This window comes from Dromiciops gliroides, chromosome 1 (assembly GCF_019393635.1).
Source record: "Dromiciops gliroides isolate mDroGli1 chromosome 1, mDroGli1.pri, whole genome shotgun sequence".
NCBI classification, from domain to species: Eukaryota; Metazoa; Chordata; class Mammalia; order Microbiotheria; family Microbiotheriidae; genus Dromiciops; species Dromiciops gliroides.
The window spans coordinates 15,988,781-16,060,869 of record NC_057861.1 but is presented as its reverse complement, the minus strand read 5'-3'; positions in this window follow the sequence as shown (position 1 = coordinate 16,060,869).

The following is a 72,089-nucleotide window of genomic DNA, read 5'->3' as shown; positions in this document are numbered from 1 at the left end:
AAAGCACCGGCCCTGGATTCAGGAGTACCTGAGTTCAAATCCAGCCTCAGACACTTGACACTTACTAGCTGTGTAATCCTGGGCAAGTCGCTTAACCCCCACAACCCTAAAAAAAAAAAATAGTGATTTAGAGCATTTTTTTTTCATATGGCAATAGATTGCTTTGATTTCTTCATCAGAAAACTGCCTGTTTATATCCTTTGACCATTTCTCAATTGGGGAATGACTTGGATTCTTATAAATTTGACTTAGTTCCCAATATATTTTAGAAATGAGGCCTTTATCAGAAATACTGCCTATAAAAATTGTTCCCAGCTTTCTGCCACCTTTCTAATTTTGGATGCATTGCTTCTGTTTGTACAAACTTTTAAATTTAATGTAATCAAAATCATCCATTTTGTATTTCATAATATTCTCTATCTCTTGTTTGGTCATAAACTGTTCTCTTTCCCATAAATCTGAGAGGTAAACTATTCCTTCTTCTCCTTGTCTAGTCATTTCAGTAATATATATATATATGTATATATATATTTCAGTATGTGTATTTAGACACATAACACATATGTATACATATACACATACACATATACATATAAAACATTTGTTGTTTAGTCATTTCAGTCATGTCTAACTCTTCATGACCCCATTTGGGATTTTCTTGGCAGAGACACTAGAGTATTTTACCATTTCCTTCTCCAGTTCATTTTATAGATGGGGAAACTGAGGCAAATAGGGTTAAGTGACCTGCTCAGGGTCACACATGACTAGTAAGCATTTCACACACACACACACACACACACACACACACACATCTGGCTAGCTAAGATTAGCTTGCTAATCAGCAAGACCTGAGTTCAACCGTGGCCTCAGAATACAGATTCTTTTTTTTTTTTTTTGGTGAGGCAAATGGGGTTAAGTGACTTGCCCACAGTCACACAGCTAGTAAGTGTCAAGTGTCTGAGGCTGGATTTGAATTCAGGTCCTCCTGACTCCAGGACCCGTGCTCTATCCACTGTGACACCTAGCTGCCCCAGAATACAGATTCTTCAAGATAGAGATGCTCTGTCATCCACACTAAACTCTTTTATTTTAAAATAGCAAATACCCCATTTTTGTGGGGCCTGTGCATGAGCGTCAGAGCCTGACTTTTGCTGTTTCCATGCCCAAGTGTCCTTAGCTTCCTTGCCAAGTGCTGGGTTTTGATCTGTACAAGGGGGTTGCTGGGTGGGTGAATTGGGGATCAGATGAGGTGCTGCAGTGGCTCACGGGGCTGAGACTCCAGAGGACACTCCCTTCTCCTTCCCTTCCCTCCCCCTCTTCCCAGGCTGGGCTCATGGGAGTTGTCCTGGAAAGGTAATGCTACCTGTGGCTAAGTGAGGCTCCCTCCTTCGGGCCAGGCTGAGGCAGGCCAGAGTAGTCATGGGCTAAGTTGGCCTTGCTCGATCCAGTCCGGGATGGCCTGGGGAGGCCTCTGCGGCCTGGGGACGGGGAATTTGCCTCTAAAGGCCCATATTGTTCCAGCTCTCTGAGCACCAAATGAGCGCCTTGACCAGGGAACCCGGCCCCGCCTCATCCTCATTTCCCATCAAAGTGGCCAATTCATTCTGTCAGTAGGTCCGCTCACCTGTGATTTCATTAAAGGAGAGGTTGAAAGGGGAGAAATACAATTCAAATGAGATAATTAAAAATCCCAGATTAGCAATTATGTGGCATAGGGACCCAGTCCCTCCCTCCTGAAAGGCTCCTTTTGAAGACAGCAGCTGGGAAAGGCCCTGGGCCTGCGTTTATGGGGCTCAGAGCCTGTGAGCTCCAAAAGACCAGGGACTGGATTTTGCTCCCTACCCCCCTAGCTTTTTTGGCGTCCCCAGCACTTAGCAGAGCTCCCGGTACAGAGTAGGTGCTTAATAAATACATATTGATTGAGGGCCGGATAAACTGGAAAGTGTCCTGAGCTGGGCAGCTCAGATGAAGTCTTGAGTTCATATGGGAATTGGCAGATGCTTAACTCGAAGGAGGGAAGACTTGGGAAGGTGCGTGACATGATTGTGCCGCGTGACCTCTATCAGATCGCCCGCTGTCTTGGGGAGGGGAGGGAGAAAAATGTGGAGCTCAGAATCTTACACAAAAGAATGTTGAAAACTATCGTTACATGTAATTGGGTAAAATAAAGTAAAATCCTGTTAAAAGAAGGAGGTGCATGATAACCTCAATTCAGCTCAACAGGAATTGATTAAACACTTACAGTATGCAAGGCACTGGCTGGAGATTTTTAGAGGTCCAGGGGAAAATGCCTGAATTCAGGTCCACATTGCCCTGGTGAGCGGGTGTGGGGGGTGTGTGTGGGGGGGAGACAGTTCCCCTCCCCAACAGAAGCCCCTGGGCTGGGGGGTGAGGAAGGCCAGGGGCCAAGGGCATCCAGGCCTTTGTGGGGGAGTGGGTGTGGCCAGGCACCACCAGCTGTGCCGGGTATGGGCCCCGGGCACACAGATGTCCCACAGAGGGCTGGGGCAAGGCCAGGGTGAACCCCTGTTTGTGCCATTTTCCCATCTGACACCTCGAATCAAAGGAGCTGCCATGCGTGGTAGAGCTCATTCTTCGGGGATCACTCAGCCCTTTTCTGTGCTCCGTTGTGACAATGGTTGTAATTAGGGTGTCAGCGTATCATTTAGCCTTGCCCCTCTCAAACTGGGAGACGGGCTGGGAAATCTGCAGTCTTCTTTAATGAGGGAGGAATGCTGGGAGAGAGGCAATCAGAGGGAAAGACAGAGGGGCCTGTGTACAAGGCAGAGAAGTGAGTGTGCAAGAGGAGGGGGGGGGAGAAGAGGAGAGGAGAAAAGAGAGGAGACAAGAAGAGACAAGAGAAGGGGGGAGAGGAGAGAGATGTGAGGGAGGGGGAACAGAGAGAGAAAAAGAGACAGGGACACAGGCAGAGATAGAAAGATAGAAACACGTGTGATAAGTGTGTCACTATTCGTAAAGTATTTTGCAAACACTGAAGTGTTTTATAAATGTCAAGTATTTGATGATGACGATGACTATGTGAAGGATAGAAAATATAGTGTGTGTATGTGTATTTGCATGTGAGAGAACAGGGCAGAGAAGTGGGATCAGAGAGCCTCCTAGGAAGGCGTAAATCTGTCTGCTCCCTGGAATTCTGGGACGATGCCTCTAGCCTGGTTAACAGCCTCCTGGGTCTGAGGGGGTCATGGTCACTTAGCTCATGTGGTAGTTTTAATCTTTTTTATTTTATTCCTTTTATTTCTATGGGTATGAGTTGAATTCTATGTAGTTAGCACACTGACCAACTTCATTGAGTTACGCTAGTGTGACCAAAAGGGAAGAAGATGGGGTTTCCCTGGTAAGTGGTGGGTAAGCCAAGAGACTAATTGAGTATATCCACACAGATTCCCCCACTTCTCCCACTGAGTACTGTCACTCCCCAAAGGGATGGGAATAGGAGATAGAGGTAGCTCTTTGAGAACCACAGTTTTTTGCCATTTTCTTGATTGTCCTCTGGTTTTGGATGGAGTACTCAACCTCTGTGGTAAATCTGGAATTGCCATTGTTCCATCCTCATTAGAATCAGTCCCTTCCATTGGCCACTCTCATTGGGAACTGGCAAATGTCTGACACCCTGGGCCTGAAACTAAGACGACCTGAGTTCAAATCCTGACTTAGCCACTGGGCAAGTCACTTAACCCTGTTAGCCTCAGTTTCCTCATCTGTAAAATAAGCTGGAGAAGGAAATGGCAAACCACTTCAGGATCTTTACCAAGGAAACTTCACAGGGTCACAGAGAGTCGGACAACTAAAACGACTGAACGATAGCAACAAATGTCTGCCAGGTACTTGTCCACTCAGTCTCCTGGATGGTTGATGTCTACTCAAGGGGGGGACTAAGCATGTGTGATGCTGATACATGCTGGCTGTGTGAATTCTAATACTTTTTTTTGTGGGGCAATGAGGTCTAAGTGACTTGCCCAGGGTCACACAGCTAGTAAATGCCAAGTGTCTGAGGTTGGATTTGAACTCAGGTCGTCCTGAATCCAGGGCCAGTGCTTTATCCACTGCACCACCTAGCTGCCCCCTGGCTGTGTGAATTCTTTGAGAATCTTGGTTTCCTCACTTCAAATGAAATTATAGGCCAGAACTTTGAAGTCATATCTACTTTTTGGAAGCTTCATGGGAAGGGCCAAGCAGAAATATGGTGCCCATGCTGCATCCCTCCCTCCTCCCTGGTCCCAGTGGGGCTCATTGAGCAGAGATTTGCATTTCCAAATGTCTAAAGGGTTGTCAGGTGGTCAAGGGATTAACCTTGTTCTGTTTAGTCCTAGAGGGGAGAACCAAGAAGTTTCATACACAGAGATTTGGGCTTGATGAAACTAACATGTTAGTCTCCAAAGAAGTAAAATTAAGTATCCCATGGTAAGTGACTCACATTAGAAAGAAGGTGCAGCACATTAGAAGCAAGGACTTGGGAAGGAAAAGCAGAATCTGGGATATCAACAAAGAAATGTATGGGCAAAAAAAGGAAGATGGGCATGTCACATGGGGAGAGAAAGGAATAATGGGCAGACAGCCTATGTGTGCCCCCATTGGTATTTTATAATGTCAAGGCAAAATTTGGGAGGTCCCCAATTATGTTGGGTAGATCCCATAAAGTGAGCTTATGAGAGGAGACATTTAAGTGTGTTGAGAGCCAACTGCAAGATGGAGTGTGGGAAAGGGGAGCATGAGGATTTCAGACTAGGGAGGGCAGTTCTGCCAGGGTGATGCAAAAATTGACATCACCAAAACAAAAAAATCAAATTCTCCAGTGCAAGATGGGGAAAATATAAAACTACAGGGCAGTTCTTTTAAAATGTTCTTGGGGGTAGCTAGGTGGTGAAGTGGATAAAGCACTAGCCCTGGATTAGGGGGACCTGAGTTCATATCCAGCCTCAAACACTTGACACATATTAGTTGTGTGACCCTGGGCAAGTCACTTAAGCCTCACTGCCCTGCAAAAAACAAAAAAACAAAACAAAACAAAAAAACCCCACCCCCAAAAAAACCAAAAATGGTCTTGGAGAGAAGGTTGTTGATAAAAAGGGCCCTGTACAGACTGAAATAAGGACTAAAAACAAAGTTTATGCCCATTGATTGGGGAATAAACAAATTATGGTCCATGAATGTAATGATATATTACTATGCTGTAAAATATTATAAGCATAATGAATCCAGAGAAGCATAGGAAGACTTACATGAAATGATGTAGAGGGAAGTGAATGGAACTGGGAATATAATTTAAACAAAGACCATAACAAAGAACAACCACAAAATAATTGAAAGCAAATGCTGCCTAATTGCAAAGAACAAAAGTTTGGCCCCAAAGAAGATAATATAAAAAGATACCTCTCTTCTTTCTTTGAAGAGGTAGAAATAGGGGGAGGGTCCCTGGGTGTGGAATTCTGCATATATTGTCAAATTTTTTTGATATATTGTTTAATTTTTGCCAATTTCTCCCTCTTCTCCCTCTTTTTTCTTTTTCTTTCTTTTTTTTTTTTTTGGTGTTTTTTTTCAGGGCAATGAGGGTTAAGTGACTTGCCCAGGGTCACACAGCCAGCAAGTGTCAAGTGTCTAAGGTCAGATTTGAACTCAGGTCCTCCTGACTCCAGGGATGGCGCTTTATCCACTGCACTACTTAGCTGCCCTCCTCTTTTTTTCTTAAAAAAAAAAATACTCTGTTATAATGTATGGCTCTGATAAAGGGAAGGGGAGGGGTTGGGGGAGGAGAATTTAAGTAATATAAAAACAAAAGATATCCATTAAATTATTTTAAAAATGATCTTGGGATCTTAGTGGTTTGCCAACTCAATATGAACGAGCTGTGTGACATGGTAGCCAGAATAGCTAATGTGATCTTAGGCTACATTACATGTGGCATCATGTCCCAAATGAGAGAGGGGACAGCCCTGCTATATTCTGCCCTGGTCAGACCATATGTTGGTTATTGTATTCAGTCATGGGCACCACATTTGAGGGAAGAAATCCATAAGCTAGAAAGTGTCCAAAGTAGGGTGACCAGGATGAGGAAGAGTCTTAAAAACGTGGCACCTGCTGGGGCTGCTAGGTGGCAAAAACTGGGGCTGCTAGGTGGCACAGTGGATAGAGCACCGGCCCTGGAGTCAGGAGGACCTGAGTTCAAATTCGGCTTCAGACACTTAACACTTACTAGCTGTGTGACCCTGGGCAAGTCACTTAACCCCAATTGCCTCACCAAAAAAAACCAAAAACCAAAAACCAAAAACAACAACAACAACAACAAAAAAAAAAACCAACAACGATGTGGCACCTGGAACTGGAGATGCTGAGTCTGGAGAAGAGTAGATGTAGTGAGAATAGGATAGTTGACTTCAAGTATTAGAAGGGATGTCATGGGGTCTTGGCCACTGAGGACACAGAAGAGCAGCAAGCATTAAGTGGCTGTTGTAAAAGGAGCAGGTCCTAAGGCTAAGGTCTTTCCAAAAGTGGAGTGGGCTGCCTTGGGAAGTTGTGAATTCCCTCTCACTGGACAACTGCAAACTAAGTTTGGTTGACCACTTGTTGGGGAGCTTGTAGAGAAGGGAATTCTTGTTTGGATATGAGGTAGACTAGATAGTATATTTTTTTGTATTTATTCTACATATACTAATATATGACCTGCTGTTCTCCCACTGGCATGTAAACTCCTTGAAGGAAGGAATAGTTTCATTTTTTTCCTTCATATCTCTAGCACTTTTCATAATGTCAGCAGAGTAGTTGATTAATAAATGCTTATACAACTATTGTACTATGTAGAGATGATGAAAATCATCAGAAAAATCCGGGAAGACTTATATAAACTGATGTAAAGTGAATTAAGCAGAATCAGGAGAACATTGTGCACAGTAATGGTACTATTGTAATAGTGATCAACTGTGAAAGATTTATCTACTGTGATCAATACAACGATCCAGGACAATTCCAAAGGACCCATGATGAAAAATGCTATCTACTTCTTGAGAGAGAACTGATAAACCCTGCAAATTGAGGTATTTTTTTTTAGTAATAAATAAACACTTTTATTTATAGTTTCAAGTTCCAATTTTTGTCCCTTCTTATTCTCCCTCCCCTGCCCCTCCCTGAGGTGGTAAGCAATCAAATATGGGTTATACATGTACTATTATGTAAAACATTACCATATTAGTAATTTTGTACAAGAAAACTTGAATAAAAAAGTGAAAAATGCCATGCTTCAGTCTGTGTTCCATCAATATCAGTTCTTTCTTTGGAGATAGATAATATGCTTCATCATTAGTCCTTTGGGATTGTCTTGGATCATTGTATTGTTGAGAATAGTTAAGCCATTCACAGTTCTTCATCAAACAATATTGCTGTCTCTGTGCGCAATGTTCTCTTGGTTCTGATCACTTCACTATACATCAGTCCATAAAAGTCTTTCCAGGCTTTTCTGAAATCATCCTGCTTGTCATTTCTTACAGCACAATACCATCATATACCACAGCTTGTTTAGCCATTCCCCAGTTGATGGGCATGAGGCACATTTTAACACTTTATTTTTCTTGCTTTTTTTGCAACATGGATAAAGTGGGAATATGTTTTGTATGACTTCATACATATAATGGATATTGCATTTCTTGTCCTCTCAATTGGCGGGGGAGTGGGGGAGGGGTGAGAGGAAGAAGATAATTTGGAAGTAAAAATTAAAATAAAGAAGGAAATACTTATTCACTGATCTAGTCAGAAGGGTTACAGAACTTTTGAGTTGGAAGGGACCTCAGAGGACATCTAGTGCCATCCATATCCCCCTAAATGAAACCCCAATACAGCCTTCCAAGCAGTGGCCATTCAACCTAGTTAGGAGAAATCTATGGAGTTGTGCAAGAGGCGCTTCCTACCCAGGCAACCTGTTCCACTTTTGGATAACTCTAATTTTAAGAAAGTTTAGCTTTATATTGTGCCTGTGTTTGCCTCTTTGGGACTCCACACTCATTGCTCCTGGATCTGCCCACTAGGCAAGAGCAAAAAAAAAAAAAAACAAACAAACAAAAACAGGCTAGTTGAATCCCTCTTCCAAATGCCAGACATTCCAGTTCCCAAGATTAGCTATGGTATGCCCCTCGAGTGCACTTTTCTCATCCTCAGTTCCTTCAATTGATAGTCACATGCCGTGCAATCCAAACTCTTTACCATTCAACAATCAAATTGATCGAACAATTTATTGAGCACTTGCTACTGTACTCAACATTGGGGATGCAAAACGAAGAAGAAATTCAACAGTTCTCACCCTCAAAGAGCTTAATTCTATCAGGACAAACCACACGTATAGATTATTAGTAAATATTAATTATATACCATGTAATTATCAATCACATGATCAACAAGCATTTATTAAACTTTTACTATGTGTCAGGTACCATGCTAAAGGCTGGGGATACAAAGAAAGGCCAAAGAAATCAATAGGGATTTATTAAGTGCATTATGTGTTGTTTATCCTTCATTCTTGAAGAGGACTATGATATTGGGGTGGTGTCATGACTTGCAGTGAATTGGATTTAAGTGAGGGAGGGCTGTGCCAGGTCACCAGGCTAACTCTCTTCTCCAGAGTCATCTGGATCCAGTGGCAAGATATATATCAGGATGACTGGAGATAACCCCAGGTGTTTAAGGCAATTGGGGTTAAATGACTTTTCCAGGGTCTCACAGCTAGTAAGTGTCTGAGGTGGGATTTGAACTCAGATCCTCTTGATTCCAGGGCCAGTATTCTATCCACTGCGCCACCTAGCTACCCACTATGTGTTAGGTATTGTGTTAATCACTGGGAATACACTCCCTGCCCTCAGGGACTTCACATTGTAATGGAGGAGTAAATAGAAATATGAAGTGATTTGTCAGGAGTGTGAGCATGTGTACTGCTTAGAAAACGCAGGAAGCCAAAATCACATTTGGATCACTTCATCATTTTGTCCAGAGTTGGGCCTATAGTTAAGCATGAGACTGGTACTCTTCAAGGTTGACCAGTTAAGTGCCTAGGGTTTTGTAAAGAATTAATTGTTATTTTGTATACAGTGCATTTCACTCTGCTTCAGTTCATGTAGGTCTTTCCAGGTTTTTCTAATAGTATTTATTTTGGAAAATAAAATTCTATAAAAAAAAATTTTAAATTAAAAAAAAAAGAATTAATTGTTATTTGAGGTTTTTATGCCTCGGCGAGCACTGGCCTGGGGCTCTGTAAACCGCACGGTGCTCCACCCACTGGTCTTAGCCGTTGCCAGGGCTCTGGCACCTCACGTCATCACCGCTCGATGACACCTACATGGGCCTGGCAAAATTATAATGATTGGAAGTCTAGTGAGGGCAGTCATGTGACTGTGAGAGCGGCCATCCCATTGGTTGGGGCTGTGTGGGGTGTTTCTAGGTTTGGGGGAGGAGAACTGGGCATTCTAGGTGGAAGCTGGAGAGCAACAGGCGTTCTGCTGCATATTTTCAGCTGATTCCTGGGCGGTGGTATTTTTTTCAGGTATTATAATTTCCCTTTCCCCATTTTATTTCCTTTCCCTTGATCCTACTGATCCTGTTTGTGTTTTTTTTTTTTTAAGTTCGTTCTTGTTAAAATAAATCTTGTTCTGTTTTGAGGGAGGCTGCCGGTCTCCTTCCTTGCCCCAATATTGTGGCGAGCCGCTTAGCTAGCACTCCCCAATTAAAAATTGGTCCCCACAGTTTGGACAGTGTGGAAGGAAGAAGGCAGGAGGTTGGAAATGATAAAAAATGAGCATCATAAAAATTGACATTTACATGTCAATTATTTCTATGTGGTAATTCCATCAATTGTGTATTAAACACCTCCTATGGGAGAAACACCAAACTAGGTGTGATAGGGGTAGGCATACCAATGCAGGATGGAACAATAGAAAATATACTATACTAAAGGTCAGAAAACCTGGGTTCAGTTCTTACTCTGGTATGACAACCAAGGCACTTAAATCTCTGAGCTTCAAGTTACTCATCCATAAGGTGGTGATGAAGGACACTGTGATCTATTGTATGGAGAACTAGCCTTCTTGTTAGGGAGCCTTAGGTGCACTTTTGTGTGTGTGTGTGTGTGAGTGTGTGAGTGTGAGGCAATTGTGGTTAAGTGACTTGCCCAGGGTCACACAGCTTGTAAGTGTTAAGTGTCTGAGGTCGGACTTGAACTCAGGTCCTCCTGAATCCAGGGCCAGTGCTCTATCCACTGCACCACCTAGCTGCCCCCTTAGGTGCACTTTTAAAATGCATGGTATCATTTAGGTCTTTAAAGCTTACTTAGGAAATGGGACTTCAGTGAAAAAGAGGACTTTCAGGCATTTGTGATGAAAAGACCTGAACTGAATAGAAAATTTGGCTTTCAAATGCAAGACCCTAGAGAAGCATAAAAAGGTAAACAGGAAAAAGAAATTATGAGGAATGTTAAAAGGTTAAACTGTTTACATTCCTACATGGGAAGATGATACTTCTAACTCATAAGAACTTTCTCAGTATTTGGGCAGCTGAAAGGAATAAATTTAGTCAGAGGGCACAGGTGGAATCGATTCTGAAGGGATGATATCTGGAAAGCATTTATTTTTTGTTTATTGTCTTTTTTGTGGGTTGGGGTTGGGTGGCATGCCCAGGGTCATGCAGTTGGGGAGTGTCTTATGTCTGAGGCCAGATTTGGGTTCGGGTCCTCCTGGGTCCAGGGCCCATGCTCTATCCACTGTACCACCTAGCTGCCTCCAACCTATTATTATTAAGCACTTTGGGCCAGACCCTGTGCTAGGCATAGGAGGTACAAAGACAAAAATGACATCCCTACCCTCATGGAGCTTATGTTCTTTAGCCTATCAAGAATAAAAGGTAGAGTATAATTGAGGAAGGACTAGTGGTTCAGAAAACTACTGCTACAGGAGTTCTAAGAAGGCAGAGAACATGGGGAGGAAGCAGTCAGGGCAAACTTCATGGAGGTGGTGGAATTTGCGCAGGCCTTGAAGAATGGACAGAATCTGTACTGAAATCTGTGCTCCACATGGGGAGTTACAGCTATCTTTCTACTTCCCACCAAACTCTCTGACAGTGTTACATGTGAATATCACACACACACACACACACACATGCACACGCACACACACACATATGGAAATGGTGAATGCTGGTGATGTTTTCCATTAGCCAAATGTTGCCTTTTAAAATGACATGATGTGGAAATGACACACGAGCCCAACTGATGGATCGCCCCACTTCTAGGCATTTTTCCATCAGCATTCAGAAAATGCATTTGTTTTCCAAAAGCTGGTCCCCTGGGATCCCTGGCTCAGGGAGAGGAACTTCCTCTACAACCTGAAATCACTTTGACTCAATAAATGGAGAATCAGAATTTCCTTTGAGCTTTAGTCATTTGGACAGAATGGGAAGGAACCCTGACCACAGAGGCAGGGCAGCACAGCCTCTGGGCCTGAGCTTTGATCGGCTGAGTGACCCTGAGCAGGTCATTTCCCTTTTCTAAGGTCTCATCTGTAAAAATGTAGGGGTTGGGGGGCGGCTAGGTGGCGCAGTGGATAAAGCACCGGCCCTGGATTCAGGAGTTCCTGAGTTCAAATCCTGCCTCAGACACTTGACACTTACTAGCTGTGTGACCTTGGGCAAGTCACTTAAGCCCCATTGCCCTGCCAAAAAAAGTAAAAAAATGTAGGGGTTGGAATGAATATTCTCCAAGGTCTCTCCTGGTTCTTCTATTTTCTGTTTGTTATAAGAATCCTTACAGCTGTAGATTCTATGTTATAATTCTTCCTCATCATTACCTCCCAGCTCTGACATTCTGTGTGCTAAGATCATGATTAACTCTCTGCCAGGTATATAGTAGGCACTTAATAAATGCGTATTGATGTTTGATTCCATGTTCTAAGGCCCTTCCCAGCTCAGTCTATATTCACAGAATCATCAACAGATAGATGATTGATAGATAGAAGATAGATGATAGATGATAGATGGATGGATGGATGGATGGATGGATGGATGGATGGATGGATGGATGGATGGATGGATGGATGGATAGATGGATGGATAAATGGATAGAGATAGACGTAGATATGCCCATAGACTATCTAGTACAATCTTCTCATTTTATTGATAGGAAACCGAGACAACTCAGGGAACGTCTATCCACTCAACTTGAGCTTGCTAGCGATGGAGTGTTACACTGAGGGTCAGAGGACCTGGGTTCAAATTCTAACTTTGTCACTTCCTGTCTGTGTGACATTCTTTGCTCTATGGTCACAAATTACAGAAATTGGGAGTTGCAGAAGGGACTTGAGCAGTCGTGCAGCCCAATCCATACCTAGAAGGAATCCTCACTCTAAAACCCCTCCCTTCACAGTTCCTTTGAGGCAGCCCCATTTGACTTTGGCATAGGTCTCACGGATAGCAAGTTTTCCTTAAGGTCGGACCCAAGTCTGCCTCTTTGTAACTTCCATCCACTGCATTCAGTGCATTCCACTGGAGTCAGGTAGGACAAGGCCCATCTGTCTTGTATACAATAACACTTTGATCAGTGAGCATAACTGGGCTTGGAACCTGCCCAGATCATTTAAGTTGGAGATGCCAATGTGGGGAGATAGCAGCCCTATTTATGTGGATGGGAGCAGCCTCCTTCCATTGGTGCAAAGCCAGAAAGGAGACATCTTTACAACCACCAGACCAGGGCAGTGCCCTTCTCTTTCTTCTGGTTTCCAGGGGGTGTAGTAGGTGCTGTTTACCTAAAGCTTGCCCTAAAGGGCACCATGAATCGATCTGGGTGTGCAGGAAGGGCTACCTCTCCCCTCTTCCTTTTGGGCCCTGTGGCCCAGAGAAACAGGCTTGGGTTTGGGGTATGTTTTGTTTATCTTTTTTAGTTCTAGACATAGTCAGTGGGGACCCTAGACATGGAGCTTGAGCTATGGTAACCTTGGACCCAAGATCCCAGGCCAGATGTGGCTGCCAAGTCATCAGGGACGCATCAGGAACATGCATAGAGGGACTTCATACTTAGAACTTGGTGGGAGTAAGCTACAGAGAAGTGGAGTTAAGCTGTGAACAGAACCCCCCGTTGCTCCCAGTGGAGAGAGCGCTGGGCCTGGAGTCAGGAAGACCTAGTCCAAATCCAGCCTCAGAAACTTATGAGCTGTGTGACCTTGGGCAAGTCACTTAATCTCTGTCTGCCTCTGTTTCCTCAACTGTAAAATGGAGATGATAATAATAGCACCTAATAGTTGTTGTGAGGATCAGCTGAGATAATATTTGTAAATGTTGTTGTGCCCAACTCTTCATGGCCCCATTTTGGGTTTTCTTGGCAAAGATGCTGGAGTGGTTTGCCTTTTCCTTCTCCAGCTCATTTAACAGATGAGGAAACTGAGGCAGTCAGAGGTTAGGTGACTTGCCCAGGGTCACACAGCTAGGAAGTGTCTGAAGTCAGATTTTAACTCAGAAAGATGAATTTTTCTGACTCGAGGCATGGTGCTCTATCCACTGCACCACCTAGCTACCCACATGTGTAAATATTACAAATTAAATTATTTTGATTTATTTAAATAACATAAAAATCTTAATTTAATTTATTGAAATAATAAAGAGTAATTAGTATGGAACCTGGCACATAGTAAGTGCTTAATAAATGCTTGAATGTTGGTTAATAACCCTTACTCTGGCATTTGGTCCTATGTCAACAAGTGTATGTACCAGGCTTATTGCAGCTGATTTTATAAGGAACTGAAAATTTTCAACCCCCAAGGAGGAATGTAGCAAACTCTGGCAAGGGGATTCCTGGCCACAAAGCCTGCTCTGGATTTAGTTTTTCCCAGTTTAGAAAGAAGGGAGACTAACTATAGATCAGGTGTGGAGGTTTTTTATCCCTGTTGACAGTGCAATTTTGGGGACTCTCCAGGAGGAGAATGAGGGGAGATGGGAAAAGTGGCAGCAGTCCCATGGCAGCAGCACAATTAACGTAGCAGCTGGATGTGTCACATTTTTTAAGACACCATAAGAGAGGACCTGGATCTAAATGGAGGTTCCTGCTTTTATCACCCCAATAGTGGGAGCAATGAGGCTGAGAGAAAGGATCAGGCCTTGAATCAAGGTCTTGGATCTTTGAGGCAGATTTATAGAATAAGTCTGCATTCACAGTAATTCTACCCTTAGAAGGGGAATTATGAAATGGTTCTTGCTTATGGCCTCAGTTAAACAGCACCACCCCTCTACAAATGTCTGGAGGCTGAGCCTCCAGGCCTGTGTTAATAAAGACCCCTCTCTCCTGTGTGGCTCCCATTATACCTTCATGCAGCAAATAAAGGGACAACCAACATAAGGACAGGGTTGACCACAGGTGTTTGTGAAAAATAATATTAAATCTATCAAATATACTCTTTATCAGAATTTATTTAAGAAAAACACAAACAGAAGTAAGGCTGGGACAGAGCTCTCTCAGCTCTAACCTCCCAGAGCTGGAAGGGCCTTTAAAACAGAAAATGCCAGAGCTCTGAAGGGCCTAAGAAGAGAGAATATCAGATCTGGGAGGGGCATTAGAACTTGAAAAGGCTTTAGAACAGGGAATGTCAAGGCTGGGAGGGGCCTTAGATCTTGGAATGTCAGATTTGGGAGGGAGTTTAGAGCACAGAACAAAGAGTGTCACATTGAGAAGGGAAATTAGACCAGGGAAGGTCAGATCCAGAAAGAATCTTAGAATAAATCATTTGATATTAGAACTGGGTGGGATCTTAGAACATATTTATCAATCAACGAGAGCACCTATATGCTAGTACTGTATTAGGTGTTGAGCAGGTAAAGACAAAATCAAAATAATTCCTGTTCTCAAGAAGCTTACATTTTTTTTTTGCAGGGCAATTGGGGTTAAGTGACTTGCCCAGGGCCACACAGCTAGTAAGTATTAAGTGTCTGATACCGGATTTGAACTCAGGTCCTCCTGAATCCAGGACTGGTGCTCTATCCACTGCACCACCTAGCTGCCCCTAGGAGCTTACATTTTAATGGAGAAATCAGCCTACAGGTATGTAGGTATAGACAAAATACACCACCAAACAGATATAAGGCAGCCTTGGGGGAAAGGCATGTCAGAGCTAGGAAGGACCATAGAACTTGGAATGTTCGAGTTGGGAGGGACCTTAGAGATTGTCTAAACCCAACCATCTAATTTAACTGATTGGAAAACTAAAGTCAGAGGAAAGGAAATGACTTACCCAAGTCACACAGGTTTTTATGAGTATGAATGATTGATCATTGGACTTGCTGTCAGACACTATCCTCAGCTTTTGGCCTCAGACACTTACTAGTTGTGTGAGCCTGGGCAAGCCACTTAACTCTGTTTGCCTCAGTTCCCTCATCTGTAAAATGAGCTGGAGAAGGGAATGGCAAAGCACTCCGGGATCTCTGTCAAGAAAACCCCTAAATGGGGTCATGAATAGTCAAACAGGACTGAAACAATGACTGAGCAATAACAAGCACCTAGTATGTGCCAGGCACAAAGAATTCCCTGTATCAATGAAAAAAAAGTTCTTGGGCTGATTGATTGGAACATGAGAGATGCAGAAGAAGCTGCCAGGTTTGAAAGGGAGTATTGAAGAAAAGATGGGGTCTGTAATCAATCAATCAGTCAATCAATTACCATATAAGTGGACTCTTTGAGGGGTGTTAAGGATGCAATACAAAGAAGGAAACAATTCCTACTCACAAAGAACTTGGGTTCTAACAGGAGAGGCAACAGTGATGTCTATAATATATAGAGAATGACCACAAAGCAGTTCAATACAAGAGAGTTGGGGGGAAGGAGAGGAGCTAAAAGCTGCACACCCTAGATGGTGCCTGAGGGGCATCTCCAAGGGACAGAGGAAATCATGCATGAGGTAGAATCCAGATGAGAAGGAGTTTGTTTCAAGCTTGTGCAGTGGCCAGTACAAGAGCATGGAGATGGGAGTTAGAGGGTGGTATGTGAGGAACAGAGAAAAGGATGCTTGGCAGCATGGTGGAGTTGAAAGAACCTGAATTTGGAATTAGGGAACCTGGGTTCAAATCCTACCTCTGATACTTGTTATATGTGTGACCTTAGGCTACTCACGACATCTCCACAACTCAGTTGGACTAATGACCTGAGGTCCTTTCTCTTTCTTGACCTATAATCTTGTGATTTCAATTTGAATCCTAACTCTGCAACTTAATATTTAGGTAATCTAGACCTCAGTTTCCTCTTTTGTAAAAGTGTGGGAGGGGGATGGACTTCTAAAGTCTCTTCCAGTTCTAAAAATCCAATGATCCACCAAACAATAGAACCAGGATTGGAACTCAGGCCTCTTGCCCTCAAGTCCAGGGCTCTTCCCCTGAACACCACCCTGCTGCCCGAATCCCATCACAGTGGAGTTGGTTGGCAGACATTAGTTCTTCTGATGCTGACGCTAATTAAGCCCAGACCCAGGGGAGGCCACTTGGCTCCAGGCCTCATTAGCACTCTCCTCAGCAGGCGCCATCCATGCTGGCACCTTGCTGGCATTGTCTCTGTGATCTGCCTCCTCATCTTGTTCTGCAGAGGCCAGCCACCATCACGTCCAGGGTGCTCTTTGAGCAGAGAAGACCTGAAGAGTAAGAGGACATTGGAGAGGACATTGGAGTGGCCAGATGACTAGAACTAACCAGGTTGATGAAGTCCATCTAGAGAGCACAGACACTGGAAGATCTCAGGCAAGGACCAGCAGAAATTGGGCAGCAGAACTGAAGGCATTTGGAAATCTACTAATGGCAGTGACTGCAAGCATTTTTAAGCATCTCCTATGTGATCAGCACTATATTAGGTACCAGGAGATATACAGAGTTTAAATACTATTTTATTTTTTCAAATTAAATGTAAAAACAATTTTTAACATTCATTTTTTGATAAAATTTTGAGTTTCAAATTTTCTCCCTCTCTCCCTCCCTTCTCTCCTCCCTAAGACCGTAAGCACTTTGATATATTATATATAATATATGTGTGTATGTATTTATGTATGCATATATGTATATGTATATGCATGTTTATGTATGTTTAGGAGAGGAAAAATTCAATAAAGTTAACTAACATGCATGTTTATGTATGTATATGCATGTGAAATCATGTAAAACATTTAGAAAGATAACAGAGCTAAGCATCACTGACTCTACACATAGGCAGAGAAGATGTCCCCCTAAGAGATGTGGCTTGAAAGACTCACCTGCTCAATCTCTTCTCTCCAGAAGGTTGCAGTCTTGTAGAGCAATTATTCAGGCAGATGATAAATATTTTTCAAGCATATTTTTAGTGATATAGTTTGTTTTTACCTTGCCTACATTTTCTAGTGCATCTCTTCCCCTCCTGGAGAGTTTTACCTTATAATAAAGATTTTTTTAAAAAGTTTAGCAAAACTAACCAACATATTGAAAACATACAGAGTGTTTCCTACTCATAGTCACCCATTGCAATCAATCAACACTTATTAGGATTTACTGTGCCAGATGCAGTACTAGATGTGGAGAATAAAATATAAAGAATGAAATAATTCCTAGTTCCAAGAAGATTGTAATCTAATGGGGAAGACAACAAGAACATATATGTTTATATGGTGGGGTGAGAGGGAAAACTATCTTCTAATGTGTCTTCTTTGGGGTCATTATATTTTCATAGAATTCAGTTTCAATTTTTCTGTTATTTTTCTTTCCATTTTCTCCATTGCAGTCATCATGGATGTCTTCCTGGCTCTGCTTGCTTACTTTGCATCAGTTTACATGTCTTCCTAAGATCCTCCATATTTATTATATACTCTGTTTCTTTACAGCACAGTAATATTCCATTCAACAAGCATGTGTTAAGCTACCATATGCCAGACACTATGCCAGATGCTGAGGATACAAAGACCACAGTGAAATGACTCCTGTCCTCAAGGAGTTTAGATTCTATTAGGGGAGACGATACATACAAAATATTTACAAAGTAACTTTCTAATGATAGTCACAATATACATTATGCATAAATGACCACAGAAACCTTATGGTAAAGGAAGCTTCTCAAATCTTAACAGAAAGGTGGTGGACTATGGATGTAAAATGAGACAGACATTTGCAGGCATTGCCAGTACAATGGCTTGTTTTGCTCAACTGTGTTTATTTCTTACAAGAAAGTGTTCTATTCAGGTCCGGAGTAAGGACAATCTTTGAGAATTATTGGTAAAAATTTTTTAAAAGAGTTTCAATAAAATACCTAAAAGGGGAAAGGAGTGTGCAACCAGTATGGTGCTTCTAATTGTACTCTATGGTTCACTACTTCACCTTTAAAATTAACTACCATTTTTCTAGTATTCTCAGAGGTACAAAACTCTTTCCTTAATACAGTCCTGGGAGACTGAGGGTCAGAAAGGGGAATGTTTAGCCCCATGTTTACATAGCTAGTAAGCATTCTATTAGAACTGGAAAGAGCCTTAAAATATTCTAGCTCAACTATTTCATTTTGCAAATGAAAAAGGAGAAAGAGGAGAAATAACTCATTTGAGGTCACTGAGTTGAGTACAAGCAGAACTTGTACTTGTACGTCTTCTGACGCCCAGTTCTAAACTCTTCTTTTAAAAACATTTTTGTTGTTGACTCATTTTAGTTTTACATCATGTTCATTTCCAAATGTATCTTTTATACCTCTCCACCAGGAGGGTCATCTTTTCAAACAAAGAATAAGAAAAAAGGAGGAAAAAAATTCAATAAAGTTAACTAACAGGAGAAAATTCAAGTATATTTGATGTTCCACAGCCATAGTCCTTCACCTCTGCAAAAAGGAAGGGAGGTTAATTGTTCCTCTCTTCTTCAGGGTCAAGCCTTATTATTATAATTACAGTGCTCAGTTTCATTTGAGTGGGATTCTAGTCAGTTCTGGGTCCCATTTTGGAGGCTTGACCTCAATGGGTCTTTCTACCTTTGGCTCATTGCCACCATTTGGATTAACCCAAGAAAATCTCTAAGTTAAAATGTAGGGATAGCTCATATCTAGAATATCCTGAATGTGGATAAAAGGATTCCCAAACCTGTACAGGCACTTAATATGCCACATGGTGATTAGCTTTCGGACAACCTTTATTTCACCCTGCAGAAAATGCATGAAATTTCAGACTCGTAGGAGCCTATGAACAAATACAGAAACATAAAGCATTGAAATAGATCATTAGATCCATACCCCTCCCCTGGAAGGGAAATGAACTTAGGGTTACTGTTTGGGCAACCTTGCATAGTTCTGCCGAGTTTCACTTTCCCACAGAGTCTTATGCAGTCTCCTCATTCTTGTGGTTTAGACTCCCTTGAAAGACAAATATTTTTGTTTTGGAGCTTATCGAACAAGTAGACTCCCTTTCTCATTAGTCCTATAATGTCTTAATTACTCCAAGAATATCTCCCTTCTCTGCTAGAAGACTAGATTCTGAGACGGCATTAACTAAGGAATTCAAAATATTCCCTCCTCTATGCAGGGGGTGCTCAGGAACATTGTTCAGGAACAATATCCTTGAATTACCTCTTGGGCTGAGTGCAAGCACATGTCTTCCATGAGCCATGTGCTCTGACTCTATTGTTACTCCTGGTAATAAACTGGGGGAAGGGAAACCTTTTTGCCCCCTCCCCTTCAATGGGGAAGAAAGTATAAGTGAAAAGATCACACACAATTCCTGAAGAGCTGAATCCCCCCTCTAAGAGCCTTTTCCTTTAAGACAGTTTGCTTTTAGAACATGAGTAGCTGTTAGGCATCTAAACACTGGGTCCCAGAAACTGCCCTCAAAAAATGGTTTATGCCGGGGGCAGCTAGGTAGTGCAGTGGTTAAAGCACTGGCCCTGGATTCAGAAGGACCTGAATTCAAATCCGGCCTCAGACACTTGACACTTACTAGCTGTAGGACTGTGAGCAAGTCACTTAACCCTCACTGCCCCCCCCCCCCATGGTCTGTTCCTTGTAATCATGTTCATTGAGGAGCTTCTCAATCTGACTAGAAATTACTCTGAATCAACCCTACCCCTTATACCCCAGAGGCCATTTGACTTGAGGGCAGGGGGGTGTGTGGAGGAGGATGTCAGAAGATATGAATCATATCTCTGCACTAGCTTACTCTGTCTTTAGGTAAGTGACCTTACCTCTCTGGCCTCAGTTTCCTCATTGGTCAAATGAGGATACATTTCCTGTTTTGCTGGCTTCATAAAGTTTTTTTTAGTCTTTCCTGACATAATGGAACACTTTGAAGATGACAAGCCAGTACAGAAATGCCAACAATCATCAATATTATTTTTGTTATTATGTGGCCAAGAAATGAGAGGCTGCTGAGTAAGCGCCTGGGTCTCTGTCCATGGTGCTGAATGAAATGCGAAGGCTAGCTGTTTCTCCTGTAGGACCCCTTGGTGATGACCTTGGTGTGGAGTTGAAAGAGAAGCCTAGCTCATTACTTTCCCCACTCCCCACAGAATTCTCTGGTAGAACCATTCCCATGATCTAGGGGAAGTGGGGGTAAAAAGGCAAGGGCTGGGTGGAATGGGGATGGAGGCAAGGAGGTTGGTATAACTAAAGTCTTCAAGTATTTACAGAACCTGCAAGGAAAAGGAATTAGGCTTGTTCAGCTTGGCTTCAGAGGGCATAACTAGGAGCTGGGTGTGGAAGTTGGGGGAGGGAGGTTTTAACTTTACGAAGGGAAAAATCTCCTTACAATCTATGCAATCTCAATGTAGAATAGTCTGCCTCAGGAGGCAGAAGTTTTCCTCACTACTTCTAAGTAGAGGCAGGACGATTATTTGCCAGGGATAGTGTAGAGAGAATTCTTGGTCAGGTAGGGGTTGGGCTACATGTTTCTTAGGGTCTCTTCCAACCCTGAGATTCTGTGATTGAGCTGCCTGGGTCCTCTCCTACCACCATGTTGATTGCTAAAGACAGCAGACATCATACAGGGATTTACCATTATATATATTATCTCATTTAATCCTAGTTAAAAACAGCCTGTAAATTGGGCTTGGGGGCAGGTGGTTGTACACATATTATTATCCTGGTTTTACTTATCTCATTTTTTGATGTAGACAGTTCTTCTACCAGGTGCAGATCACCACTCATCCAGACCTTCTCATCTTGTATGGTCCTTGTGCAAAAGTTCCTTCCCATAAAGTGTCCATAGAGGATCTACCTAATGTTCTAGGGGCCTTCACTGGTGTCTTTAAAAGACATACTGTTGATAACCAGGAAGCCCAGGAGCTATTATTTCCCATTCTTTTGACTGTTCCACCATTCCCAATTAAGAGGTCAGAAAACTGAGGCTCAGAGAGGTTGAAATGACAGAAATGGTAGGGCCAAGACTGATACCCAGGTGTTCTGTTGCCTAGTCTTATATTATTTCCACTATACAACATTGCTTAATAAGGACCTAAATATTTTTGGTGACCCAAGAATCCCATCCAACTCTCTACCAGAAAGCCAGGGGCAATTTAGCATGAACAACTCACCATTTCTTCCCCTTCTGACCACCAAGAACATTCCTCTCTCTGAAATGGATCTCCAGGGGCCATGAACTCCCTCACCTCAAGTGGGTTACTCTACATAACTGTGGTACTCTGGCCTGGGGCTGTCCAGATTAGGGAGTAAAATTCACCTAACCAACTATATCTGTCTAGCCCAGACCATGCTTCACACCCCATTCACCCATCTCTCAGGACACCAGAGACTACCCAGATCCATTGCCATCTACCCTACAGCTATGCATGCATACCAACTGCCCTCTCTCTGGGTCACCTCTTGCTCCTAGAACAAGACTCAAATAACACTACCCTTGCTACTAGAAAGGGTGTGACAGTTGACTGGCCTATGGTTGCATGGAGTCATCCCTGTGATTCTCTAGGCTAAAGATCCCTACATTGGCCTCTTTTCCCCTACATATGTCATATCCTCACCTCCTCAGTAGTATGTAAATAGTTTGAGGGCATGGATTATATTGCATTTGGGCAGCTAGGTGGTACAGAGGCTAGAACAATGGACTTAGAGTCAGAAATATCTGAGTTCAAAATTTGGCCCCAGGCACTTGCTAGCTGTGTGACCTTGGGTTAGTCACTTTGCCTCTGTTTGCCTCAGTTTCCTCATCTGTAAAATGCAGATCATGATAGCACCTACCTTCCAGGGTTGTTATGAGGATCAAATGAGATATTTGTGAGACCTTTAGCACAGCACCTGGCACATAGTAGGTGTTACATAAAGGTCAGTTGTTGTTATTATTTCTCCAGTATTTAGTACAGGATCTGACACATTGTAGGAAGTTAATAAATGTTTTTACACTGATTGATAGTATCAAGGATTTAAGACTGGAAAGGATCTGGGGGCAGCTAGGTGGCACAGTGGATAAAGCACTGGTCCTGGATTCAGGAGAATCTGAGTTCAAATCCGGACTCAGACACTTGACACTTACTAGCTCTGTGACCCTGGGCAAGTCACTTAAGCCTCATTACCCCACAACAAAAGAGACTGCACCAAGGTGGACAGAAGCATGTTGGTAGCCCTCTAGGCTAGCCCTATACATAAATGGAGGACATGGTCTTCCATGGGGTGTGAGCACGATGCATTTGCTCAGTTATGTCTCTTACCAGCCTGCCACAGTTAATGCCTCCTTACTGTAGTTTCATGCATGAGATACAATGTGCTTTCTAAATTTAGAAGGACCCTTCCTGCTAAAATGGGAAAGCCAACCCATTAGCCCATTGAAATATAATAACCTCCTTCTATAAGACAGTAACCCATTAACACATAGGATCATAGATCTAAATGGGAGGTGGGGGTAGTCAGGGCTCAGAAGCCATCTAGTCTATTTTATGGACTGGGAAACTGAAGTGGACAGAATTTAAATGGTTTACCAAAGGTCCCACAACTTGTAACTCGTTTCATCCTCAGAATTACCCAACTTGTCCAGGTTGGAAGAGCAAGTATTGAGCAAGTATTATCATGACTCCCATTTTACAGATAAGGGAGTCAACTCGGGGAAAAGTCCAACCATTTGAGCAGAACTGGAGATGGAAGCCAGGCCTTCTAAGGCCTCTTTTTTGTGGGACAGTGAGGGTTAAGTAACTTGCCCAGGGTCACACAGCTAGTAAGTGTCAAATTTCTGAGGTTGAATTTGAACTGAGGTTCTCCTGAATCCAGGACCCATGCTTTATCCACTGTACCACTTAACTGTCCCCTCCTAAGGCCTTTTCTAATGAGCAATGCTAACTAGAGCCTACATTGGTAGAGAGAAGACTTGGGGGATAGAAGAGCTATCTCTAGGTATTTCAAATGCTGTCATGTGGAAGAGAGATTAACTTTGTTCTACTTGGCCCCAGAGGGCAGAACCAGGAACAGTGGGTGAAAGTTGTAAAGAGGTTAGTCTTGGGGGCAGCTAGGTGGCACAGTGGATAAAGCACTGTCTCTGAATGCAGGAAGACCTGAGTTCAAATCCGACCTCAGACACTCAACACTTACTAGCTGTGTGACCCTGGGCAAGTCACTTAACCCTCATTGCCCTGAAAAAAAAGAAAAGAGGTGAGTCTTGGCTTAAGGTCAGGGGGAAAAAAGAAACATTCCTCACACAGCTATCCCAAAGTAGAATAGACTGCCTCTGGGAGATGTGAGTTTCCTCTTCCTGGTGGTCTTTGAGCAGTGGCTGGATCACCAATGTTCTTCATGTTCTTATGAAAATATTTGTTCAGTCAGTCAAGTTGACAAGCATTAAGTACTTTCTATATGCCAAGCCAGGACACCTAACTAGCACCGTGGAGAGAATGCTGGGCCTTGGGTCAGGAAGACTCATCTTCCTGAGTTCAAATCTGACCTCAGAAACTTACTAGCTGTGTGACCCTGAGCAAGTCAATTTACCCTGTCTGCCTCGGTTTCCTCATCTGTCAAATGGGTTGGAGAAGGAAATGGCAAACCACTCCAGTATCTTTGCCAAGAAAACCCCAAATAGAATCATGAAGAGTTTAATGCGAGTGAGATGACTCAACAACAATAATGACAAAAAAAATATGCCAAGCATTGTACTAAGTGCTAGGGATCCAAAGAAAGGCAAAAAATCCCACCCAAAAAACCATGGTCTTTGCCTTCAGAGAGTGAGTGGACTCGATATTGGGTCACTGGGTCCCTTCCAACTAGGAAATTCTATGATTGTGTAATTGGAAAGAGAGGGAATGAAACAATGGACAGGGGGATTCTGTTGGAGACGGGCTCACAGGAGTCACCCTAGAGCTGGAAAGAGACTTCGAGGCAATTGAGTCCAACCCCTTCATTTCCCAGAAAGGTTCAGAGAAGGAAGAGACTTTGTCAAGGTCACACACAACAAGCTTGTGGCCAAAGCAGGGTTAGTTTGTAGAATCATAGGATTATATATTTAGAGCTACACAGGAACTCAGAGGCAATAAAGTCCAATACCTTCATCTCTCTGTAACAGCTCAGTGAGAGTAGTGATTTGGTCACCTCCAAGGTCACATAGCTAGTCCATCAGCGGCTACTGGGGAGTGCCTTTCCCTGTAGCCTCCCAGCTCTGAGGCAAGGCAGGCAGGCCTGGGCTGCAGCTCCCCCGGGCAGCAGGCATGGGCCCCCAGCTGTCCGTCTGGGAAAGCCTCCAAACCGGCAACACTGATAGGGAGCTGGGCTCTGCTGGTAAAGTCTTTATCAAGAATGTCGCCTACTGCATTCAGATCAAACAATAGCGTTTCATACATCACTCCCCCTGGAGGCCTCCCCCATGAGGACACGGATAGTCCATTATTTTGACATGCCGAGGCCGTGTGCAAAACAGATAACGGGATCCCAGCTTGGCAGAATCGAGAGGGGCGGGCCAACCATGACAGGCATCAGGGGCCCTGGGGACGGGGCCCCTGACTGGTCTCTGACCCTGAGCTGCTGGGTCCACAGGCTCCAGAAGGGGCTAAGCTCACCCTCGAGACATCTATTTGTTTTGGAGATGGGAGGGAAGGGGGAACCCAGTGCTTTCCAGCTTTTTCCAGTCCATGACGCAGCAGGAAACAGTCAGGGGCACCTAGGAGGCTGCAGATACTGGGCAAGCCACTTCAACTTCTCCGGGACTCGGTTTCCTCGTTGTCAAATGAGGGGGTTGGATTCAGTGATCTCCAAGGTCCCTTCTGGCTCTGAATCTAGGATCCTACAATCCTCAAATGCACTTCTTCCCTTCAGATTCCATTTATATCTGGATACATGCACTTACTCATTGATAGAACATCTCAGAGGGGAGTGGCTTTCTTCTCCAGCCTTCAGGCAAAGGCTGGGTGGCTGGTTCTCAGGGATGTGACAGAGGGGGATTCTTGCTCAGGGTAGGGTTGAAACAGATTGCCTCTGATGTCTCCTCCAGCACTGCCATCCTTCCTTCTTTCCTTTCCTCTCCCCACCCCCCCCTCCGCCCCCAGTCTCTCTCTGTCTCTCTCTCTCTCCCTCTCTATCTCTCTCTCTCTGCCTCCCTCCCTCTCTGTTTCTCTGTCTCTGTCTTTTTGTCTTTCTCTTTCTCCCTCCCTGTCTGTCTGTCTCTCTCCCTCCCTCCCTCTGTCCCTCTGTCTCTCTGTGTGTCTCTGTCTCTGTCTCCCTCTGTTTCTCTGTCTCTGTCTCTTTGTCTTTCTCTTTGTCTCTGTCTGTCTGTCTTTCTCTCTCCCTCCCTCCCTCTCTCTGTCTCTCTTTGTGTCTCTGTCTCTGTTTCTGTCTCTCTCCCTTTCTTTTATTCCCACATAGCAGTGACAGCCTGTTTTGAAGGCAAGACTTTGATTCAAATCTTGCCTCTGATACACACAGGCTGTGTGACTCTAGGCAAGTCTTAACCTCTTTATGTCCCAGGCAACTAAATCTCTAAGATGATAAATACCAGAGAAGTTGCTGATCTGCATTGGCAGGAGTTTCTTCATTATCAATTCCCCATGCCAGTGAAATTACAAATCTGATCTTGCCCCATTTACATATTTCAGATATTTCTTTATTGGCTCAGACCTGTGATTTCATTGATGTGGGATCCTCCCAGTGGGTAACTCAGTAACTCATCTATAACTTATCATCTTAGAGAGTTTTCTGGCACACAGAGAGGTTAAGGGATTTCTCCAGGGTCATACAGCCAGTATGTGTCAGAGGCAGGATTTGAACCTAGGTCTTCCTGACTGCAAGGTCAGCTCTCTAGTCACTATACCAGGCTGCATTTTATTTGACACAGAGATTGTCAGAGGTGGAAGGGACCTTAGAGATCTTCAAGTCAGACTCCTTTGTTCTCTACAAAAGAAGCTAAGATCCAGAGAGGGGAAGTAATCTACCCAATGTTAAGTCAGTGGCACACCAGCAGATGCAAACCCAGCTGTCCTGTGCTCCCTACCCAGTTCTCTTTTTACTATAGCAATGGTGCTCACCCCATGCTTGTCAGGGGTACAGTACAGTGCTAGGAGGCAACAAGCATTTATTAAGTGCTCACCATGTGCCAGGCACTGGGCTATGCTTTGGAGACACAAATATAAGCAAAAATAAAGACAGTTCCTGCCCTCCAAGGGATTCCATTCAAAAAGACAAAGATGGGGGCAGCTAGGTGGCACAGTGGATTCAGGAGGACCTGAGTTCAAATCAGGCCTCAGACACTTGACACTTACTAGCTGTGTGACCCTGGGCAAGTCACTTAACCCTCATTGCCCTGCAAAAAAGGGCAAAGACAATACACAAAGAAGAGCTAAAAAGTGAGGAGTCAGGGAGTAGGATGATGGAACCCCTTGGGGGATGTAATGTTGAAGTCCAGAAAGTCAGAATTACAGTCAGGAGGGGAATGAAACTTAGCTGACTTTGGCCCCCCTCTCCAAAATAGGCCCTGGGAGGAACTCACCAGTGGAAGAAAGGGACTGACATGGAGGATAGGTGTTCTAGGACACAAAGAAGAGGAAAATAAGGCTTGGTCCCTGCCTTCAAGGAACTTATAGTATGGAAAGAGGAATAAAAAATCCTGCACACAAATAAATGTAATACATTTTAGTTAGTTAGTCAATATACATCTACTAATGATGTGCCAGCCAGTGTGCTAAATTCTGGTGTTACAACTGCACACACACAAAAAGAAAGACAGTCCCTTCCCTCAAGGAGATTATAATCCAATAGCGGAAAACAATATACAAAAGAAAGCTGAAAGGGGGTGGGCATGATGGAGAAATCCAAAGGAGTGAAGCCAAGTGGGAAATGAAGAGATGACTGACCTGGGTGCCCTCAAGTAATGGAAGTTTGGCGAGCTCTTCATTCCACCCTCTAATAATTAGAGTGGTCCCAGGGGTGGAGGGTGTTGATGAGATGTGAGTGCCAAGGCCAATTCGATCATGCAGGATGATGAGATTCCTGGGGTTATGATGGAGAAATCCAAAGGACTACAGCAACCAGGAGGGAAATAAGAGAAGACTGTCTTGGGAGCCCTCTCATAAATTACAATGTTATGAGTGGCTAAGAGGAACAGAAAGCTAGTTCCCTTTTCTGAGCCTCAGTTTCTTCATCTGTAAGAAAAAGACACTGGAGATCTTGAAAATAAACCCAAATGCTTTTTTTTTTTGCAGGGCAATGGGGGTTAAGTGACTTGCCCAGGGTCACACAGCTAGTAAGTGTCAAGTGTCTGAGGCCGGATTTGAACTCAGGTCCTCCTGAATCCAGGGCCGGTGCTTTATCCACTGCGCCACCTAGCCGCCCCACCAAATGCTTTTTAACTAAATAAAATTCTATAATCCTAAAGTGCTTTCGGTGTTGCTTCAGGCAAGTCATTTCACTTCTTGAGACCTCAGTTTCCTCTTCTGTAAAATTAGGGGCTGGACTAGATGACTCCCAAGGTCATTTTCAGTGCTAAGTCTTTGAAGCCTTCTCTAAGGCCCCTTATAGCTCTAAATCTTATGAATGAGTAGGATGTCGACAGGTAGAGATGGGGGTGGTTGAGGACAGGCTTGAGCAAAGGCATGGAGGTGGGAGATTATAATATACATTTGTGAGTTTTGTGTACTCTAATTTGATTGGAGCATAGAGTATGTGAAGGGTATTAGGACATAAGGCTACAAGGACTGGGTTAGAGACAGGTTGCGATTCACTCACCCCACATACCCAAGCAGTTTGCTAAATATTGTCATTTCTATATCTATAATATCTCTCACTTAGCTGTCTGCTTAGTCTTCCGACCTCAAGTCTCTCTCCATTCCAATCCATCCTCCATTAAGCTGCCAATGTGATTTTCCTAAATTAAATATCTGGACATATCCCTTCTTTTCCTCAATTAATGTCAGTGTTCCCTATTACCTCTAGGATCAAATATAAATTCTTCCATCCCTTCATCTATCCATTTAACAAATATTTATTAAGTAATTACTCTATGCAAAAGATCTTTGCCAAGAATTGAGGATACAGAGATGAGAGATAAATAGTGCCTGACTGACCTCAAGGTTACATTTTCCTAGAAGTGATGCAAGCTGTACACAGGTGAGTATAGGTGCAGAATGATTAGGCTAGAGACAATGGTGCAAAATGAATAGGGTAGGGATAGCTAGGTGGTGCAGTGGATAGAGCACCAGCCCTGGATTCAGGAGGACCTGAGTTCAAATCCAGCCTCAGATACTTAACACTTACTAGCTGTGTGACCCTTGGCAAGTCCCTTAACCCCAATTGCCTCGCAAAACAAAAACAAAACCAAAATGAATAGGGTAAGGAGGACTTGGGTCTAAATCCCACCTCTTACTTACATGAACTGATGCTGACTGAGAGGAGCAGAACCAGAACATTGCACACAGTAACAGCAACATTGTGTGATGAACAACGGTGATAGACTTGGCTCTTCTTAACAGTGCAATGATTCAAAACAATTTCAAACAACTCATGATAGAAAATGTTCTCAACATCCAGAAAAAGGTCATGTGGGTTATGAATGCAGATTGAACTATACTGTTTCTACTTTGGGACTGTTTTTTCCTTCTTTTTTGAGGATGTTCCCTTTTGTTCTGATTCTTCTTTCACAACATGACTAATGCAGAAATATGTTTAATGTGATTGTACATATATAACCTATATCAGATTGCTTTCGGTCTTGGGGAGGAGGGATGGAAGGAAGGGTGAGAGAAAAAAATGAAACTAAACATCCTATGAAAACAAATGTAGAAAACTATCCTTACATGTAACTGGAAAATAATAAAATACTTTTATTTATTTATTTTTTTTTTAGTGAGGCAATGGGGGTTAAGTGACTTGCCCAGGGTCACACAGCTAGTAAGTGTTAAGTGTCTGAGGTCAGATTTGAACTCAGGTCCTCCTGAATCCAGGGCCAATGCTTTAACCACTGCACCATCTAGCTGCCCCAAAATACTTTTATTTTTAAAAATAAATTCCACTGCTTACATTTATTAACTTTGTGACTGTGGGCATGTAACAACCTCTGAGCCTTAGTTTCCTTGCCTATAAAATGGATACAAGTTGAAACTGCCTCAAGAGATAACATGGCTTAGTGACTATAGGGTCAACCTTGAAGTCAGAAAGATTCAGGTTCGAATCTTGCCTCTGACACTTATGTGACTATGGATCCCTCACCTAACCTTCAGAGCCTTCAAGAAAGGGGACAATAATTTTTGTCAAAACTACCTGAGGCAATAGCATGGCTTAGGGACCAGAGGGTCAACTATAAAGTCAGAAAGACTTGGACTTAAGTCCTGCCACTGATATATATTAACTGTGTGTCCCTGGGCAAGTTACTTAGCCCTAGGCACTTCTCTAAGACTATAAATAAGAAACAAGTTGCCAACATGCATCCATGGAGGGAGTTTCCACACCAGTGAAATCACAGATCTAGACAAATGTACCTACCTCACAAGATTTCCTGCCCCATAGCCATGATACTTATAACTGCCCTCCACTGATTAGCTCTAATTTATCCTTTCTATAGCTTGTTTACATGTATTTGCTTGCACGTTGCCTCTCCCGTTAGATTGTAAGCTCCCTGAGGTCAGGGACGGGTCTTTTGTCTCTTTTTGCATCCCCAGTGCTTAGCACAGTGCCTGGCACATTGCAGGTGCTATATCAATGTTTGCTGACTGGTACTCCAATGAAGTATATATGAAAAATGCTTTGCAGATTTTAAAATGGTGAATAAATGTCATTCATGATGATGATGGGGATGATGATGATGATGGGGATGGGGATGAAGGCAAGATGCAAAGACTGGAGGACTTGACATCCCCAGTGCTGGGACTCTTATGCTGGGGCTCCCATAGTCTTGATTTAGTGGTTGCATCCCATGGCCAACTCTCAATCTACACACACACACACACACACACACACACACACACACACACACACACACACACACTCTAGTTCTAGAACCACAATCAAATTGGCATAGCCATTGCTACTTGAGTAGGTCAATCAGCTCCTATATGGCTTGACTCACCATCCCTGTAATTTTCCAGACCACCCCCATTCCCACATTAACTTTACTCTGCTGGCAACCAGGATCAGTGTGGCTTCTTCTTCCTTGACTCCCAGATCTCTCCCACCCCACCCCAGGCACAGAGATCATCCCTCTTGAGCTCCCCCTCCCACTATAATTTTCTTTCTTTCTTTCTTTTTTTTCCGGGGCAATGGGGGTTAAGTGACTTGCCCAGGGTCACACAGCTAGTAAGTGTCAAGTGTCCTAGGCTGGATTTGAACTCAGGTACTCCTGAATCTAGGGCGGGTGCTTTATCCACTGTGCCACCTAGCTGTCCCCTCCCACAATAAATAAAAAAGAGATTGCTGGGCAGGACATCAGAAGCCCTGGGTTCCATTCCTAATTTGCTGCTTACTAACCACTGGGAGTCACTACCCTGCTCTGACCCTCAGTTTTCTCTGTCTATAAAATGGGAGCCTTAATAATCTGGGATCATTAAGAGGCCCTGATGAAATCATGTGTATAAAATGACAGGCAATGTGGTTAGCATAGTAGATAATGTGCTGGGCCTGGGTTCAGATCCCATCTCTGACAAATATTTATTAACTGTGTGACCTTGGGGGAGTCATTTGACTTCACTATGGGCTTCAGTTTCTTCACCTATAAAATGAAAGGACTGGATTAATTGATCTCCAGGGTACCTCCCAGCTCTAATTTTATGATCCTAAGTGTTTTGTAATCTGAAAATGTCACTTTTCATTAGGAAAGATTCATTGATTTGAAATTAGTCCAATCCCCTCATAGCTGAGGAAACTGAAACTTAAAGAAAGGAAGTGACTTGGCCACGGTCACACAAGCACCCCGAGGATTCAAACTCAAGGCCTGTAGCTCTGGATCCTGTGCTATTTCTACCACCCCACAGAGGACCTTGATGGGCTGGGGAAGGGTGAGGAGAGAGGGACACTGAGGTAGGCATTGTAATATAGTGGGAAGAGCACTGCATTGGAGATTAGAAGACCCAGGTTCGAATTCCAGCTCTGATACTTATTACCTGAGTACTCCTGAACACGTTTCTCAACTTCTCTATGCCTGTTTCCTTCTTTATGAAAGGAGGGGATTGGAATGAATGGTGTCTGAGGTCCCTTCCCATTTTAATGATCCCACTAAAAGTCTATATCTCGGGGCAGCTAGGTGGCGCAGTGGATAGAGCACCGGCCCTGGATTCAGGAGGACCTGAGTTCAAAACCAGCCTCAGACACTTGACACTTACTAGCTGTGTGACCCTGGGCAAGTCACTTAACCCCAATTGCCTCACAAAAAAGTCTATATCTCATTCTCCTCCCTACCCCACCACCAAAGCAGTGTCCCAGACCCATCACTGCCCAAGGAGTCAGGATGAGAGGGCTTCTGTAAACCCATTAAATCCCATTGCTCTCCAAAGAAGAGTTCATATGAAACAATAGTGTTAACTCTGGCCTCATTATCTGTCCTTTGAGGCTTCAGGTATGGGAACTCTATGATGGTGGTAGTATGAATGGAAGACCTGTCTTGAAATGTTGGGGAACCAGGGAGTTGGGAGGTGATGGGAAGGACTATCCCCTAGTGGAGACCTCAGTGGACAGACCCTGGATGACCTTTCAAGAAAAAGGAGGACCAGGGAGAGATGAGGGTGAAGTAGATAGAGGCAGAATGAATGGGGGGAAAGAAAGAAGGAAAATTGGTGAAAGAGAAACAGAAAAAAGGGGAGTAGTAGAGACAGAAGAAATAGGGAGAGAGAATGAGAGAGAAGAGAAAAATGAAAGAAGGCAGAAAGAAAGAGAATAGAGAGGTCAGGAAAAGACTGGGAAAGGAGACAAGAAAATAGAAGAGGAGAAAGTGAGATTGAAGGGGGTGAGAGTGGTGGGGGACTGAGGAAGGGAGAAGAGAGAGAAATGGAAGAAAAGTAGGGGAAACAGAGAATGGAGAAATAGAGGCAGTGAGAAGATGTGAAAGAGAATGAAGGAAAGGAGAGGGAGAGAGAGAAGGAGATGGAGAGAGAAAAATAGGAGAGGAAACATGAGTAGTGAAAAGAGCACAGGGAGAAAGGAGAGGGAGAGAGAAGAGGAAAGAGAAGAGAGAGAGGAGAAAGAGGGAGAGAGAGGGAGACGGAGAGAGGGAGAGAGAGAGAGAGAGAGAGAGAGAGAGAGAGAGAGAGAGAGAGAGAGAGAGAGAGAGAGAGAGAACACTAGTTCTTGGAGATGGTGTCATACATCACCCCGACACTGCCTTTCTGTGGGACTGGGACCGACTGACAGCGGCGATTTATCTGAATGTCATTGGCAGTAAACTAGTCAGGAAAGAATGGACACACGAAAGAACAGGAGGGAGGGAGGAGGCGGGCTGAGCCTGGCCCCTAGGGAGGAGAAAGGGGGAGCTCCTGAAGACAGTTGCTTGGAGCTCTAGAAAAGGCAATGTGGCTGATGTGAAGGGACATGAAGAGAAGTGGAGGGGGGGGCGGGGAGGAGGGAGCCTGTGTTGGGCCTAGTCAGAGAGAGAGCAGCTAAGTCTCAGTGATGCTGGAGATGGACAGGGATGCTGTCTATGGTGCTGAACTGTCTGGGTTCAGACCCCAGATCATAAGATCATTTAGGCCATTGGAGAGAGTCCACCAAGGCTAAAGTGACTCGCACACCGTCATATATAAGTAGGAGAGGTAGGATTCAAACCCAAATCCTCTGGCTCCATGTCCACCCTTCTTTCTGCTACACCATGTGATGGTTCAGCCCTCAGCAGTTGATCATTCATTCCCCACAGAGATAGGCTATGCCATGATGTCCCAGAGCTCAGAGTAACATAGTCCTGCCCTGATCCCTGGCTCAGCTCGGTGGTCCTTTCTGGGAGAGAAGTAGGATTTCCAGTCCTAACATTTCATGATCCCGTGGTGCATAGTATGATTTATCATTGTAAGGATCCTCAGAGATCTAGTATGATTCTATCATTTTACAGATGAGGAAACTGAGTCCCAGAGAGGGGGAATTATTTGCCCAAGGTCATACTGGTCATGGGTAGCATTGATTGGATCTCAAAGCACCCTCTTTCTTCCTTGCCCCACCCCACCCTCCCAACCCAAGATTCTGTATCCAAAAAGGGATTCTGGTTAGCTCACTGATTGACTGTTGCCCTGACAACCAGCAGGTGATGACTAGTTCCTGATGGCCTGATTGACTCACCCAGATCTGGGGCCATAACCTCCATCAGCTGGCATCCAGAAATCCCAGCTGAGGTGAGGTACAGGGAACCCACCAATTCACCAGCCAAGGTTGGTTGAAACATCAAGGAAAGGGGCTAGGAAGAGGATCCATTGTAAGGGACAGGTACACTGGGGCTAGAAAATACGTCCAAGCTTCATTTTCTCCCTTGGAGGAAGGAGGTTTTCTGTGGTCCAGGGGATCTCTCTGCTGGGCAGGTCAGGTTCTGATTGTATTTGGGAAGGATCCTCTGTGCAGTGAAAATTTAAAGTAGCCGAGAAATGGGAGCTTTCTTTGTTATTATCACTCCTTACCTCCAGTCTTTTTTTCTTTTCTGTCTCCTATCTCTCTCTGTATCTGTCTGTATCTCTATCTCTCCCCATCTCTGTCACTCTGTCTCTCTATCTCTGTATCTCTCTCCATCTGTTTCAAGTTCTCTTTGTCTCTATCTGCCTCTTTCTCTCTGTCTTTCTGTTATTGTCTCTGTCTCTCCACATTCTCTCCTCTCCCTTCTTTCTCTCCACCCCACCATGTTCTTGATCCCTGGTTAATCCAAGAGCCCCCACAAAAATGTTCTGGCTCCCAGTGTACATGTGTGTTAGTGAGGGGGATGGAGACCAGGCCTGAGGTGTTTGTGTTTGGTCCTTGTTCACTATGGCCCCATGTGATATCCATCCCTGTCCCTAGAGCTGTCCTCAGCCCCTCTGCCCTGGTTCTTCTCCATGTCCTGTGATCAGTGCTCTGATCTGGGATCTTGGCACATGCAGGTAGCTTGGAAGGGTGGTGGGGGGAAGGTGGAGGTGAGATCTGCTTCATCAGAGAATACCTCTGTCAACACAGTCTGGCTGCCTGCTCCCAATGTTGTCAGGCCCCTGTGCCTGTCTCCGGTGTCATGAGCCTACAGGAAGCCAGGTGACAGGCTCTCCAGGCTCCACACCTGTTTGGTGGAGCGGCTGTGACTTAGAGAGGTGGAAACCAGATGCTGGTTTCTGGGGAACAGAAGAGTAGAGCAATGATAAAATAAAGTCGAGAATGTTAGAGCTGAATAGGGCCTTAGAACATAGAATATCAGGGGTGGAAGGGATCCCAGGTCAAAGAGGGGGGCAGATCCAGACTGCTACTGTGATTTCAAGAGCATGGGGGAATTCCCAGGTGAGGAAATTCCTGCTGCTAATGCTGATCTGTACCTCCTCTGCAAAATGTAGTCAATCAACAAATATTTATTAAGCACCTACTGTGTACCAGGCACCGAACTACTTAGAAACTTGCCTGGAATACTCAGGATTAAATGATTTGCCTGGGGCTACACAGCCACTCTATGTCAAAGACAGATCTTGAACTCGGGTCTGTCCTGCTTTTGAGGCCACCTCTCTAACCACTACGCCATGTTACCTATCTCCTAGAGAGTTCTTTAGGATAATAGAATGTTATGCAAATAGAACATGGCATGTCAGAACTAAGGAGGGACTTAGAACACAAAACGGCATAACTGGAGGGTAGAGGGGAAGGATACCTTAGAATACAGAATAGCAGAGCTGGGTGAGACCCTAAAAACATAGACTGTCAGATCCTGGAGGGCTTTTCCAACAGAGACAATGTCCGAGCTAAGAAGGGCTTTAGAACCTGAGTAATTATTATATCTGGGACAAGCCCAAGAGTTTTTGGGGGGGTGGTGGTGGAAGAGGACAGGAAGCATACAGAATACTCCAATGACATATGTGGTCAGACAGGGATGGCTATTTCCCCAGAGAATTGGAGTGCAGGGAGGAAGAGGTCCTGGGAAAAGATCTTCAAAACCACAGAACCTGGGGATAGTCGCCCTGCTGGACAGCAACCATGAGCTGGGGCATGGCCAAGGTGGTTGCTTTAGCGCTTCAGAACAAAGGATGTTAAAGCAGAGAAGAGTTTTAGAATCATAGACTCGTCAGATATGGTCATCAGGCTCCCTTATTTTACAGTGAAGGAAACTAAGGTCCCAATGTCAAGGTCCCCAGAGGAGCCTTGACTAGCACCTGGGTTTCAACATGTCTCCCATGTCATGCGACTTTTTCCATGCTCCCAGAGCAAGACTGGATCTCCGGGATTTCTGACCCTGTGTCATGGGGCTTCATTGTTTAGCCCTCCATCCCATCTCCTTCCTCTGTCCCTGCATCAGTTCCCACTTCATAGCACTCACTAAAGCTATGAAGCCTTGCCCGTTCTTCAGGCACTTCAGCCTGATCCAGGCCCCAAGGAGAGGGAGGAGGATAGCCCGCAGCCCCTGAGTGTTACCCAACTTTCCAGCATGTTGGATCTGCAATCCAACTCCAAATGAGTCTTATGGATCATCTAGTCCAACCCCCTCACTTACAAATGGGGAAAATGAGGTACAAGGTACAAGAAATGAGGGAAATATTTCCAAAAAGAAGAAGACTGAAACGTTTATCTGTGTGATTACCTCGATGGCTTTCCCTGGATGCCTGTGTTTATGTTTCCCTGGGTGTGTGGGGATGTCCCTTAGAGGTCGTGAAGCTCAATAGATACCCAAGGGCTGGAAGCAATGAGGCTGTCACAAGCTCAGCAGTAGCTCCGCCCTCGACAACACCTTTGGAGCTCTTTCCTACTCTCAGGCTAGAGGTTGTACCAGATGTCATGGGACCCTGGCAGTCAGGGGTCACAGGACCCTGGCATGGAATGAATGACTTCTGGTGCAGTTCTTTCTTCACCATGTTAGGCTACAATCTACAGATTCTACTAAAACAAAACTGAAATTGGGTGTGTATTTTTAATCAATTCATTGTTGTTATTTTTTCCTGCTGGAGCCAAAAAAGCTCAGGTTAATGGAAGGCAAATAAATACCCCCATGAATTTCAAATCCTTCCTGAAAGGACTGGGGTGTTTGCTGTTCTACCATTGGGAAGATGCTGACTTTACTTCCAGAGGAGGAGAAATTGAATAATTGATGTAATTTGAATAACACTAGGATTTGTAATGATATTGAAATGTAAAGATAAAAAGGGCCGTAATCAAGAGCTGATAGCAGGGGAAAAAAGTTGTTAATAGGCACTTTGGGGCCAAGCATGTTGGGGGTAAATGCACCATTGGAAGTATGTGCTGAAAATGCATTTAATGGTGTGGGGGGAGGGGGCTGGGAAAATGTGCACCCAACGAGAGAAGAAAACCATATTCATAAATAAGATGCAAAATTTTCTCCCGACTCAGCAGAGCTAACAGTTCGAGAGTGGATAATTATTTAAATGCCAAATCATTCTGTTCATTAGAATCCCAAATCGTATCTAAAGAAATTGATTGCTTTGCTTGGGTCTGGAGTGGGGGAAGGGAGGCAAGCAGGCAGCTTGGGGGGATCAGGGGGTCATGGGGGACTCAAAAAGGCCGTGCTCTTCCTTGGAACAGTTGACCCAGGTTCTTGGCATCCAAGATTGGGGGTTGGGGAAAGGGAGGGGTAGGGCTGCTAAGAGAAACAAGAGGAATGGGGGAAGCAGGAGGGGTTATGGGAAATGAAAAAAAGATGAAGGTATCACCCTGAACAGTTCTCTCTCCCTTCCTCCCCCTCTGTCTCTGTCTCTGTCTCTGTCTCTGTCTCTGTCTCTGTCTCTGTCTCTGGGTCTAGGGGAGGGCATCTACTGAAGAGCTTCTTTTTTGTGCTATGTAAAGATCCGTTGCAGGAAATGGGCAGTTTATCCTGGAGAAGAGAAGACTCAGAGGGGATAACATAGCTGCCTTCGAGCGTCTGAAAGGCTGTCATGTGGAAGAGTGATTAGCTTTGATCCACTTGGCCTCAAAGGTTAGAGCTGGGTGCAATAAGTGGAAGCTACAAAGAAGTGGATCCTGGCTTGATGCAAGAGCAGACTTCTCAATAATTCGAGCAGTCCAAAAGTGAAATCAGCTGCCCCAGGAGGTGATGGTTTCCCCCTGACTGCAAATCTTCAAGTGGAGGCTGGCTGGCCCTTTGTCGAGGATGCTTTGGAGGGACTCGATGGGCTCTGGTGTTCCTTCTAACTCAGATTCTGACTTGGGACTTAGAGGTCTCTAGAAGGTCTCTCTCCCCTACACACATACTCACCCAGGCATCAAATGTAGACTGCCAGAACTGAGAGAGACCCACTTTCCAGAGGAAGAAACTGAGGCTCAAAGAGAAGAGGCATGAGTTAGTGAAAGAATCAGCTCAAGCATCTAAGTCTCCCTAACTCCAGCCAAGTAAGAACTAGGCTTACTCATACCACAATGCCTCCATCTTCAGTGGTCATTCCTGACACCTTTATGTGGCTATCTGGCCCTCACCCTTCTTGGTAAGCCCTTCACCTCTCCTTTCTGATGAATCCCTTGGGGCAGCTAGGTGGCACAGTGGATAGAGGAGAGAGAGAGAGAGAGAGAGAGAGAGAGAGAGAGAGAGAGAGAGAGAGAGAGAGAGAGAGAGAGATCTGATGAATTCCTACCCACTTGCAGAGCCTGGGCTCTGTTATGGGGCATCTTTTCTTATCTCTCATTGGTTGACCTTTTCAGCTCCCATTGGATTTTAAGCTCCTTGAGGGCAGGGATGGATTTATGCCTCTTTTTGAATTCTCAGTGCTTAGCACAGTGCGTGGCACATAGTAGGCACTTAATAATATGTTTATTGATTGATTGCTTCCATTTATCAAGCATATGGATATGATTCTTAGATCTACATATTCAGTGCTACTCTCTTTCCTGAGCTTCAGCCCAGCATCATCAACTACTTATTGGATGCTTGAAACTGAGGATCCCACTAACATCTCAAACTCAACCTATCAAAACTGAACTCATTCTAGCCAAGTGCTGAGGTGAATAGAGTGCTGGGCCTGGAATCAGAAAAACCTGAATTCAAATCCTGCCTCAGCTAACTTGAGAGCTATGTGACCCTGAGCAAGTTATTTAACTTCTTCTGCCTCAGTTGACACAACTATAAAATGGTGATAATAACAACACCCTACCTCCCAGGTTTATTGTGAAGTTCAAATAAGATAATATTTGTAAAACATTTAGCACAGTGCCTAGCATATGTTGTTGTTCAGTCATTTTTCAGTCATGTCTGACTCTGTGATCCCATTTGGGATTTTCTTGGCAGAGATACTATAGTGGTTTGGCATTTCCTTCTCCAGCTCATTTTACAAATGAGGAAACTGAGGCAGACAGAGTGAAGTGACTTGTCCAGGGTCACATAATGTGGTAAAATAATGGAATCTGGCAGACGCCCAGGGGTCCAACTTGATTGATTTAGTACTGTTTGAATTGGGTGTGAATGAGAAACTACTAAGTACCCACTTAAGACGATTAGATTTTTAGCCACCTAGTTTAAACTTGGTCAACCCTGAGAAAGAGTGTCCTCACAGGCTGTGGACTTCGTCATCAGCAGGGAACCAGTCTCAGCCACACTACTTGAAGGACCTCTCGTTTTGGGGAGGGAGAAAAAGATAGAAAAGGGGACCCCAACAGGAAGTAACAGACAGACTCTCAGCTCTCTCTCTGGCCTTTGAGGAGCATTCAGAGCGGACTACAGGCTGAGCAGCTGACTCCCATAGAAATTATGGACCCCTGGTGGTGAGTTAAATCCAGCTCTTTGAATTAGCTGAGCTGGAAGCGAGTTTGGGGATTGTGTAGGCTTTTGTTAGAGTTAGGGGGATTATCCATTTTCCTCTTTCCCTATTCCCTTGTCCTTGACTTTATTAATTTCACCTTTGCTATGTATTTTATTCCCATTAAATAAAACCTAATTTGTTTGTGAAAAAGAGGCTATTAAGCTTCTTTCTTATTGGCCTGGGAGAAATAACTAAAAAAGGTAGTTTGGAGGGGAGGAAAATTTGGATCTAGAGGTCCCTCATTATTTTATGAACCCCAATATTACGGTAAGCTACCCAATTAACTTTCCCCATATTAAATTTGGCTCCTACAATAGCTACTAAATGTCTGAACCTGGATTTAGTAAGCACTTAATAAATTCTTGTTTCCTTCCTTCTTTTTATTCACCCCAAACATTCTTTTACATTTTTTGGTTTCTTTTAAGGAGTCTCCCCTGATTCTTCTAGGTTCATAATTTCAGAGTCATTCAGAGTTATTCTCAACTCCTCCCCACATATTCAATCAGTTGCCAAGTATTGCTATTTCTACTTCTCCAAAATGGTTCATGTCTATCCCCTCCTCTCCACTTGAACAGCCACCACCCTAGTTCAATTCCTCGTTCCTTCTGCCTTGGATTAATAGCCTTATAATTGGTTTCTCTGTATTCAGTCTCTTCTCTCTCCAATCCATCCTCCACCTCCATTCAGCTGCCAAAGTCATATTGCTATAGCTCAGATCTGACCATGTCACTCCCAATTTAGGAAATTCTAGTGGTTTCCAATGGCCTCTGGGGTCAAATACAACCCCCTCTTTGGTGTGTAAAGTCCTTTAAAATCTGGTCCCACAGGGGCAGCTAGGTGACGCAGTGGATAAAGCACTGACCCTGGATTCAGTAGAACCTGAGTTCAAATCCAGCCTTGGACACTTGACACTTACTAGCTGTGTGACCTTGGGCAAGTCATTTAACCCTCATTCCCCACCCCCAAGAATATATGTTGAGGAGTAAGATATGAGAGGACTGGAAAGGAAAGTGGTTATGAGGCACTTTAAAAGCCAAACCAGGGGCAGCTAGGTGGTGCAGTGGATAGAGCACTGGTCCTGGAGTCAGGAGTACCTGAGTTCAAATCCGGCCTCAGACACTTAACACTTACTAGCTGTGTGACCCTGGGCAAGTCACTTAACCCCAATTGCCTCACTAAAAAAAAAAAGCCAAACCAAAGATTTTGTATTTGATCCTGGAAGCCATAGGGAACTACTGGAGTTTATTGACTTGGGGGAGGGGGTGTGTGACATGATGGGGCCTGAGTTTCAGGAAAATCACTTTAGTGGATGAATGGAGGGTGAATTGGAGTGGGGAGAACCTGGAGGCAGACAGACCAACCAGTATCTAGTGCAATAGTCCAGGTATGAGGTGATGAGGGCCTGTACTAGGGTGGGGGCAGAGTCAGAGGAGAGAAGGAAGCATATTCAAGAGATGCAGAAGAGGTGAGATCAAGGAGAGATGCTGAAGAGGTGAAATCAATGAGAGATGCTCCAGAGATGAAATTGATGAGAGGTGCTGCAGAGGTGAAATAGACTGTCCTTGGCTACAGGTTGGATATGGGTGATAAGAGATAGTGAGGGGTCCAGGATGTTACTTAGATTTTTGAGCCTGGATGCTGGGGCAGATTATGGTACCCTCAACGGTAATTTGTTTTGCAGGGCAATTGGGGTTAAGTGACTTGCCCAGGGTCATACAGCTAGTAAGTGTCAAGTGTCTGAGGTTGTATTTGAACTCAGGTCCTCCTGAATCCAGGGCCGGTGCTTTATCCACTTCTGCTACCTAGCTGCCCCTCCCTCAACAGTAATTTGAAGGGGAGGACAGTTTAGGGGGAAAGGGGAACTCTGTTTTGGACATGTTGAGTGTAAACTCCTCAAGGGAAAAAGGGGTCTCACTTTTGATCCTCAGTGCCCAACACAATGCTTGGCACACAGTAGGTATTTAATAAATGCTCACTGACTTGAACAAGGATGAGATTTTGCATTCCCTGCATCACCTCACTATGTCAAACAGAGCAAAAGGGTGGGACACTAACATCCATCACTGTAATGCACAGTATTGAGTGGTAAGTGTTTGAGGCAAGCGTAAACGATGTTGACCCTTTGGTCTGAGGGGAAAAGTTACCAACCTTAGTGGGTTGGAGACAGTAGGGATCAGGTAAGTTATCCTGGAGGATGTGGTATTTGAGTTGGACTTTAATATATGGGTAGGAATTCAACAGTCTATGAGACAGAGACAGAGACAGAGAGGATATTCCAAGCCTAATGTGAACAAAGGTCCCGAGGTTGGAAGGCTCTGGGCATATTCACAAGACATAGTAAGTCAGTCTGTCTCAGCCTTCAGATTTTGCACCCTGGACACAAAATGATAGACAATAGCGACCAAAGGGAGCCAAGGGGTGAGGATAGTAACTAACATTTGTATATCTCTCTAAAAATTCCAAAGTGTTTTACAAACATTATCAATCAACCATCAGGCATTTATTAAGCACCTCTGTGTTTGCTGTCCAGTCATTTCAGCCACATCTGACTTTTCATGACCCTATTTGAGGTTTTCTTGGCAAAGACACTGGAGTGGTTTTGTCATTTCCTGCTCCAGCTCATTTTACAGATGAGGAAAATGAGGCCAACAGGGTGCAGTAACTTGCTCAGGGTCACACAGCTAGTAAGTGTCTGGGGCTGGATCAGGTCTTCCTGACTCCAAGCCTGGCACTCTATCCACTGTGCCTGCCCATTATTAAGCCCTTACAATACACCAAGAACTGTTCTAGGTTCTGGTAAGACCAAGTCAAAGATTGAGGCAGTTCCTGCCTTTAAGGACTTTAGATTCTCTCATCTCAGTTGGTCCTTATGACAACCCTAAAAAGTAGATGTAATGGGCATTATTATTCCCATTTTGCAACTGAGGAAACCAAGGCTAAAAGGGGTGTTCAGGATATTACCATTAGGAAGTTTTAGAGAAAGGATTGGAACCCAGGTCTTCCAAACCCAGTTTTCAGTCTCTAACAGCACACTTTCTCTTAGCAGCTCATCTGTTTATGCCCAAGGGGCATGGGGGAGCTGTCTCTCTGCCAGGCCCATCCATCTCCCTTTCACCATGAGGCTCTTGTCAGCCAGAGCTTGCTGGGGAGGTCTGGGCCAATGGCTGCCAGTCAGGATGAATCAGGGACCGGGGAAAACATCTCGAGTCGGGAGGCAGCTCTGCCTCTGATAGCATTAAAGGAACTATTGACTGGAGTGGAAAGTGCCAGTCGGTAGCAATTTAATTAGAAGGAGCGATTCCCGGCTGGCTGACAATGTCAGAGCAGGTGAAAGATGGCAGGGCCCCTGCCCTGATGAGGGTGAAGGGGGAGGGGGCTACTCGAAATCCCAGAAACCAGGAAGGGTCTGCACTGGGAGAGCCCAGGGCTGACTCAGGGGTCACGGGGGCCTCCCTGAAGGAGTCTGGGCCAGGGGGCTTCATCTGCTTTGTGAGGGGCCCCTGGGTTATTATGGACACTGCCTCAAAGCAGATAGAGATAGAGATAGAGATAGAGATAGAGATAGAGATAGAGATAGAGATAGAGATAGAGATAGAGATAGAGATAGAGATAGAGATAGAGATAGAGATAGAGATAGAGATAGAGATAGAGATAGAGATAGAGATAGAGATAGAGATAGAGAAAACCAAGTTTATGGACCACTGGTTAAAAACCCCTGACCTAGTCAACCCCCCTCATTTTACTGAGCTGAGGTAGAGAGAAATGGGACGATTTGTACAAGGTCACACAGCAAGTGTCTTTCTTTCCGCCTTCCTTCCTCACTTCCTATCTCTTTCTTTCCTTCCTTTTTTCCTTTATATCTTTCTTCCTCTCCTCTTTCCTTCTTCACTTCTTCCCTCCCTCCCTTCCTTTCTTCCTTTCCTTCCTCTCTCCCTTCTTCCCTCTTCCCTCTCTTCTTTCTTTCCTTCCTTCCTCTCTCCCTTCCTCACTATCTCCCTCCCTCCTTCCCTTCTGTATTTATCTTTCTTTGTTTCTTTTTCCTTCCCTCCTTTTCTCTTTCTTCTTTCCTTCTTTTCTTTCTTCTTCCTCCCTTTCCCTTCTTTCTTTCTCTCTCTTTGTTTCTTTTTTCTTCCTTCTATCTTTCCCTCCTTACTTCCTTTCTCTCTCCTTCCTTCCTTCCTTTCCTCTCTTCCTTCCTTCCCCTTCCTTCCATCTTTCCATCTCTTTCTTTCCTTTCTTTCTTCCTCTCCTCTTTCCTTCCTCCCTTCCTGCCTTTCTTCCTTCTGTCCTTCTTCCCTCCTCTCTCCCTTCTTTCCTTCCTCCTTTTTCTTTACTTTTTTCCTCTTTCCCTTCCACCCTCCTTCCTTTATTTCTCTCTTTCTTTGTTTTTCTTCCTTCTTTCCTTCCTTTCTTCCTTCCTCCTTCCCTTCTTTCTTCTTCTTTTTTTCTTTTCTTTCTTTTTTTTTATTGCGGGGCAATGAGGGCTAAGTGACTTGCCCAGAGTCACACAGCCAGCAAGTGTCAAGTGTCTGAGGCTGGATTTGAACTCGGGTCCTCCTGAATCCAGGGCTGGTGCTTTATCCACTGTGCCACCTAGCTGCCCCCCTCCTTCCCTTCTTTCTTTCTCTTTGTTTCTTGTTTTTCCTTCCTCTCATTTTCTTCCTATCTCCCTCCCTCCCTTTCCTTCTTTCTTTCTCTCAAAGAATGTAGTCAAAAGATATCTGTATTTAACCTCCCACAAAAAGGATGCAAAAATGTACAAATGACTCACAGGATCCCCAAATAGTCCAAACAACTCTCCTTTCTTCTCTGGTAAGTCTTGCCTTCCTGCAGGACCATAGCACCATCCTGTGACTATGACTCAAACAAAGGGAAAGTAAATACATTTGGGACTGAGATCCCCAACCCTTCCCCATATGGTAAGTCCCACCCTTCCCTGGGACCCACAGAGTTCTCCAAACTCAGTATATTGCTACCCCAAAGGAGACATTTGTACTCAGGTAGCTAGAAAGTCAACCCCCTTCCCGAGGGACCTGCAAAATCTGCCCAATATTTTGTTACTCCAGTTCTGACACTTTCTCTCCAGAAGACTTGGCTCAGGAATTCTTTTTTTGTGTGTGTGGAGCAATGAGGGTTAAGTGACTTGACCAGGGTCACATAGCTAGTAAGTGTCAAGTGTCTGAGGTCAGATTTGAACTCAGGTCCTCCTGAATCCAGGATGAGCTGCTTTATCCACTGTGCCACCTAGTTGTCCCCTGGCTCAGGAATTCTGAATCAACTATGTAGTTCCACTAGGGAGCCCCTTGCAGGCAGGGATCATGTTTTCGCCTTTACACAGGGGATAGAGTGCTGGACCTGGAGTCAGGAAGACCTGGGTTCAAATATGACCTCAAACACTAGCTATGTGACCTTGGGCAAGTCACTTAACCTTGTTTGCCTCAGTTTTCTCATCTGTAAAATGAGCCAGAGAAGGAAATGGCAAAGCACTCCATCGTCTCAGCCAAGAAAACTACAAATGGGGTCACAGAGAGTTGGACATGACTGAAACAACTGAATGAGAATATCTCTAGGCTTAACGCAGTACCTTGTGCTTCATAAATGGTTGATAACTGTTGGTTGACTCTCCTCTCAAAGGCACAGTTAAGGAAGTGAACAGACCCAATCCCCCTCCTCTCTCCAGGAGGGTAGATCCAGGAGAACGTCTCTTCTACTCAGGAGCTGAGGCCAGAATTTTGCAATCTTACTTTCAGCTAAGACCTTCAGACCCTAAGTCCTGCATTCTTTTGATACCATAGCCAGGGTAGTCCCAGAAAATTTCTTTATCCATCCACTATTATTGTCAGAGTGCTTATTATGTGCCTAGGGGTGGGGTCCAGGATGAGCAGATAGCATGATTCTTGTCTTCAAGAGTCTCACAGTCTGCTTGGGGGAGACAAGAAAAGGCCGCAGGACCCCAAGAACAACTCAGCACTCACTGGCCAATGGAAAGAATGCTAGATGACTGTGCGCTGGGCTGGGTTGGGCTGAAATGGGGCTGGGCAGGGAAGGTTTCCTAGGAGAACAACGAGGGGAGGGGAGATAAAAGGCTGTGGTTGTGGTTCAATGGAAAGACCACTAGCTTTGGAGTCTGATGTGCTACTTTGGGAGGGGGGCAATGAGGGTTAAGTGACTTGCCCAGGGTCACACAGCTAGTAAGTGTCAAGCATCTGAGGCCAGATTTGAACTCAGGTTCTACTGAATCCAGAGTCAGTGCTTTATCCACTGCTTCACCTAGCTGCCCTTGACGTGTTACTTTTTAACTATATGACCTTAGACATGTCATTTTATCTCTATTCCTCAGTTACCTCATCTGTAAAATGGAGTCATTGCCTTGGATGACCTGAAAGATCCCTTTTTGTTCCAAATCTATGATCTTTACTTCCACACCAAACCAGTTGACTCCCAGAATTTGACATGTCATTTCCTGCCTCCATTGCTTTGCTCTACCTCTTAGAACTTCTAGCTGCCTTTGAGGCTCAGCACTCATGTTACCTCCTGTGGGAAGCCTTTCCTGATCCCCTTGTTGTTGGGGGTCTTTCTTCTTTAAATAACCTCCTATTTACTTCTCAGTATATATGTTCTCTCCCAATAGAAAGTAAGCCCTTATTCCATTGTTGTTGTCAATCCCAGTACTTATCTCAGTAATACAGGATTGCTTAATACTATATACAGTAGGTGCTTAATTAATGTGTTAAATAAAATTTAGTGTTATCTCCCCCTGGAAAAATATAAGCTTCTTGGAAGACTAGGGCATCTCTGTATTCCTAGGACTTAGCATAGGGCTTTGAATATGGTAAAGGCTTAATAAATGTCTGTTGAATTGGGTTGGAGGGAGGGATAATTCCAGAATTGGGGCACAGTAGGGAAAATAAGAGACATAAGCTTCTTGAGGTGAGAGATTATAATAACTTTATAATGGCTTTCATGAGTTATGGAGCTCATCTCATCCCCAAGGAGCAGTGTGAGTGACAACTTGTTCAAAAGACCTGATTTTGAGTCTTTCTTCTGACACTCACTAACTGTGTGACCTTGGACAAGTCCCTCAGTCTCTTAATTCTCTGGACAACCCTCCTTGTCTTCCAGTTATGAGAGAAGGTACCAGCATGAATTGGTAGAAAGAATTTATTCATCTAAGAATTCTTTATAATGATTGAATCACAGATCTGGGTCCCATCCCGTCACACAGAATTTCTTTGGGTTTCCTCTGTCTATATGGATCTATCTGTGTAAATGTGGCCCCTCCCTAGTAGAGTGTAAGCTTCCTGAGGGCAAGAACTGTTTCGTGTTCCTCTTTTTGACTCAATAATTGCTTCCTGTAATTCACTGAAGGAAGCAGAACTCCAGCCTCTGAGACATTCCCTGCCTGTGCCACGCAGAGGGAAACTGTTAAAAAGGAGATCGACCCCAAGCAGATTGATCAGGCACAGACCCAGGAAATCTTATCTCTGTTGCTCAATCATCACCTAAGGCGATGACTCCCAACTCTACCCTCTCCTATGGGGCAGCTAGGAGGCATCATAGTGCAAAGAGCACAGGGCTTGGAAACAAGAAGACTCATATTCATGAGTTCAAATCCAGCCTCAGACACTCACTAGCTGTGTGATCCTAGGTACTCCACCCCATTTGCTTCAGTTTCCTCATCTGTCAAATGAGCTGGAGAAGGAAACGGCAAACCGCTCCAGTATCTCTGCCAAGACAACCCCAAATGGGATCACGAGGCATCAGACACAACTGAAAAACAACTTAACAAAGTCTCTCTCTTGAGACACTCACACATCTCCAGTTGTTTCAGCTCTTCTAAACTTCCCTAATACAGTTGAGACCACCACCATCCTGTCACTGCCCTAGGCTCTCAACCTCAGGATCATCTGTGATTCCTTTCTTACTTACTCTATATATATATAAGCTGCTGTATATGAGCCACCCCCTCAACTAGTTCCCCTTCTCTCCCCTTGGCCAATAACTTCCTTCTCATCACCTGTTCTAATGAAGTAGTCTCGCAATTGGACTCCTGGCCTCAAGTCTCTTCTTTTTCTTTTCTTTTCTTTTTTTTTTTGGTGAGGCAATTGGGGTTAAGTGACTTGCCTAGGGTCACACAGCTAGTAAGTGTCAAGGGTCTGAGGTTGGATTTGAACTCAGGTCTTCCTGAATCCAGGGCCTGTGCTCTATCCACTCCGCCACCTAGCTTCCCCCTCAAGTCTCTTCTTACTCCAATCCATCTCCTACTCAACTGCCCATGTACTTTCCTCCATTCACCCCCACTGCCATCTCCCACTCCAGGCTGTCTCCCCCCTACCCCCGCCCCAGCCTGGAATGCTCTGCCTCTTCACCTCTACATCCCCCTTTATTCTCAGTCCCTGGACCCAGAACAAATTAGTAAAAGGAACCTCAAAGCATCATAGAAATGCCAGTGATTTTTATCACAAGAGAGATATAGCTTCTAGGAATAAAGAGATAATAGTCCCCTCTGGCCTGGTTAGGCCACAGCTGGAATGTTATCAGTCAAAAACATTTATTAAGCAGGGAAAGGACCAAGCATTTACTGAGCATCTGCTGTGTGCCAAGGAATGTTGCTAGGTGCTTTACACATATTATCTCATTTGATCCTCACAACAACCCTGAGAGGCAGGTGTTAATTATTCATCTAATTTTATTGCTGATAAAGTGATAAAATGTCATTTTATGACTGAGAAAACAGAGGCAGGCAGAGGTTAAGTAGCATATAGCTAGTAAGTATATGAGGCCAGATTTTTTTTTAAATTATTTATTTATTTTTCTTTTTTTTTTTTTAGGGCAATGAGGGTTAAGTGACTTGCCCAGGGTCACATAGCTAATGTCAAGTATCTGAGGCTGGATTTGAACTCAGGTCCTCCTGAATCCAAGGCCAGTGCTTTATCTACTGTGCCACCTAGCTGCCCCCAATTTTTTATTTATTTAAAAAAAATTTTATGGGGCTAGATTTGAATTCAGGTCTTCCTAACTCCAGGCCTAGGACTCCAACCACTGTGCTGCCAGCTGCCTGAAGCACCTACTACGTGCTAGCCACTGTAAGCATTGAGAATACAAAGTGGGGCAGCTAGATGGTGCAGTGGATAAAGCATGGGCCCTGGATTCAGGAGGACCTGAGTTCAAATCCAATCTCAGATACTTGACACTGGGCAAGTCACTTAATCCTCATTGCCCCACCAAAAAAAAAAATAAAGAGAATACAAAGAAAGGGAAGATAGTTCCTGCCCTCAGAGCTCACAGTCTGAGGGAAGGGGTAACATGCAAACAAATATAGAATAGTAAGATCTAGACAAGGGAGGGAGGACTCTAGAATTAAGATCGGTTCTTGGTGTGACATTTTAGGACAGGCCTTGACAAGCTAAAGGCATTGGGGAGACCCCCAGGATGGTGAAGGTCCTAGAATCCACATCATGTGAAAGGAACTGGACATGTTTATCCTGGAGAAGAGAAGACTCAGAGGGGAATGAGAGCTGACTATTGGGGGCTTTCAGTGGAGGAGGGACAAGAGGGCATCCCCAGGACAAAAGGGGGGAAGTTAGTTACCCTGAGGCATATCTAAGCTTGATGGCCAGAAGAACTTCCTAATTGGGAGACTTGTCCAACAGCTGGATGGGCTCCCCCTTCCTGAAGGTCTCCAAGGAGAGGATGGAGGGCCATTTGGCAGGGAAGTTAGAGAGTGACTCCTTGGCTGGGGATGGGTTGGACTCAGTCCCTTACAAGTCTGAGATTTTGTGATTCTGCATAACATAGCCAGGATTCGCACCCAGGTCTTCTAATGCAGTCCGAGCCAGGGCTTGGCTCATTGCCCTTTGTTTCAGAGAGTCCTCCTCCTGATGCAGGAAGCCCAGAAAACTGACTCTGTGTCGGTCATTGCTGGTGATATAAGGCAGGTGAACCACAGAGGGACCTAGAAGGGGAGGAAGGAGAGGAGCAGGGGAGCAGAGACTCCCAAGCTGCAGCAAAGAGAGAAAAGAGATTGATATGTTTTTCCCATGAATATTTCAGGGCATCCCACCGAGGACAGTCAGGTTCTGTGGCAGTGAGGCTGAGGCTGTTCATTTCCACACATATAGTGTGTATGTGTGTGTGTGTGTGTGTGTGTGTGTGTGTGTGTGTGTGTGTGTGTGTATGGGGCGGGGAGTGGTGCGACATCAAGTCTGCCCTTACTCCTGACCCATGTCCCAACCTTATACAAGGGCACTAGGATCCCTGGCATTCTTTGCTTGTCATAGTTGTACTACCCAAGGAAATCATTGTCATATCCTTAAGGTAACTTAATCTAATGGAAAGAGCCCTAGGGCAACTAGGGATGACAGAGCACAGAGCACTGGCCTTGGAATCAGGAAGACTTGAGTTCAAATTTGACCTCAGGTGCTTACTAGCTGTGTAACCCTGAGCAAATCACTTAACCTCTGTTTGTATTAGTTTCCTCATCTGTAAGATGAGCTTAAAATGAGCTGGAGAGAGTGGGAGGTGCAGAGACAAGAAGGCAGAGAAAAGGCAGGGACTTGCCTGAGCTCTTCCAAATTCTCCTCCTAACAACTTTAAATAATGCCTCAAAACAAATTCTGGAGTCATAAAAGGAGGGGCTGAAGCAACTTTCCACTCCAAGACAACTTAGAAGGTTGACAGGAAAGGTCTGTTGCACCAGAGAGTGGAACATAGGCTATGCCAAGCCCAGGCAGGCGCCCAGCAAAACAAGAACAGGCCCTGAAGACAATCGAATCAGCAGTGGCAGTGGTTACTTCTGGAGCTCTCAGCCCACAGGTAGTAAGGTGGTCACACAACTGGTTGGTCAAAAGGAGATTTCAGGCTTCCATTTGCTGGGAACTGGAGGCAGGATGCTGTTGTGTTGCCCATACTTGGATCCAGGTCACAGTCTTGGGTGGCAATCCCATGGTGGGAAGGAGCACTAGTACACCAGAGCTTGTGGCCGTAGTGGAACAGAGAAGTTGCAGGGCAGAAAAAAAGGGTTTGTGGTCATTCACAGAACAGAGAGCAGAAAACACACCCTTCCTTAGATCATACCACCTTGGAAGAACTTAAAATTTACAGACCCCCCAGAACTAGCTCTGCCATCCAGAAAAAAGTTGGAGCTTGGGACAGTGCTCCCCACACCTCAGGAGCAGAGCCTAACTTTAATATCAAGTTAAAAGTCAAGAAATAGACTGGAAAAATGAGCAAACAAACAAACAAAAAAAAGATCCTGACTGTAGAAAGTTGCTATTGTGACAGGGAAAATCAAGACACGAACTCAGAAGAAAATGAAGTGAAAACTGCTACCTCCAAAGCCCCAAAGAAAAATGTCTTAGGCCATGGAAGAGCTCAAAAAGGATTTTAAAAGTCAAATAAGAGAGGTCAAGGAAAAATTTGGAAAAGAAATGACAGTGATGCAAGAAAAATCATGAAAAAAGAGTCAATAGCTTGGTAAAGGAGACAGAAACAATACTGGAGAAAATAACACCTTAAAAACAGAATAGACCAAACAGTAAAAGAGGGGAAAAAAATCCAATGAAATCAGTGCCTTAAAAAACAGAATTGGTCAAACAGAAAAAAATATACAAAAATTCACTGAAGAAATGAACTCCTTAAAAAGCAGAATTAACTCAATGGAAAAAGAAGTACAAAAGCTCGATGAAGAAAATAATTCCTTAAAAATTAAAATTGGGCAAGTAGAAGCTAATAACTCCATGAAACATTAAGAAGCAATAAAACCAAATAAAAAGAATGAAGAATACATGAATTATCTCATTGGAAAAACAACTGACCTGGAAAATGGATCCAGGAGAGATAATTTAAAAATTATTGGACCACCTGAAAGCCGTGATCAGAAAAAGAACCTACACATCATCTTTCAAGAAATTATCAAGGAAAACTGCGTTGATATTCTAGAACCAGAGGTTAAAATGGAAAGAATCCACCAATCACTTCCTGAAAGAGATCCCAAAATGAAAATTCCCAGGAATATTATAGCCAAATTCCAGAACTCCCAGGTCAAGGAGAAAATATTGCAAGTAACCAAAAAAAGTTCACATATTGTGGAGCCACAGTCAGGATAACACAAGATTTAGCGGCTTCTACATCGAAGGAGCAGAGGGCTTAGAATATGATATTCTGGAGGAGAAAAGAGCTAGGATTTCAACCAAGAATCACCTACCCAGAAAAGCTGAGTGTAATCCTTTGCAGGGGGAATGGATATTTAATGAAATGGAGGACTTTCAAGAATTCTTGATGAAAAGACCAGAACTGAATAGAACATTTGGCTTTCAAATACAAGACTTAAGAGAAGCATAAAAAGGTAAAGAGGAAAGAGAAATCATAAGAGATTCAAAAAAGTTAAACTGTTTACATTCCGACATGGGAAGATGATGCTTGTAACTCCTAAAAACTTTATCATTATTAGGACAGTTAGAGGGAGTTCACATAGACAGAGGGCACAGATGTGAGTCGACTAAGATGGGATGATATAAAAAAAATTAAGGGGTGAGAAAGAGGGTTTCATTGGAAGAAAGGGAAAGGGAGAGGTAGAATAGGGTCAATTATCTCACATTAAAAGAGGTACAATAGAGCTTTTACAGTGGAGGGAAAGATGCAGGAGTTGGGGGGGGCAGAATGCTTGAACCTTACTCACATTGGAATTGGCTCAGAGAGGGAATAATACACTCAGTTAGGTAAAGAAATATATCTTACCCTAGAGGAAAGCAGGATATGAAGGAGATAAAAGAAAGGGGTGGAGCTGATGGAAGGGAGGGTGGATTGGGGAAGTGATAGTCAGAAGCAAAATACTTTTGAGGATGGACAGGGTTAAAGGAGGGAAAGAGTGAACTAAACAGGAGGAAAATGGGATGGAGGGAAATATAGTTAGCAATCATAACTGTCAAAAAATTTTACAGCATGTCTATGATTTCTCAAATATATAGAGAACTGAGTCAAATTTATAAAAACAAGAGCAATTCCCAAGTTGATAAATGGTCAAGGGATATGAACTGGCAATTTTCAGATGAAATAATCAAAGCTAACTATAACTATGTGAAGAAATGCTTTATATCACTATTTTTTAAATAATAAGCGTTTTTATTTATAGTTTTGAGTTCCAAATTGTAACCCTCCTTCCCTTCCTCCCTTCCTCCCTCCCCAAGGTGGTAAGCAGTTATAGAATATATATTTTATATATATATGCAATTGTGTAAAACATTACCATATTAGTAATTTTGTATAAGAAAATGAATAAAAGAAAAAAAGAAAGTGAAAAATAGCATGCTTCAGTCTGTGTTCAATCAATATCAGTTCTTTCTTTGGAGGTGGATAGTATGCTTCATCATTAGTCCTTTGGGATTGTCTTAGATCATTGTATTGCTGAGAATAGTTAAGTCATTCACAGTTCTTCATCAAACAATATTGCTATCTCTGTGCACAACATTATCTTGGTTCTGCTCACTTCACTATACATTAGTTCATACAAGTCTTTCCAGAACTTTCTGAAATCAACCTATTTGTCTTTTCTTATAGCACAATAATATTCCATCACCATCACAGACCACGGCTTGTTTAGCCATTCCCCAATTGATGAGCATTCCTTTGATTTCCAATTCTTAGCCACCATAAAAAGAGCTGCTATAAATATTTTTGTATAAGTAAGTCTTTTTTCTCTTTGGGGGGGAATGTCTGGGTTTATAATATTATTGATTAGAGAAATGAAAATTCAAACAATTCTGATGTAACACCTCGCACCTATCATATTGGTTAACATGACAGAAAAGGAAAAAGACAAATGTTGGAAGGGATGTGGGAAGATTGAGGCACTAATGCATTGTTGGTGAAATTGTGAACTGTTGCAAACATTCTGAAGATCAATTTGGAACTATGCCCAAAGGTCACACCTTTTGACCCAGCAATACCACTACTGGGGCCACTGAACTCTGGAGGAGAGAGCTGAGGCTGATGAGTTTAGGCAGCTTTGCCTCACTCAGATCCAATTCGCTAGCAAGTCATCACACTTGTGATGTCATTGGTCCTCTTTGAAAACAACAGCAACAAGGGTCCTGCATGAGCTCTCTACACAGAGAGCTGGGGGAGAGAGAGAGAGAGAGAAGGACTTGCTGAGCATGTGATGTGAGTTAAACATGTCACACCCATTTCTTACACTTGTGCCTCACTACTATTATGGTCCAAGTTTAAGCTTACTCCTCCCAAGGATGGTGTGTGAATTTGTGGGACTGAGTGAACTAGGTTTTTAGGATAAGGCTCCTTGCTCCTTGTGTGACCTGGGCTGGCTCACATTTACTCTTTGGCCTCAGTTTCTTCATCTATAAAATGGGGGCATTGGAGTCCATGACCTCTAAGGGCCTTTATAAAGGGGGATCCTACAGGACTGCCCAGAGAAGAGGACTGGATTCGGAGCCAAAGGAGTTAGCAGAGTTATAGCTGGGCGCTGTCTCTGTCACTGAATATCTGTGCCACCTTGAGCAAGTCCCATAGCCTTCCTGCACCTCAGTTTCCCCTTCTGTAAAATAAAGGGGTTGGACTGGATGGCTTCTAAGGTCCCTTACACCTCTAGGTCTATAAGCCTAAGTTCCTGTGTAACCTTGAGCAAGCCCCATAGCCTTCCTGGGCCTCAATTTCCTCTTCTGTAAGAAGATAACTGGTGGCTCAGTAGATAGAACTGAAAAATAGATAGAACACTGGGCTTGAGTTAAAATCCACACACTTACTAGCAGTGTACCCCCCGGAGAAATCACTTAACAACTGTTTGCCTCAGTTTCCTCATCTGTAAAATTGGGATAATAATAGCACTTACCTCCCAGGGTTGTTGTGAGGATCCAATGAGATAATTGTAAAAGGGCTTAGCACACTTCCTGTCACGGAGTAGGTCCCCTTAACTTGTTAGTTATTGTTATTTTTATTCTGTAAAATGAGGGAGTCACACATGTGACTTCAGACCAGGGCTTCTTAAACTTTTTCCACTGAGGACCCCTTTTCACTGGAGAAATTTTTACCGGACCAGGTATATGGGTACATAAAATAGGTAGGCATGACCTTTTACTGTTGCCAAATTTTTCGTCACCCCCACATTCGGTTACCCAGGGTCACACAGTGAGGATATATCTAACGGAGGATTCGAACTCAGGTTTGAACCCACAGTTTAAGAAGCTTTGCTCTAGACCCATAATGCTGTGGTCCCAGTGACCGAGAACACAGCGAGGCCAGTGCAGGGGAGGGGGAGGTCACTGGGGGCAGAGGCCAAGACCTCCCCAGTTCCCCGACGCTCTCCCTCTGGCTGACTCCAATGTAATAAGAAGAAGGGGGGCGGGGAATCAACTCCAATCCAATTCCCTGCCGCGAGCAGAGCGCCCCAGAACAATGAGGACTAGCTCCAATCCAATAAAAGGTCCGGGAACAGCGGGCCCGCGAGTCTCGCAACTCCGCTTCTCCCCATTGATTTTCTGTCCGGTCTTTCAATATTTCTGATGCTTCAACTCCAACAGATTATGACAAAGCTGCTGCGAGGGGGCTCTAAAGGGCTGCAATTGTTATGACTCCGCATATTTCCCCAGCAGCCGCTCAATGGCGGGGGACGGCCGGTCCGTGAGGAGCGGAGAGGGCGTTGGGCCGGGAGCCCAAAGCGGGAGGGGCGCTGGGGACCCAAAGGGGAGGGCATTGGGACCAAAAGGGGAGGGGCGCTGGGGACCCAAAGGGGGAGGGGCTCCTGCTTCCTCTCCTCTCGCCTCCAACCTCTACCGAAGTGCTCAGATTGGAAGGAACCCTCAGAGGCCATCTACTTCAACCCCCTGAATTTACAAAAGAAACTGAGGCCCAGGGAGGAGACATGATTTGTTCAGGGTCACGGAGGCAAGAGGACTTGAATCTAGGGCCTCAGGCTCCCTCTAGTGCACTGTTCCTGCGGTTCGAGTCCAATCAATACAAAGGGTCATGGATTGAGAAGTGGGGGGCTGGGGTGGGGGGCGGCGGGCTGAGAGTCCGTCTAGTCAAGCTCCCTTATTTTACAGATGAGGAAAACGGAGGCCCAGCTCACAGGACCAGAATTAGCATTCAAACCAGGATTCCAGATCTGGAACAGAGAGGGCATGGGCTGGTTCAGCTCTTGAGTTTTGACTTTCTCCTTTAGAATGTCAGCTCCTGGAGGACAGGAGATATCTTTCTATTTGTATTTCTATTCCAGAACTTAGCACAGTGGCTGGTATCTATTAAGTGCTTAATAAATGCTTGTTTCCTTCCTTCCTCCCCTCCTTCCTCTCTTTCTTCCTCCCTTCCCTCTTTCCTCCCTTCTTTCCCTCTTTCCTTTTCTCCTTCTTTCCTCCCTTTCTTCTTTCCTTCCTTATTCCCTTCCTCCCTTCCCTCTTCCCCTTCCTCCCTTCCTTCTTCCCCTCTCTACTTCCCTTTCTTCCTCCCCCTCTCCATCCCTCCATTTGTTCTTCCTTCCTCCTTTCCTACTATAAGAAACAATATAATAAATATAGAAAAGCATGGGAAAAAATATATAAACTGGTGCAAAGTAAAGTACAAAGAGCCAGGAAATAATATACACAAGCACTACAATAGAAACAGGAAGAACAATAACCACAAAACAATTGAAACTGAATGGTAGGAAGTTATGGTGATATAATAGCCCCAAAGAAATCAGTCAGCCAAACCCCCCCCCCCACTTATTAAGCACCTACTGCATGCCAGGCATTGTGTTAAGTGCTATAGATACAAAAAGAGGCAAAAGACAGTCTCTGCCTTTCTAATCTAGTGGGGAAGACAAACAAATTTGTACAAAAAAGCTGCATACGGGATAAATAGGAAGTAATTAAGAGATATGGGGGGCATCTAGGTGGCACAGTGGATAGAGCACTGGCCCTGGATTCAGGAGGACCTGAGTTCAAATCTGTACTCAGACACTTGACACTAGCTGTGTGACCCTGGGCAAGTCACTTAACCCTCATTCCCCCAGCAAAAAAAGAGAGAGAGATGAAAAGACACTTTCTTTTACTTCTTTTCAGAGGTGGGGTACCATGGGTGTGGAATGCTGTATAAAATACCAGACTTTAGATACTTTGCAGAACTATTCCTGCCCCACCCTTTTTAATAAGTCATTTGAGCCTTAGTCCTTGAATTCTTTCTGCTATACTTCAGTCCTACCCAGAGGCAGTATGATATAAATGGGTGCAGAGTCAACTTTGAAGCCAAGACCTGGTTTCAAGTCCAGTCTCCAACACCTACTGATTGTAGCTTGGACAAGTCCCAACCTGACAGTTCTGTAGTGTAGGAAGGGACAGAGAAGGCATTGACCTGCACTGATAAAGGGATCTTCTTATGCCAGTGAAATCAGAGGTCCAATACCTTTCCCTGTTTTGAGGGATGGGAGGAGGGAGGGATAGGTGATGTCAAAATAAAAGATAAAGACAAAAATTGATTTCAAATTTAAATAAACTCTGCGGTGTTCAGGGGCTCAGTGAAGTCTGTATAATGTGCCGGTGAACAGCTGGAGGATCTCACCAGCACCAGGGAATCCCTCTTTGATCTGAACTCAGGGTTTATCTCTTCCATGATCATGATGGATACTTTTGGTGAGCATACATTCCCCCTGTTGTAGACTTCACTTGATATCAATAGTCAACATGTCATCAGACAAGGTTATCTTGTTCCAGGTATTGTAAACGAGATGAGTTGACAATTCCAGGCAGCTTGGTGGTACAGTGGATAGACCAGAGTTCAAATCCTGCCTCAAGATTCTCGTTACTTGTGTGACCCTGGGTAAGTCTCTTACCCTCTCTTGGCTCAATGTCCTTATCTGTAAAATGAATACAATAATTGCACCTACCTCCCAGAGTGGTCATGAGAATCAAATGAGATAATGTAAAATGCTCTGCCAACAAAAATGCTGGCTCAGCATGATTTCTGTTGTTGCCGCTTTCAAAGAATCCTACAGGATTTTTGATGAGACACCTCGCTGGAAATGAGTCTTCTACCCGACGTTTTGCTCTGCTGTCTCAAATACTTTTTTTTATAGTCAATAAAACAACAGGCACAAGGGAAGCTGATGTTCTACCACAACTTCCAGTCAACCACATGACAATATGGATATGTGGAATGTCTCCTGTGAAAGCCTGCCTGTTCCCTCCTAACACCCTCATCACGGAGATCTTTGATGTGCGCATAGATTATTCGCATCAAATTTTTATATAATTGGGAAAGTAGGCAGATGGGTTGGTCGTTATCCCTTTGGCAGCTGTGTGGAGGATGGATTAGAGACGAGAGAGATTAGAGAAAGGGAGACAAATCGAGAGGTTATTGTAATAGCGAGGTGGGGGGGGGAGAGAGGAAGAGGTTCTGAGGAGGGTGGTGTCTGAGCGGGGAGAGAGGGTGTATGGATACAGTTAGCAGTCAGTCAATAAGCATTTATGAAGCACCCAAGTGAGGCACTGTGCCAAGTGCCGGGAGTAAAAAAAGAAGCAAAAGACAGTTCTTGCCCTCGAGTTTATAACTTGATGGATTACCAGAGATGTGGAGGTGGAATTTGGCATCAGTATGGTGAGGCACCAGGTTCTTTAAACCAATGCAGGTCAATGCCTTCTCTGTCCCTTCCTACACCACAGAACTGTCAGGTTGGGACTTGTCCAAGCTACAATCAGTAGGTGTTGGAGACTGGACTTGAAACCAGGTCTTGGCTTTAAAGTTGACCAAAACAAAACAACAACAACCAAAAAAAAAACAACCCACCAAACAACCCTGAGACCCAGAAAGGATAAATTCCTCATTTTGGATAAATACCCTCTCCACAATTGTCCCTAGTCTCCATCTCTTCATGTATGTAGCCTCTCAAATTAGCCTTTTAACTGAGGCTGCTTTAAACTTATTTTTGCTTCCTCTTCCCGGGAGTGACTTTCCCAAGGTCACACACACACACACACACACACACACACACACACACACACATCGAGATAGTCATAGATAAGGGGGGACCTTCCCCCCACGACTACCCCTGCCTAGCCTGGTTCCCTCCAGAGGACAGTTGCTTTCTTCACCCAACAAAGACAAGCAGACCGGGGCCTCTTTCCCAGCTCTGTCGTTACCTACCAGCAGTGGGGGTGGGGGCTTGTGGGGGAGAGGGCAGGGGAGGCCTTCCTGAATAGAGGCCGAGTCAGCAAAACCAGCAGCAAACCTATCTTCCACTCCCCCTACTTTTTCCAAGAGGCGTCAGCAGCTCCCAGAGGCCCCCTTCTCGGGGAGCTTGGAGAAGATGCCAATGTGAGCATTTTTCATCCCCCAGCCAAGCCCCTGCAATGCTCGTTATTAATTAACCAACAGATGTTATTTTCGTGATGCATCTTTTATCAGAGGATGGTTTGTCACTGAGACCTTCTTATGTCAAGAAGAAGCCTGAAGCCATCCCTTCCCAAGCCCCTCCCCTCACCCCACCGGCGCCTCTGGACTGGGCAGGTCTCTTCTCTTGGGCTTTCCCTGGTCCATGCCCTTCAATCCTTACGGCCAGGATGTGCCTCCCTTCATCTGCTGTCATAAAAACTCTGAGAGGCAGTATGGCCTAATGGGCAGCTCACTGGGCTTGCTATCCACAGAGATTTGGGTTCATATCCTGTCTTTGCTACTTACTGTGTGACCTCAGGTAATCACTATACCTCTCTGGGCCTCAGTTTCATCCTCTGTAAATTGAGGGGGTTAGAGTCAATCATCTCTGCATTAATCTATTATTCTCCCCTAACATTACTCCCCTTCACACGGACAAAAATGAACTGGTCTCTGCCCCCAAGTAGCTTCTAATTTTTTAGGGGAAATACCATGTACATGTGTTATTTTATAGAGAGTTTGTACTTCACAAATATGTGGGTTTAAATCGAAGCGGTATGAGAAACCCCACAATATCCAGCTAAACATTCAGTGAGATTGAAAGCAGCTTGTCAAACCGCTGATTAATTTTGAGAGCACATGGTTGAAATCAGGCCAACAGCCACTTTCTAACATAATTAGGCACCAATTGTTTTCCAAAACACTGAATGTTTCCCTGAGCTGCAACTAGGTTGGGGCAATGGGACTTGGCCCTTGGGTGCTGACATCTGGGGGGGGGCGCTGTACTTCCTCTCTAAGGTGTTTCAGAAACTACTCTGAGGTTCACTTTAGGCCTGCCCCATCCTTATTCTGGCTTCCACTCCCCGGATTATGTTACCATAACATCCTTTCACTTCTCTCCATCCCCAAGCCACATTGTTTTTGCCCAGGTTAAAAAAAAAATCCCAGTGATGGCTTTGATGTTTTCCAAACACCTTGATAAAGGCATAATTCACCCTGGCTGTTTCAAACCTCCTTGTATGTGGCTCAGTGGCCTGAGAAGCCATACCTCCAAGTGTGGTCATGATGTAGAAGGATGGACACTGCAGGAGAACCTATCTGAGCCCGGGGAGGGAGGGTGCTTTATTGGAGGGGCCTGGGGTCATTTCCTACCTGCTCCTTAATTCTACCCCAACAGTAAAGAATTACAGCAGGTCTCTATTATCAGGCAGCTCAGACACGGGACCCTGAGCACGTGTCCCTGGCCTGCCGTTTCCTGGAAAGCTGTAAATCCGAGCTGATGTCCATATAATCTCCCTCGAAATATATGTAAAGCTGTTACCCAGGGTTATTATTTTCAGCCTGATCGTATATGCCATCTGATAAACAGTTGATTACTTCTCCTCCCAGTTTGGCTTCTGATTTGCATACAATAAATATCACCATAGGAAGCATGCTTGTGTGCACGCATGTATCGGGAACCCAAGCGTGCCTCTCGGGTTATTTATGAGGGATAAACACCAGATCAAACTCGCATAATCAACACATATTTAATTGTGTCCTTAGTCTGGTCTTTGATTTTAATCAGTCAGTGGATGGCGGCAGGGAGCATGCATCGGGGGAGGGGGAGTTGACGGATGGGGAAGAGTCGCACAGCTGTCGGCCCCCATGAGTCAAGGCATGGGTGCACAAATACATTCATAAACACGTGTGGGAATGCCAGGGTGTGCGTGGGACAATCACATAAAAATGTTCTCTTTGAGTCATTCTTGGCACCCTTGGCACTATTTGTCCCAGCTCCTTCCATCAATCAACACTGATAGCAAGAGTTTAGATAATGCCCTAAGGTTGGCAAAGCATATTACCAATGTTGCCTCATTTGATCCTCACAACAACCCTGGGAGGGAGGTGCTATCATTGCTCCCATTTTGCAGAGGAGGAAAGTGAGTCTGAGACAGAGGTGAAGTGACGTGCCACAGCTAGGAAGTGTTTGAGGCAGGATTCAAATTCAGATCTTCTTGACTCCAGGGTGGGCATCCCGTCCATTACTGTCCCCTGGCTGCCTATAACAATAAGCATTTATTAAATTCCTACTATATACCAGGTGCTATGTTAAGAACTTGGAATACACTGACAAAGAATAAAACAATCTTGACTTTCAATGAATTTACATTCTATTGGGAAAGATGACAAATACATATATACATATAAAGAGAAAATACAAATTAGGGATGGAGGACACTAAAGGAGGGTGAGGTATAAGACTTTACAGGGACTATCTTTTGCCTTTCTGTGCATCCCCATCACTGAGCACAGTTCTTGGCACATAGTAGGTGCTTAACAAATGTTTAGTAACTGACTGGCTGATTAAATGTTTTGCTAAAATCTAGGTAAACTATGTCTATGGTGTCCTTCAATCCATGAATCTAATAACCATGTCAGACATGGAAATAAAGTTAGTCTGGCATTTTCTGTCCTTGCTGAAGCCATGTGTTATCGCTGCTTCCATTTCTAGATGTTCACTAACCATCCCTCTAGTATTATACTCCACAATTGTGTCAGGGATTAAAGTTGATTTCCTTGACCTATTATTTTCTTCTCTTTTGCTCCATTCCTGACCTACCTCATTCTTTCTCCAGGATCTATCAAAAATCCTCAGCAGTGCTTTCAATTCCCAAGAGCCTATCAGTTTGTCTGAAACAAGTGACCTGAAGTCATCATAGTCAGGTAGCTGATGTCTTACTATCTCCTGCTCATCCAGGTTTTCAGTTCCTAAGCCAGCCATGTTTGTTCATCCCTTTACAGTCTAGTTCATGCTTGTTAATATGTCAAATGATAATAACAACAATACATTTGCATATAGCTTTAAGGCTTACAAAATGCTTCACATACATTTCATTTGAACTTTGCAACAACCCTTTGGGACAGGAAATAAGGACTCAGCATCCCCATATTAAAGATGAATAAACTGAGGCTAAGAGGAATTAAAAGTGGCTTACTCATGGTCACATAGCTAGCAACCAGGGTCAGCTAGGTGGAACAGTGGATAGAGCACTGGCCCTTAAGTTGGGAGGACCTGAGTTCAAATCTCACCTCAGATACTTACTAGCTGTGTGACCCTGGGCAAATCACTTAACCCCAATTGCCTTAAAACATCAAGGGTCATCTCCAGTCGTCTTGATATATATCTTGCCATTGGACCCAGGTGGCTCTGGAGGAGAGAGTGAAGTTGGTGACCTTGTACAGCCTGCCCCCCCTCACTTAAATTCAATTCAGTGCAAGTCATGACATCACCCCAAGGTCACAGTCCTCAGGAAAAGCAACAACAAGCTAGCAATTCTCAGAGGTGGGATTCAAATTCAAGTCTTTTGGACTTTAAGCACAGCACTTAATCCAGTCTACCACACTCCCAATGGTGATATGTCACTGTCTCTTTCTGTAGTTTCCAACACCAGAGGGCATGGACTATAACTGCCAAATTTTTTTCCATAATGCATTTGGCATAGCCCCCAACGTGGTATGTGCTTAATGAATAATGTCTTTGACGATGGAGATTATGGTGTTAGTAATGGGAATGGGAATGGGCATAACGGAAATGGGGATGGTAGAAATGGGGATTGGGATCATGGGAATTTTCAAAAGGGAAGGGATAGTGATAACAAAAATTATGATGATGGGGATTATGGATATGGGGATACCAGAGATAATAATGAAGAGAATGAGGAAAGTAAAGAGGATGATGGGGCAGCTAGGTGGCACAGTGGATAAAGCACTAAAGCACTGGCCCTAGATTCAGGAGGACCTGAGTTCAAATCCGACCTCAGACACTTGACACTTACTAGCTGTGTGACCCTGGGCAAGTCACTTAATCCTCATTGCCCAGCACAAAAAAAAGCTATAAAAAAGAGGATGAAAGAGGAATAAAGAAAAAGATAGAGGAGAGAGAGATGAGAATGTTCATAGAAGGGAATGTGATGACAGATAATGTGAATCAGATGATGGAGATGTCAAAGGAATCATGGGGACGATGGAAATGGAAATTGGGGTGATGACCAGATTGATAGAGACAGAGAAAGATGGGAATTAATAGATATGGTGATTGGAATGTTGGAAATGGGGATGATGATGGAGATTGTGGAAATGCTAATGAGGGACGGTGAAGATGTGATGAAGAGGATGGAGGCGATAATGGGGTTAATGTGAGAATGCTGGAGATCAGGGTTGGGTGAATAAAAGGAGTTATGGTCATGGGGATGGGGATATCGAAGATGATTGAGATAATGATGAAGGGCATGGAGGTAGTACTGGAGCAATAGAGATGGTGACCAAAATGAAGATGGTGATGGTGATGGTGAAAATGATAACAGCGCTAGAGATGATGATAAAGAAGATGAAGAGAAGGTAGCAAGAATGATGGGATATTGGTGGAAGGAGGATCAACTTTTTCTTTCTCTTACCTCAACATTTTGATGTCGCATTTCAGCCATGAGGTGATTTTTACTCGGGGGAACAAGTTGCCTGTTGTGAGCAAACCAGTAGGAATAATGGAGGTGGAAATGAACAGATCTCTTCTTTGTGATTCAACCATAAGGTTTTTCAAAGGCTTGGATGCAGCCCAAGGCTTCCCTCCCCCATCCCTTCAGCCCTGGAGGGAACGAGATCCATTCATTCTTCCCAGGGCACCTGAGGAGGAGCAATTGGAAAATAACGATGACAATAAATGATTTCAGCTACATTTTTCATGCTGGGGTCCAGGCCAATTCCCATCCCAACAGGAAGCTGCTTCTAGCTATCACAGAGAACTCTTCTAGACCCTCTGTCTGGTTCTCCTGCTCCCTTTGACCCCTTCCTCAGCTTTAGAATGCATACCCACTGACATATACACTCATGCAGGTGACCTCCCATTTGTGAGCACTCGAAGACCCACTTAGACTGTGCTCATCTAAGACAGAGATCATGTAAACATACATATACACAAATACATGGGGACCACATGGACATTTATGTGGGTCGCCCACATATACATCTATGTATAAGCATTCACATGGCCCATACACGCATGATTCTCAAGGGACCAGATGCTTCTGACCTATGTTCTATCATTCTTCCCAGCCCTAATGTTCTGTGATGATATGGTCCATTTCAGCTCTTGCATCCTCTCAGCTCTGACATCTCCTGTTCTAAGGCCCCTCCCAGCTCTGACATCCCCTGTCCTAAGGCCCCTCCCAGCTCTGACATCCCCTGTTCTAGGGCCCCTCCCAAATCTGATACTACCTGTTCCATATTTTGAGCTGGAGCAGACCTCAGAGGCCATCTAAGCCAACTTTCATTTTACAGATGAGGAAACTGAGGCTCAGGGAGACTGAATGATGGACCCATTTAGAGGCAGCTACATCATTCAATGAATAGAGTGTTGGATGGACTTTGGAGTATAAATCCAGCCTCAGACACTTACTGTAGCAGTATGACCCTTGGCAAGTATATCTGCCTCAATTTCCTCATCTGGAAAATGGGGATAATGACCACACCTACCTCCCAAGATGGCTGTGAGGACCAAATGAGATAATCCTCGTAAAGTGCTTAGCACATTGCCTGGCACACAGATGGTGCTGTATAAACGTTAACTATCATCATCATTATTAACCACAGTGCTAGGTGTCAGAGACAAAAATGGAACCCAGGTCCTCTGAATGAGGAGCAGGTGCTCTCCCCCGCCCCCCCCAGCTTAATAAAGGCTTGTTAGGGGGCGGCTAGGTGGCACAGTGGATAAAGCACTGGCCTTGGATTCAGGAGGACTTGAATTCAAATCCGGTCTCAGACACTTGACACTTACTAGCTGTGTGACCTTGGGCAAGTCACTTAATCCTCATTGCCCCGCCCCCCAAAAATAAAATAAAAAGAAAGGCTTGTTGGATTGCATTGCTGAGAGCAGGTTGGGAAAAGTCGGCATTGATCTGGGAAGGCATCATGGTAGAGGAGGAGCTGCCTGAGCTATATTGTGGAGAGGGGAGCTGGTGGGAGGCTGGGGCCAGGCTGGGGGTCTTCTAGGCCAACAGATAGTTCATATTCTCTGGCAGTCGGCAGGTCATGTATTGGGGTTTGGAACCCTGCACAGGCTTGGCTAAAGCTTGCCCAAAGCTTGCCCAGGGACCGTGTTTGCAGGCTCCTTCCCTGCCACAATCACCGGCCATTCCTGTAATCATCGCTACTCATCAGCAGGGAAGAGCAGCCCGCCAGATACAGTTTCTCTATAACGGCGGGCACGCTGTCAGGAAAGGTGAACAGTTCAGTTTTATGAATCTTCGTTAACAGCCAGGGGAGAGATATTTCACTTTAAATGTTCCGTTTTTGCTGAAAAAGACAAATCGGCTAGAATGTAAATGGGTGCGTGAATCCTACTAGGGAAGGGCAGGCAGGAGGGAGGCCTTAGCCGGGCCTCACAAGAAGATGACCGGGACAGGGTTCAGAAGGTCAAGTAATGGCTCCCCAGCGTCCTGCCTTTTGGTTCTGAGATAGAGTAGGGGAGCGCCGCACCCATCTGGGAGGATGGATGGAGAAAGAGTCAAGAATCTAGCTAGCAAAGAATGGAGGTGATCAGACTTGACCCTCTGACTTTGCAGAGGAAGCTGAGGCCCAGAGAGGGAAAGGACTTGCCCAAGGTCACACAGCTTCAGAGATTAAAGACTGGAAAGGACTTTAGAAACCATGGAATCTAGTTTTCTCCTCCTGGGAGCCTCTATTTGAGGAAGTACTCAGGTTGGCCAGCCAGGATCACCTTTAACCCCACTCATCTCCTATTTTTCTAGATTTTTCCTGATTCTATACCCTGCTGCTCTGCCTGATTTCAACTCCACAGAACAAGATTCTCCCATCCAAGTATCCCCTGGTTTACACACACACACACACACACACACACACACACACACACACACACACACACACACACCCTGCCTCTTTTTGCATGTTGTCTTTCCCATCAGATTGTAAGCTCCTTGAAGGCAGGGACTGTCTTTTTATTAATTGTATCCCCAGAACTTAGCACAGTGCTTGGCACATAGTAGGTACTTAATAAATGTTTATTGAATGGCTTCCGTGTCCAGAGCTATAACCATCATGCCACCTAGAATACCCAACATTCCTTCTCTTTTCTTGGTGAATAACCAAGGGACAATTTGTCTTTGTATTTATGTGATACTTGGCTTTCAGTGATATTCAGAGTTGGAAGTTATGTGACCTGGGTTCGAGTTTCTCTCTCTGCCACTCATGAGTGATGTCTAAATATTATCTCATTTGAAACTCACAACCACCCTGAGAGATAGGTGCTGTTATTTCTATAATTGAGGAAACTGAGGCAGGCAGAATTAGTTAAGTGGCATGCCCAGGGTCCCACTTGAACTCGGGTCCTCCTGACTCCAGACCCAGCCCTCTGTGCCCGATGGTGCCCACTTGCTGCCTCTAGATGAGGATATTGAGACAGGGCCCTTTGGAGTCAGGAAGATTTGGATTTCCTACATCCTCAAATATGGAGTAGCTATGGGAAATTCACTTAACCTCATGGTGCATCACTTTCTTCCTTTGTAAAATGAAGGAGTTGGGCTCAGTGGCCTTCGAGGTCCCTTCTAGCCCAAATCTATAATCCTGGGGTGGATTGGCAAGGGAACTGGATTCTTCTCATATCTCAGTCCCCTTGCCTTATCTCTCTCATCTTTTTCCTTCCTCTCTGTTTCCTTCTTCTCTCTCTCTTTCCTCTTTTCCTCTCTCTCCTCTCCTATTTCTCTCTCCTCCTTTACCTTCTCTCCCATTACAATAATCATGGCTAGAGATGACAAGGCACTGAACTTGGGTTGTGGTTATGTGAGTGGAGAGAAGGGGAGAGCTGTTGTAAAAGTTCAATTCGGACTTCATTACTGATCAGATATTGGGATGAAGGAGAGACAAGAATCAAGTGTGTCTGTGAATGGGAGCCAGACAGCTAGAAGGATAGGAGGAGTCTTTTTTTTTAGTGAGGCAATTGGGGTTAAGTGACTTGCCCAGGGTCACACAGCTAGTACGTGTTAAGTGTCTGAGGCTGGATTTGAACTCAGGTCCTCCTGACTCCAGGGCCGGTGCTCTATCCACTGCGCCATCTAGCTGCCCCTAGGATAGGAGTAGTCTTGACAGAATAAGGAAGTTTGGAATAACGGAGATGACCTCCATTTTGGATACATTCCCTTGGAATTCCAGCATGGGACATCTAAGTGGAGATGCCCAGTAAGCCTGGAGCTTGGTTCTAACCTAGCTCTCTCTAGAGAGAAGTATGGGCAGGAGGAGAAACAGGAGAAAGCATGTCACAGAAACCAAAGGAAGAGAGAATGTCCAGGAGAAGATGGTGGTCAAGAAATCTGCAGAAAAGTCCATGAGGATGAGGCCTAAGAAAAAAGACCAGTAGATTCAGCAGCTAGCCAAGAGAGCCTCATTAGCCATGAAGAAGGCAATTTCAATTGGCTTGGGTCATGCGCAAGGCTTCCAAGAGAAGTATTGAGGAGAAAAAGGAAGTGGAGGTGAGTATAGATGATATTTCTAGGAGTTTGGCTGTAAATGGGGCGGAGAGATATGGGAGGATAACTTGAGGGGATGACTGAGTCAAGGGAAGGCTTTATAAGGATAGATCAGAGGCTGGCTATTCTTGTAAGGCTGAAGCCAGGAGACAGAGAAAGCCTGAAAATGAGAGAAAATAAGAAAATAAGTTTGTGATTACTCCATAGTACTACAAGCCCCTAGGTGGTTCAGTGGATAGACCACTGGGCCTGGATTTAGGAGTCATACCTGAGTTCACTATCTGTGTGACCCTGGGCAAGTCACTTCACCCTGTTTACCTCAGTTTCCTCCTCTGTAAAATGAGCTGGAAAAGGAAACAGAAAACCACTCTAGTATCTTTGCCAAGAAAACTCCAAATGGGGTCATGAAGAATCAGACACAACTGAATGACACAACAACAACCACCTACTATATGGATATTATCTACAATTAGCCTGTAAGTCCCTCTCCGCTATCACCATGGCAGGGAGTATCACTTCCCCCCTCCCCTTCTATTTTCTCTAAGGCTGCCCTAGATGGAGCATCTCTAAGGTTCTTTCCTCTCCTAAATTCCATGAGTTGTGTGACCATGAGAAAATCTGTTCATCTTTCTGAGCCTCAGTCTTCTCCTCAGTAAAATGTGAATAATGAATGATATCAGCATTTACTACCCTACGAGGGTATTATGAGGATCAAATGAGAAAATATATTCTAACTGCTTTATAAGTGGTAAAGTGCTCTATTACTGGCAGTGAATATTATCCCTTTCCTCTTTAAAATGATCATTTTCACCTGAAGAAAATGATTGGGGATGGCAGAGTAGGGTGAGACATACATGGCACAACCTACCCCCTAGGTTCTACATACCTTGGGAACAGCCCTACTGTTCTAGGCAATGTGAGAGCAGACCCTACTTAAAAGGGAAGGAAGCCTTGTATGTAACTATATAAGCAAACTGGCAAGTGCTGTCACCTGCTCTGTGAATGACCAGGGGGAGCCACAGAAAAATTAACAAAAATTATTTTTACTGGGCTCTCACTAGGTACAAAACCCTGTTGTGCCCTGAGAATGATAAAAAGATGAATAAAACACAGTCCCTGCTATTGAGCATCTATGGGTCAATAAGAATAGTGTGTGTTTCTCTAGAACATGTAGTTTGAACAATGCTTTCCTTGTGGAGGAGATGGTACAAGTATGGTCATCAGAGTCTAGTCACAGCTAAGAACTCTTACACCTGGGACAAAGGGGATGGGCAGGTGGCAGCTCACTGGGGCTGACAACCTGGAGTAAGAATGTTCAATTCTTGGGAACATATATTAAGAGGGACGTGGGGGCAGCTAGGTGGCACAGTGGATAGAGCACCGGCCCTGGATTCAGGAGGACCTGAGTTCAAATCCAGCCTCAGACACTTGACACTTACTAGCTATGTGACCCTGGGCAAGTCACTTAACCCCAATTACTTCACCAAAAAAAAAAAAAAAGAAGGACATGAAAAAGTTAGAGCATGTCCACAGGAGAGCAACCAGTGTCCTTGGGCAAATTATTCCCTTCTCTGGGATTTGAGTTCCATCTCTATAAAATGAGGAAGATAGACTAGCTCTCTAAGGTCCCATCTATCTCTGACATTCTGTTCTAAGGCCTCTCTCCCAGCTCTGACACTACCTGTTCTAAGGCCTCTATAACTCTGGAAAACATCTCATGTTGCTTCATAAAGAAGGTGGCCTTTGAGTTGGGTTTTTTTTTTGTTTGTTTTTGTTTTTAGGCAATGGGGGTTAAGTGACTTGCCCAGAGTCACACAGCTAGTAAGTGTCAAGTGTCTGAGGCCGGATTTGAACTCAGGTACTCCTGAATCCAGGGCCGGTGCTTTAACCACTGCGCCATCTAGCTGCCCCTTGAGTTGGGTTTTAATGGAAGAGAGGGGCAGAACCTTCACAGAACCTCAGGAGTCATCATCGCTACCCCGAGGATCCCCTCTACAGCTTTCTGGCCAGGCAGCTCCCCTGTGCTAACACGGAAATATCTGGGTCTGTTTAACCTGAAGAAGAGTAGACTTGGGGTAGATCTCTAACCCACCAATCTCTCCAAAGACTGTTGGGTGAAAGAAATAGCTGACGTCTTCTAGTTGGCCTCATAGGGCAGACAGATGTGGGAGACAGATCCTGGCTTTAATAAGAAAAGATTCCTGGGGGCATCTAGGTGGTGCAGTGGGTAAAGCACCGATTCAAATCTGGCTTGAACACTTGACACTTACTAGTGACCCTGGGCAAGTCACTTAACCCCCATTGCCTTGCAAAAAAAATAAGAAGAAAGGTATTCCTAGCAGTTAGGAGTGTCCAACGATTGAAATGGCAGCCTTGTGAGAGAGTGAGCTTCCCATCACCAGGCATGTTCAAGCAGGGACTGCACAGCCATTTATCAGGACGCCTGTAAAGGGGATTTCTAGATGAAGAGAGAGGCAGGTTTGCTGGTCTCTGGAGTCCCTTCTGAGCTGTAAGATCATATATTAAACCTGGAGAGAACTCTGGACATCTTCCAGCATCCCTCTCCTCACATGATTTTTGCCAAGGATATATGCCCCAGGAGAATGAAAGGGGGAGACCAGAGGGAGTGGCTGCCCAGGGACACCCTCAACTGACCACAGCCCAGGTCTTTCCCCAGAGCAGCAAAGCACAGCACACACTCACACACACACACATTTATACTCACACACACATTCACACACACATTCATACTCACATTCACACACTCACACATACATACCCACATTCACACTAACAAGCACATTCACCCTCACACACATACTCACACATATTGACACTCATATACATGCACACTTGTTCACACTCCCAAACATTCCAACTGACACACAAATACACACAATCACACTCACATGCACACATACTCACTCACACACATACACACTCATGCACATGCATACATTCACTCTTACACATACACATTAATTCACTCTCACAAATATTCACACACACATACACACAGTCACACTCACATGCCCATTCACACTCACGCACACATGTGCACACTCACACACCTCCACATAACTCACACTCATGCGCACACACTTGTAATCACATGTTTGCACACCTATACACTCACACAAACATGCACACTCATGGACACTTGTACATATACACAGTGATACACATTCACACTCATACGCATTCACACTCATTCGAACATAAACACATTCATACACACTTACACATGAACATTCATACACCCATTCACACTCACAGTCATACATTCACACTCATTCACACTTACACATTCACACTCATACACACATATTCACACTCTCACATATTCACAAACACATTCACAATATCCACACAACCATATTCACACTCTCACACACTCACACATGGACATTCATACACCCATTCACACTTACACATTCACAATCACACATATATTCACACTCTCACACATTCACAAACACATTCACAATATACACACAACCATATTCACACATTCACACACTCACACACACACACACACACACACACACACTCACTCTCATACACATACCACTCCGAGCTTGCGTTGCCTTGATGTGATTCATTGAGAAAACAAACAGAAGCAGATTGGTGAGCAGACGGCAGGAACAGTGCAGGGGACAGGGGATGGCAGATAAATTAAGTCCATGTCTCCAGGGGTGTCTCCAGTTGAAGGAGCTAAGGACTTGCTCTCCATCAGCAGAAAATCCACGACAGCAGAGTTCCAGTGCAACTCAATACCCTTTGGCCCATGAACCTCAGAGGGAGGAAAAGAATACAGTCCTACACAGCCTCAAGAGATGCGAGGCCTCTCCTGGGACAGGGGCAAGCACAGGGCAGTGCACCTAGATGTCGGAGCTGGGATGGTGTCTTAATCAACAGACATTTATTTACTAAGGGCCTACTATGTGCCCAGTACTGATGAGAGAGACAAAAATGAGGCAATCCCTGGCCTCAAGGATCTTTTAGTTCTTCTTTCCTTCCTTCCTTCCTTCCTTCCTTCCTTCCTTCCTTCCTTCCTTCCTTCCTTCCTCCCTCCCTCCTTTCCTTTCCTTCCCTCCCTCCCTCCCTTCCTTTTTATTTAAGCCACTGATAAAAATGTGAGAGGAAAAGCCAAACACAGATCCCTTGAGGCACATCCCAAAGGTTTCCTTTTAAGCCATCATTGAATGATTTCTGACGTCTTGTTAATCATTCAGACAATTTCCAATCCTAACTGTACTACATTCTGAACCACATATCACTCTGTTGTCCACGAGACTAGCATGAAAGACTTTATCAGATGCTTGTTAGAGCCAGGGTAAACTCCACCTACATCCCCAGAATTCCCCTGAGCTACAGTCTAATAACCATGTCCAAAAAGACTGTAAGGTTGGTGTGATGTGGCCTGGCCCTTTGTGATCACTGCTTCTGTTTCTCCATGTTAACTAGCCATCCCTTTAATAATATGCTCTAGAATTTCACCAGGGAATCAAAGCCAAGTGCACTGATCAAGAATTCACAGGTTCTGTTTTCTTCATTTGCCTGAAAATTAGACGTTTACTCTTTTCTAAAACCATAGCATCTCCCCATTCTTCATGATCTTTCACTGACCATGGCTCAGCAATCACATCTGCTGCTTCTTTCATTATCTAGGACGTAGTCCATCTGGGTCTAATGCTGGCCTCAGCCTCATACTATTTGTGTGACCCTAGGGAAGTAATTTGACTTCCATGAACCTCATTTCCTCATCCATAAAATTAGCCAGAGAAGGAAATGGCCGACCACTCCAGTATCTCTGCCAAGAAAACCCCAGATGGTAGCAAAGAATTGGAAATTGAGGCAATGTCCATCAACTGGGGAAGGGCTAAACAAGTTTTGGTATGTGAATATAATGGAATACTATTGTGCTGTAAGAAATGA